The 72089-nt window shown below is 43.7% G+C and overlaps 1 protein-coding gene across 1 annotated transcript; it reads right to left on the bottom strand.

Annotated features, from left to right (window-relative positions):
- Positions 1-36081: 36081 nt before the first annotated feature.
- On the bottom strand, positions 36082-64044 carry LOC147661053 (uncharacterized). The gene is made up of 2 exons (XM_086951368.1): positions 62805-64044; positions 36082-36230 (listed from the first exon to the last, which is right to left on the bottom strand). Exons 1-2 carry the CDS (start codon positions 64042-64044, stop codon positions 36082-36084), a joined length of 1389 nt encoding a protein of 462 aa, XP_086807494.1.
- Between the last annotated feature and the right edge of the window lie 8045 nt (positions 64045-72089).

Raw genomic sequence — 72089 nt, 5'->3', positions numbered from 1 at the left:
GCAGAACTTATTTGGCAGTGGGGAGGGTGACGGACCTAGGGGCCCTGGTCACCCTTGTGGCAGTAAAGAGGCCTTAGAACATTGACATGGACTTACAGAGTGAACGGGAGTACTCCTTGCGTACTCCCTAGGCCAGCACTGAGGGGAGAGACGGTAAGCTCTCCGCAGGGAGAGTGAGACCACAGGCTGGGGAGGCAAGGGTGCCAGGTTACGAGCCTCCTGGGATCCTGGGCAGCCTGGTGGTCGAGGGGTGGGCCCTGGATATGGCGGACAGGGGCCCATCACTCAAGGATGCAGGTGGGTTGCGCCTTGCGTGGGGTGCTTAGATTTGGAGATGCGAGCCAGAGGCCCCCCTAGTGCTGGGGGAAAAGTATCTAGTATAATTGAGAAAACTTTGAATGTCAATATTAAAAATGCATTATTGATTTTATCAATTTTAATATGTATTATTTAGTCATGTTTAGGAATGTTGATAATTAAACATGGCCGTTTTACACCCACTCTCTCTCTGATGAATGATTTTGATTGTGGGTTGTATCATCTGTACTGGCGGGCGGGGAACATGGTGGGTGTTCGGGACCTATGCAAAGAGTGCGCCATTAGGGCCCGGCCTCCCGGCTCCTCGCCACGCCCAGGGTGGAATGGGCGGCCAGACTCGCCCTATGGGCGACCGGCCGGGAATCACTTCCGGGTCATGGGAGACTCACGTCCGGAGCGGGGGAGGGCGGAGACTCAGGCCTATTTAGGCTCTGGGAGTTGTGGTCACGGTCTCTTTCCTCGCCTGCACCGGACGGACGGGCCCTGGTTTGCGCCTCTCAGTTGTTAACTCCCACCCACCCGTCCCTTAGATCAGTAGCTCGGGGGAGGCGTTTTGCGGTAAAGAGGCCTTAGAACATTGACATGGACTTACAGAGTGAACGGGAGTCCTCTTTGCGTACTCCCTAGGCCAGCACAGAGGGGAGAGACTGTAAGCTCTCCGCAGGGAGAATGAGGCCACCGGCCGGGGAGGCAAGGGCGCCAGGTTACGAGCCTCCTGGGATCCTGGACAGCCTTGTGGTTGAGGGGTAAGCCCCGGATATGGCAGACAAGGACCAGAGAGCAGGAGCCCATCACTCAAGGACACAGGAGGGTTTCGCCTTGCGTGGGGTGCTCAGATTTGGAGATGCGAGCCAGAGGGCCCCTTAGTGCTGGGGGAAAAGTATCTAGTATAATTGAGAAAACTTTGAATGTCAATATTAAAAATTTATTATTGATTTTATCAATTTTAATATGTATTTATAGTCATGTTTATGAATGTTGATAATTAAAAATGGCCGTTTTACACCCACTCTCTCTCTGATGTATGATTTTGATTGTGGGTTGTATCATCTGTCTTGGCGGCCGGGGAGCATGCTGGGGGGTCCGGGCCCTATACTTTCATCAGGATTCCCTACTCCAAATTAGTTCAGAAACTTCCAGACTTCTTTAATTACTCCACCGCAGTAGGCCACAGGCCTTGGTGGTCCCCCCTACCTCCTAGCAGCCTAAACCTTCCTCTTCAGTATCCAGTACAATATTATGAACTAGGTTTCAGAGGGCGGCATGTTTCAGCTTCGGTTTTCCGAAGGCAGCTTTCCCCAGAGGTTGCTAATGCTTCAGACCAATTGCCAATGTCACCCTCAGACACACAGGCCCTGTATAGGATATGGTCGGTGTTATCCAAACCATGCGTAAACTCCTGTTTTTGCACGAATTGGAATTGCAAGGTAAAAGTTATTTAATGAATCCGATAATTATCAGGTGCATTAAATACCTCAAGGCTCGTTAAATTTCAGCAGGTCAAATCTGCAAAAATACTGTGTTTACTGCATCATGTGGATTTCATGCCTGCACTCCTAATCGGGGCCACAGTGTCATCCTCCCCTATAGCCACGCAGGTTTTGCATGCTCCATTACATAATCTCACTTCTTCATCACTGGAAGCAGTGAACGGGACAAGGGTAGATAAATTCATAACATGAAGTCACCAGACATTTAAAGTGTATATATAGTCAGACCTGAAAAGAAGCAGAGACATTGCAGCTAATAACTAGTTTATCCAAAGATTTGAGGTTATTCAGATTTGTTGCACAGGGGATATTAAGGTATAAGACATGGGGGAGTATTGCCAAGATATGATTATACAATGTAGGGAATACCTCACCACATACTAGGATAGGGTATAAGTACCTTCAAGGGATTTTGTTATTATGTATTTCAAACACAATTTCAAACAGTACTTGACAGCTTTGTACACATAAGACCGATAGTGCAAAGCAACAACCACAAATGTTCAGTCAATTTACGTAAGTCACTTCAAGTGATCAAAATGGAAGAGAGGGAGAGGGTGTGTATGAAAAATTGTATTTAATACTCAAAAATCGATTTGGGAAAAGGGTACAGAATAAACAACAATGTTATAGGAAGAATATTTCAGAAATAGCAATCAAAAGAAAGATCTCTATAACAATTGTATGCGCTCATCCGCCTGTTCACAGTTGATCTATTAGTTAAACAGACAAAGCGTATATGTCGATGTTTCGGTCTCTAATCTTGAGTTGATGAGACCATCTTCAGGACATATGAATCATATCTTGAAAACCCTGGTAGAATGAAGTCTTGTTGTCTTCAAAAAATAATGGTGTTTAAAAAGGCGATCAATGATGCCTGCACAATAAATATCACAGGAAATCTTCAGTTTAAATTAATTCCGGTAGATTCGACTCTAGGTGCTCTCCAAGTTTAATATAAATAATTGGTAAATGTTGACTGCGCAAAAAGATGTCGCAGAACGTCTTCCGCTTTAATTTAATTCTTTATGGGAGACGAAAGATCTGCATGGAGAAGTCTTAAAACCGTCAGCGTAACCGCATGCACCCAAAGTGATTGGCCTCAGGAAGTTGATGGCGCAATGCATGAAACCGGTCCAAGGATGCTTGTTTCCGGTCCAGGGAGGACCTGGCTTGGCAGTTCGGGCTGGACTGTTCTCATAAGGAACAGGGTCAAGATTGATTTGCATATGGGTTGGTCCAAACTGAGGTGGGGTGGTGAGCAAAAGAATAATGGATTTTCTTTTACAATACATGAGAAAGGAAAAGGAAATCCCTCAGGCCAGCCAAGCACTGATGAAGGAATGGTATGACCAGAAAGCTATGCTGATGGGGTGTCAGGAAGTTCAGGATGCGTTGGTGCTAAAGCCAGGGCTTTGGATGACATTTGTGGGCCACACAAGGTAGTTCAGAAAGTTTCCGAGGTAAACTACTTTGTGGGCACAGATGCTACAAGGAAATCCTAGAGTGTGCTCCATGTGAACAAGATAAAGTCTTACCCTGGAGAGATTACACAGTAAATGTCACAGCTATGGTGGTGGAAGTTGAGGAAGACAGTGAACCTCTTCCTGACTTGCTGCATAGTGACATGAATGATAGCACTGTGAAAGGGGTTCAGTCAGCCCTTGAGTTAACGCTTGAGCAGCAGAGAGACTGCAGAGCAGTGTTTGGATAGTTTGCCAGCCTCTTCTCACTGGCTCCAGGATAAACACCTGTCTATGTGCATGACATAGACATACACTTTGGTGCCTGGTTAGGAATATGAAGCATCACATAAATACAATTACATTACAATTTAACATACTCAAACCATACAGCACTCCAAGGCTATATTAATGACAATAGAGATCTAGGCAAATATCTAGTGATAAAGCGTATTCTTGCCTTCGAGAAATATATAGACTTTACTAATACCCTGATTCAAAGTTGTGTCTTAAATTTCGATCCATGCACAAATGGATGTTTTCACATGAATCAGAATTGTTTGTTGTGCAATAATTTCCACATTTGGAATTTTCTTCTCACAGATTTTGCCAGAAAAAGTCTGAGGACATTGCCAATGAGCCATACATTCTTTGCGTTCTGGAGCTTGAAGGAATACTTGCATCCTCTCTACGTTACAATACCATTTGGTGGAAAGTAATATCAAGACAACTACCTTTTTTGCCAGTTCTTTATTCCTTATGGCATCCTGCATGAATGTAGCTCAGTCATCTCATATGAGAATGGCTTTGGTGGGGTTCTAACAACTATTTTATTTGATATAGGATAGTGCCGATACCTGGCAGAGAAGGTAACAAGTGGTAATATTGCCAACTGATTGGCACTCACTAATTCAATTTCAGGAGCAATGGAAGATGCATTAAGAATCAAATCTGTGACTGTGAGTCACATATCCAGAAATCAGGTGTGTTAACCCGCTCAGCTCAATATTCTGACACCTGTAAATGTGGACGTCCTCAAACAAGCATGCATTGCTAGGTCCTTGCTATGTCCTAATGAGCAGATTGACAACTAACCAGTCAGGCAGGCAGGGAGGTAGCTAGGGGAGTGTGGGGGTGTGGTACCTCCCAGCAGAACAGGTTTTGGGGGCCGTGGGAGTCCTGGGACCCGAGAACAAGTTATCAGTCGTGCGCCACCGTCCAAACAATTCATCCGTCTGCCTCCACTCACATCTGGAACAAGTCGTCCATTTCCCCACTCCCTCCCTTACCTGCATCTGGGTGGCAAACTTAGGGGTCTCCCAGGTAGCAGTAAGTCTAGCCTAGACAGTACCTGCTCTGTCTCTTTGAGACTTTTAGGGGCATATTATCAAGGACAGGCAATACATTATCGCCGCTTTTATCGGCAGGAAACTGCCGATAAAGCGGCGATAATGGCCTTGATAATATGCTCTATGAATTCCAATCGAAGCCCATGTTAGATGTGAACACATCTAACATGAGCTTCTATAGGAATGCCTCTGGTTACTAATCTTCCGATCGATTATTGTTTTTTATTATTGCAGTTTCTACGTAGTACATGCGTGGTGCATGCGTGTTCATGAGCATCAGACATTGTTACACAACGTCAGATTCATTTTTTTAGCCATGTGAAGATCAAGTGATTTGCCCAGAATTACAGGATGTTCAGTCATCACCTGACTTGAACCTGGTTCCCCAGTTCCAAACTTGGTGTGTGTGTGTTATGCACACCAGGTGTTGGATTCACTTGCTACCCACCATCCTGCAGTCATGTGATACTCACAAGAAGTGGCGGCCGGTTAATTAAAAATGTTGCGAGTTAGGCGCAAATACTCGGTTCTACCTATGCACAAGCACACACTGGTGCACATACTCACACTCTTCCATTCACACGCACACACATACCCACCAATTCACACACATGTCCACATACAAGCACATACAGACACACACTTTACACCTAGCTATTCACAAGCACATGCATGCAAACACAAGTACGTTTATATAAACACACACACAACAAACATTCAATTATGCACTAACCTGGTGGGCTGTGGCAGCAGCAGAAATACCCACTTACCCTCTACACCCTCTCTATGCTTATCCAGCCAGGGTGTCTCTTTCACTATCGACAATGTAGTCATTATGTGGCCTCTTGCTTTACTCATTCAGCCTCAGTTTGTCTCCCCTCGGCCACCTTAGTCTACTGGAATGAAGACAAAGGTTGTATCAAGTCAGATAATTTTCCAGTTGACAGCATCTGAGTGGTGAACAACAGAAAAGCCAAAATGGAATCTTAATGCAAACTTTGCTAATTAGGTCTAGGATAGGAATTCAAGAATTTTTCCCATCTACATACTATCAAAATCAGTGACTTTGTCCCATTTTTCTATGTCTGCCAACAACTCAATACTGCCCAATGTGGCTCTCGAATAACTCATCCCAAACATGATTTAATGCAATGAAATGAGTGGAAAAAAACACTTCTGATAGGAGCCTGCACAATTGCTTTGCTTTTGACGTTGTAAAATATACCTGCTCAATGGCGTTGACTGTTTGACTGTAGTGAATTGCCAGGATTCTCCACTGTTCTGTGGCTGAACATGCTCCTCAATAATATGGAAGTTAAGACCAGTGGGTGGTGAGAAGCACGATGGCCAAGCATAGAGCAGGAGGCTTCAGGAAGGAAGCAAGAACTGTGAAATCCTGCTGGCTCCTCTCATTGGCTAATCTTGTCACAGTGTACCCAAAGAGAGGAGGGCCTAAGATAACTTGTCACAGGATGTGATCCCAACCCATTTTTTGATGAGCTAAGAAAGGGTGGTTTGTTGTTTCACTGATTGACAATCACTCCTAGGCATTCAGGGCCTTAAACCTAAAGCGACCAGGACTGATCTATCAATGATACTCACCTCTTCATTCAAGGGTCGATCATCACAAGGCATTGCTGCCGGGCTGATGATGTCATCGCCCTCTGGGATGTGAGAACTTCCGCATGGCAAGTTGTGGCTGTATGGCAGCTGCACATTAAGACATTTAAAGTGCTTGTCTGCCTGATTTGGAGATGATGAGTGTGTTTTAGGCGGACCTTTCCTCAGATTGACAAACACTCGTCATGCTCTGGAAAATGGGGGTGGGGGAGCAGAGCTTCAAAGTCCTCAATGACAGGTCTCCATCACGCGCAAGTCCAGTGGACGCCCTACAAGCACCACTGGTTAGGATTGGTTAAAATGTGCTAAAGCTTGAACATACAGGAGTGCAATATTCTTAAATGTGCAGGGACATGGAAAGCAGAGAATGCTCCCCATTGGTCTATTCTTTCTAGATTGAATGGCCAATTGCAGCGCAGAGTCAATGTGAAACACCAGCTGGACCAAGACTTGATGTAGGAAGCCCATTAGCTTTCGAAAACAGGGCCGTGGCCCTCAGGACGCTCGACTAACGTTTTACGTAACACTACACGCAACTTAACAAAAGCTCTAGGGCCTCATTTATGAGAAATGACGCATCGCTGCGTGAAAGCAGCGATGCGTCACTTCTCAGTGCACACTCCTTGCGACATTCCTGATGCGCCATATTTAATGTATGACGCATCATGTCGCAAGGAGTTACAGATACGTCAGTTTTTCTGACGTATCTGTAAGCGCAAAAGTGACGCATTGCTGGAGTGTGTCACAAAAGTGACGCAACTCCAGCAATGCGTCTTTTCACATGGGGCAAGCCCCATGTGAAAGGGCCTGCGTCAGTCTTACGCCTGCTGTGAGGCAGGCGCAAGATTTAACGCAACGGCGTCCTAAAAGTGCCGCAGTGAAATCTCTTAGATTTCACTGCGTCACTTCTACAACCCTTTCTTGCGTCAATACGCCCCCCCTTGCATACATTATACCTGGCGCAGGTATAATGTGGCGCAGGGGTTTACAAAGTGACGCATCTACCTAGATGCGTCACTTTCTAAATATGGCGCAACAAGGTGCATTGTTTACGCCACTGGTAAAAGTGATGCACAGCCTCATAAATGAGGCCCCTAGTTTTTTTTCATAGGTAGTGCTAAAAGGCATGAAAAACGCATTCCGCGTCGAAAGCCGTATTCTCTAGGGGACAGAGACAGTTAAAAGAGGCCAATAGAAATGAGACGAACGAGTGTTAAAAATCTGTGTTGTAAACAGGGTTGGAGTTTCAATGTGTTAATCGGCTCTCCCGCTGTTCATGTGTCCGCTTGCCCCAATTTCCCTCCACCCCAGGGCTCCTACCGAGGATTTATTTTGTGAAGCGACAGGCTGTTTTCTTTGAAGTCAAAGTTTACCATCGCATTTCAGTCTGTGGAAGCATGTTCTACAGGCCCGGGGGAATCACAGCATAGCAAGGGTATAAATTACATTAACGCGCGCCTATTCTCGGGCCTGGCGCAGTTTACCTTCAGGGTCCTCATTTAAATTACTAGATTTCCAGTGACTCCTTTAAAATGCCATCTCATCAGTTCGCTGTACATTAATTAGTTACAGATGATAAAGGCTTGCTGGTTATATACACTGTCGACAAGTAGCTGAAAAAATGTTAGTCTAACTGTGTACCATATTTAAAGACTCCACCAACTGTCAAATAAAACTCATTTATTATGACTGGGCAGTCGAGGACAACGCTTGGGGTTTTTTCAGTTTTACCTTTATTTCTTGACTCTTTTTAGGCTTAACCACAGCATAGTATTCACAGGGCCTCTTTATGGTTAGATAGATAAAATGCATAACGCGGCAACCATTTGTGCTTTGATGGAGCAATCCGAATACAATTGTAGTTATATTTCTTCTCGCATATTTCCGTTTTCAGTTATTTTTACAGATAACTACAGACAGGAAACTTTATGGATACAATTGAAAATATATGCATATACAGTCGGGGTCAGAGCTGTGTAGTGTAGTAAGCATCTAGTTACCATAGAAATAGCGTTTCTTTTTGGTTTGCTAAGAACTTTGGTGCTGTTTGAAGAATTCTCCCAGACCTATCCCCCAAAAAGGTTCATCCACCTCAGTTCCTTCCTGAAAAGTTTCGAGGTGATCCATCCTTCATGGTGCAAGAGCGACATAAACAGCCTCATAAGCCCATGCTTTTTGTAATTTTGCATAAATTCGTTCAGTAGTTTTGGAGAAATTAAGGTTAAAAAATGTATCTGGGCAGTTAGGATCGCAGAACACTTGTGAGAGTTCTTTGATCACGCAACTTAAAACAATTGTCAAGTTGATTGGCCATAGGTTTCCCCCCCCCCCATTGGCCACTTAGCTCCCATTAGAGTGTGGGCTTCTGAGGGAGTGAGGGCTTCTGAAGGAGTGAGGGCTCCCATGGGAGCTGGCGCTCTGATTATTTGGCTGAAATGTGCCAAGAAAAGTTGCAGCAGCCATTAGAGGACTTGGGGACTTTGTCCCCTGTCCTGAAAAAGTCTTTAACAAGCATTTACAATGCAATGGTTTCGCCTTTGGAAATGTTAGAGTTATTGGCATTGTAAATGACAAAATGTGTATTTGTGTTGGTTTTGAAAACAGATAAATAAATGGCATTGTCATTTACATTGCCATTAGCTTAATCTCTGCAGTCACTCTGCACTCTCTAGCACTCCCTACTCACTCTGCACTCTCTAGCACTCCCTAGCACTCCCTAATCACTCTGCACTCTCTAGCACTGCCTAGCACTCCCTACTCACTCTGCACTCTCTAGCACCCCCTACTCACTCTGCACTCTCTAGCACTCCCTACTCACTCTGCACTCTGCACTCCCTATGCACTCCCTATGCACTCTCCTCTCCCTATGCACTCCCTATGCACTCTCCTCTCCCTATGCACTCCCTATGCACTCTCCACTCCCTATGCACTCCCTATGCACTCTCCACTCCCTATGCACTCCCTATGCACTCTCCACTCCCTATGCACTTCCTATGCACTCTCCACTCCATATGCACTCTCCACTCCCTATGCATTCTCCACTCCCTATGCACTCTCCACTCCCTTTGCACTCTCCACTCCCTTTGCACTCTCCACTCTCCACTCCCTCTGCACTCTCCACTCTCCACTCCCTCTGCACTCTCCACTCCCTATGCACTCTCCACTCCCTATGCACTCTCCACTCTGCGCTCCCTATGCACTCTCCACTCTGCGCTCCCTATGCACTCTCCACTCTGCGCTCCCTATGCACTCTCCACTCTGCGCTCCCTATGCACTCTCCACTCTGCACTCCCTATGCACTCTCCACTCTGCACTCCCTCTGCACTCTCCACTCCCTCTGCACTCTCCACTCCCTCTGCACTCTCCACTCTCCACTCCCTCTGCACTCTCCATTCCCTCTGCACTCTCCACTCTCCACTCCCTCTGCACTCTCCACTCTCCACTCCCTCTGCACTCTCCACTCTCCACTCCCTCTGCACTCTCCACTCTCCACTCCCCAAGAACTTGCGTTTCTTGCTCAGATATGGACAAAAAACAAAAGTACTCCCTTGGGCATCTCACCCACTCTGTGAGTTCACACATTTCTCCTACACAGCACCAACCCCAGCAAATACAACATTTCTGCAGAACTGCAGGACAGAAGAAACCAAACTGCGATTATCCAAGATCCTCCAGAGTATCCCCCTGTCCTTAACATCCTACCCACGCTCAGGGCAGAAACACCCCCGAGACTGTCCTCGTCCGTCTATGCCACACCCAGAGCAGACTTCACCCTGACACCAAGCGAAGAGGAGGCGCTTCCATCACCATCTCTCCCACCTTTGGAGCGCACAGATCACCTCACTCGCCAAGAGCGCTCACAAACATTACACGCTGTCCTGACACGCCAGTCAATGTAAATCAATTTTTAAGAAAAAAAACATTTACCTAGCACAGTAATAAAAAAAAAAGGCATCTAGGCGCTGAAATGAATGACTGATATGGTGCTTCGCACGCAAGCCCAATGCACAACACGCTAGTGGAACATGCATAGAAGCACACAAATGAGCAAAAAAACTCTATCATACTTAAGAGGAAAATGTAAAGAAAGTATCATTGCGAGTGCTCACACAGCACGTGCACAGCCTCCCCGGGCGGATCTGGGCTACACAGCGCTTACAAACCGCCGAACAGAGCTAGGAGGCGCTACATAAAGAATAGATTGATAAACAGCAGGGGGTTCCTAAGCAGTGGCTCTGTGTACAAGGAATACCTTCCCTAATAACCACGAAGAAGCACATAAAAGTTGCCGCAGCTTTTATGCAGTAAAGATGTCGCAGTTCCTCACACACAGCATCTGCCTCAAATAAGCCTCCGCCCGGAGTGCTGTTGTGCAACATTTCCGGTGGGCCCCTGGGCAACTGACCAGCGTGCCCATGCGTTAAGCAGGCACTGCTCCACTCCAGAGCCCTCGGGTCCCCCCTTCCTCTGCCCTCAAACAGAAACAACCATTTGGATATCCTACTGCCCTTCCGAGCAGGTTTCACCCTGTCACTCGCCCTCCGTTAAAGACTTCCCCCTACATCCGTCTAACACTGAAATGCTTCCTCCAACATATCGCTCACTCAGGAAATACAGATCTCACATGTATACTGTCCCAGGTAGTTGCGGAGGTCCCCTATCTAAGCATTTATCCCAAATTTGTTTAACGTCAGTTGAAACCAATATGTTTATCATACATTATTGCACCAATAAAAAACATGCACTATGTTTACATAATAAATATGCCATGAACTTAGTCTGCAATTGAGTCCAGTATTACTGTACCCCGTGATCAATGTTACTTCACAAACTACAACACACTTCAAATTCACATATGACTGAATGGATATAGTATAGAAAAGACAAGCAAGGGCTGCTTCCTATGACATTTCATAATGTCATACACACTCTGTTCAAATAACAGGACTAATAGCATGAATAGCACTTACCCAGAAGTGCATATTGAAGAAGAGCAGGAACTTCACAGTACGACTGACGAAGGAGAAGTCTTCCCCAGGGAGGGTGGCGGCTGACCTCGGGGCAATTGTAGCTGAACAGGAATAGATGTTTTGGGATAGCAGTGGTGGTGGCTGTCAAATTAGGTGCCCATCAACTAAAACAAACTATCAACCCACTTGGAACCTTAAAACCTAAGTATGTGCATTACTACTAGTTATATCCTTAACAAAAACACACACACAGTGCCTAGTCAAAAGCAAAGCAGATAGAGGATACAGAATGTGCTCAAGGAAAACTTTCTGAAAGTCTGCTGTGGTCAGTACTTTATTTGTAAAGGAATTAAGAGCCAAGCTCCAAATTTCTGCTCATAACTCTGCGGCCAGAGCTAATGAATATTGAGGGTGGCGAAAACCAAGGCTCCATAGTTTTGATTCCACCTCATGCATCTCTAATCCACCAGCAGAAACTCTGCCTCGTTATCTCACGCTTTCAGGTTCTTATCATCACTGCTTTGTCCCTTTGTCATTGTCCGTATTTCTCTTTCTCCTCCCTTCCCCTTGCATGTGTTTCCTCTCTCTTGCTCTGGGTCAAAGTCTGAAAACAAAAAATGAGTACTGGTCCCCAAAAATAAGTGCCATCGGGCCACCACCTGCAGCCACCAGTTAAAATTAGACACTGGCTGTGGAACTTGTGACCAGTGGTGGCGCCCTTTCAGATGGGTGATGCAGGCCCCAAGTGCACAATGGAGGTTCCATCAATGAGCCAGGAAGCAAGGCCGGATTTTTAAGACGGAAAAAAATGAGTCGTAGGTCACTAACCAATGCAGGTGAATTTGTGCAGCTTAGATGCTCAGACCTTCTCAGTGCAGGACAGGTGAGAAGAATCAAAGCTACAGACCCTGCATGCTACTGGCAGGTCAGATTGTGGTGTGTAGGTATGTGCAAAGGATCTATTCAAGGGGGTGAAGCGCATATTAGAGCAACTTACCAGTGGCTGTACCAGCTGTAGGACTTTACGTCTCAGAGGCATCCCCTTCTCAACAGAGTTGCCCCTTACCTAGCTGAAAGATCCACAACTCTACACACAAGAAGCACTTTACCCCCCTAAGCCTCCACTTTCTCTATGTAGAATCGTACTAATCAGTAAACGCATTAACAGCTTCCTTCCTCAGTACACACCGACAGCAGCTTACCTCGCTTGAGAAAAAAAACACTACACACGGAGACGCATTCGTCCTTCCTCTTATGCAATTAATATATGTAACAAATAAATAAATTAGCTTGGCCCACCTCTGTAATCTAGGGGCCTCCCTCTTCACCTAGAAGCACACACTCACTCTCCCAGATACACCCCCTACACTCATGGAATTGGGAAGCACCGTTTCTTTCACTGACAGCGGACTCCTCCGAACAGCGAAGATGTCCCTTCGTTTTTTGTGCCCAAATGACACCAATGAACCACGCTGCCGGGCTCACGCAGGAAATGCCTGTATAGCGCCTCCCTCTCCGTGTCTAGGCACCTCTGTCAAGATGTCCCTTCGGTTTTTGTGCCCAAATGACACCAATGAACCACGCTGCCGGGCTCACGCAGGAAATGCCTGTATAGCGCCTCCCTCTCCGTGTCTAGGCACCTCTGTCGCTGTACTAAGCCAGCAACCTCGCTGGACTGTAGTACACGTGTTCTTCCTTCTCTGCGCGGATTGCCTCCCAACGCTCAGGGGGTCACTGGCTGGGCTCAAGACCTAAACAGCTGATAGAGTTTGTCAATCTGCACTCGCGGTCGGTCTTTGGCCGCCCTTGCCCTGCCCACCTATTTTTGGCGACCGCTCCCCCCTTTCATTCCTCAGGTGTTCAAGAGCCGCCTCATTATCTACATAGGCCGCACCCCTATCACGCCCTGGTCCCGCCTCTTCCACTCCAATTGGCTGTGCCCTGTCATTCATCGTTTCCCTGCGCCCCCACCCCCTTTTTTTTGCTTTCAGTTCTACAGGTCTGTGCGGCACGTCTTGCAAGCTTTTAACATTTTATGTCCCGCCTCGTTACCCTCTATTGGTAGTTCACTCCACATCGTCTGTCTGAGATGGCAGTTCTTAAAAGGGCTACGACGAGGTAGCGCTATATGGGCTCCACTCTGACATTAGAACTGGGGCATAAAGCTCCCCGAGAAGTACTCTTAGAGGATGGCGAACCGTTCTCTGCACCTACCCACTGCAATCCCGAGATGTCAGCCTCCACGATGACAACAAGTGATAACCGTCACCACCAGTGATTGCTCTTTTAACTGAAAGTCAGACACGAAACAATCACAGGAATGCCAAGGACACCAGAGCAACTGGAGCTGATCCGGTGACTGCCCCTGGGTGCATTTCTGCATGCTAATGCAACGCTAACAAGTACATACACAGAACCACACCCGAGTCGAACGAGCAACTGCACACGCACTTCCGAGCGGGAGGGGGGGGGGGGGGAATGGACCCGAGCCGAGCTCCAGAAACAAATCACTTTCACACGGGGAGGGGGGCGGAACGGACACACGGGGAGGGGGAGGAACGGAAGCGGGAGGGGGGGGCGGGAAAGACACGGAAGCGGGAGGGATTAAACAGCCTTGCGTGAGGGGGCTCCTTTACGGCGGCTTCCCCAGCAGTTCCGGTCTCCCTCTCCACACGGGAGACCGGCAACGAACCACCAGCAGGCTTCCCCCGGGCAGGGGGAAGCGGAAATGGCCGCCTCGAGGCCCCGCCCACGTCGCACCACTGCGTGCCTGGCTTCCTGCGCTGAGGGCCGCCAATGGCAGCGCGGCCCTTGGCAGGGAGGCGGGCGCAGCTCCTCTTGCTCGATCTCCGGGCCAGCGGCGGTGAAATCAACACGGAGCAATGCCGGGTGGGCACCGGCCTCCAATAATTAAATAAAAACGGGGTGGCACCCGTAAATAAAAATATAACAAGCGGGAGGGGGCGGGAAAGGGGGAGGAGAGACGCTGACGACGGAAGGCGGGTGCCAGCAATGCCGGACCAGACACGGGGGCGTTCCCGGCGTCGCGTGACGTCGGCAAAAGCCAAAGAATCTCGGGAACGCCCCCGTGTCTGGTCCGGCATTGACGGACGCCTCTCTGTTCCAATGGCTAGCCTCCATTTATGGAGCTAGCCAATGAAGCAGAGAGGCGGGGTAAAGTCACCCATACTAGAAACTACAGATTTCGCTGGAGGAGGAGCCTAACGGCTCCGCCCCCCAGCGAAACCTAAAAAGGGATACAAGGTGGCAGGGTTGGGGTTCTCTGTCCCACTTGCCCATGTGAGGGACCCCCTTTGGGATAAACGTTAAAAAAATAGTTTTTCTGCTTGCTGTAATTTTTTTTGAAAAGGCAGGCTTTTTCAAAGGCAGGGCCGTGGGGTTAAACCAAAGGCACTGGAAGTAGGGGTGCGAGGGCTGCTGCAAAGAACCCTCAAAAAATCATGCTGGAGTTTAGAAGGAGAATGAGCAATAAAGATGCCTGTAAATGTAGTTTTTTCTTGTCACATTTGCTCAGTGGCATAACATAAAATGGTGGGACTCCCCCTGCAGAATGTGATGAGCGGCTACTGAGCCTTTCATATCTCATAACAATTCATTGACCATGGACTGATTGGAGCCCCTCTGAAGGGTTGAGGGCCCGTTAGAGGGTTGGGGGCCTCCTTGTGCTATAGGGCCCCAGGTGACTCTGCTACCCCGCTACATTTGTTGTGCATTCACAAACTGAGGTCAAATGTCAGACTATATCTTCTGACAACTGATGTTTATTCTTTTAGCATGAAAATTGTTTTCTATGTTATTTTCCTTTCTCTGACTGTAAAGTGAGAGGTTTTTGCAAAATGAACTATGGGCCAGTATTGCTGGTCAGAAAGGGAAAGCTGCAGGACGTAATTTTTTCTAACACACAACAAAATCTCAATTTCCTATAAATGAACTGTACAAATATTTCAATATATATCAGGAGTTAGGAAAGCACAAATTAAACCCTTTTTTGCATTTCTGAAGAGTGAAAAATATCTGCTAAAATCACATTTCCACACATAATGGTTTGTGTGCCGTGCAGTTTTATCAGTAAAGCTGTATGCTTTTGCAAATTTATCTGCCATCTTAATTGAGAATGCGCTGCCTGTAAATGACAGTGTGCTACCACACAGTGGTTTAGTAATATATTTGCAACAGTGTGCTCCAAAATGCATCACTGCTACATACTACAGCTATACCACTCTCTTGCAGAATAGACGTGGCTCACTTACTGCACTTCTTCTTTGTGTGACACTTGGAATATTCACATAACACTGAGGTTCCCTGCCTGGGAGAGTGAGGGCAGGAAACAGAAATCTATTAACTTTCCATGAAGTATTGAAATGTGTCAGTTTTTCTAAAATATACATTTGATTATAGTTATTAGTGACTTCTTGATTAAAACAATATTTAAGAGGCGTGGCCAAGATGGCGGCTGAGTAAGATGTGCCTACTCGCCGCTCCCGTCCTTCGCCCTGGCCCTCGCTCCATAGCCTCACATAGCAGCCCGGGAAGGTGCAGAAACGCTTCCAATACCCCCTGTGTTTGCCCCGCGGCGCTCTAGACCCAGCGGGTACGAGGTAGCATGACAAGGGGCCCGGAGTCCACGCCTGCCGTTCCGGGGCCGGTGTTCCTTGGATTGCTAGGCAGAGGACGGGAGTTTGCGGCCTGCCAGGAGGAAGTCAGTCGAATATGTCGCATTGTGGGGAAGATGCCCTGACTGCTGTGCCTTGGGATCTGGAGATGGTGGAGTCGCCTGCCAGTGGGTGAGCACCAGATCGGCGGAGGGGAGCCTCTCAGCCCGAGCCCCTTGAGGATTGCAGGGGCGTGAACGGGGCTGTGACTGGACCCTCGGGCCTGCTGATTAGCCTGATCAGGGTGCTGCCCGTGACGGGCGAGCCGGAGGGACTGAGTGACCAGGTTTGCCACCTCCTGCCTGCACTATTGTGTCTGCCGCTCGAGGAGGCCCCCTTAGCTGCGCACAACAGAGGGCTCCAGGTGCCTGGGGGAGCATCCGGCTGGAAGGAGAGACGGTGAGGTCTACGCACTGAGTGCCGTGTCCGGCCCGGCCGCACAGTGACACTACACTTCTGCCCGGGGCTTGTCACTACAGGGGGACCAAAAGCCAGAGCGTATGCTGCCGCCCTCTGGATCAGACCCACATTGAGCCTCCCCCCCTTGCTTTGGAGAGGACTCCATCGTGCAGCAGAGTGTGGCCCGAGAGTTCCACGAGGTGCATTGGGGATAGAGGAGGTTTGTGGACTCGAGCGACATCTCCTCACAGATAGCTCAGCTCTGTTGTCCAGATAATGCCCAGGGTGTCCCTTGGGTTAGCTTGTGTTGCCTATTGGACAAGGTTATAAGACTGGCACGAAGGGCTGCTTCGGTGGGATTGTTCCCCACTGCGTTGGGACTGCACACACGGTGAGCAGGAAGTTCCTGTGCCTTGATCTGGGACCTCCATGACCTGTTTTTTGAAGGGGTGCTGGGCACGAGGCCCAGCCCAGGACTGTTTGGGGGCCACTGGGGGGGACGGGCTCCTCACATCCTTTCCTGCACACCTACTTGGCGACTCTTCACTATCACAGCCCGGGGTATGGACATTCACAGGGAGAAACAGAGGCCTCCGGCCATGGCGACCAACAAAACAAAGAAGGAGTGATCAGTGAAAGATCTCCTCCTAAAAACCAACACAGGGGGTTGAGGCGGCCACATCCTCAAGTGGGCACCCGACAAAACATGAGCAAGGTGAGGCTGAAGGATCGGTCACACGTGGCTTCCTTGAATCCTTATTCACTTCACTGAAAGTGGAATTCAATGCCATGAAGAAGGAAATCTCATTGGACCTCCAGGAATTGCGAAGGGTTATCAATTCTGTTGGTGAAAGAGTAGATACATTGGAGATATAGACTTTGGCGAGGTAAGAGGAGGTTGATCAGCTTCAACAAGAGTTACTCCACCTTCAGGATCAGCAACTGGATGTTCAAGCCTACGTGGAAGACCTGGAAAACTGTTTCCGTTGAAACAACGTACGAATCTGGGTGGTTCCTCAGGGGGCGGAGGACATAGAAGCTTTTGTGGAGGAACTCTTCCGGTCCATCTTGGGTGCCCACCGGAACAAATGATTAAATTGGACCGAACTCGTCGAGTAGGGCGGCGACGACTCCCCCCAGACATCGTAACATGTGTCCACAACTTTCAGTTGAAAGAACGGATTCTCCCAGAAACACGGGCTAAACACCCTATAGAATTCCATTCCTCCAGGCCCAGGACTTAGCCGCTTCCACTCTGCAAAAATGGAAGGAGCTTAAGCCGGTAACAGCCTTCCCGCCCTTAGAAGATTTTTCATATTCATGGGGCACCCCGTCAGGCTCATTTTCAAATGGGAGAGCAAACTTCGCTAAGTTCGCTCTCTGAGAGAAGCCAAAACGTTGCTCAACCTGACAGAAGACGATGAGGGGTCCTCGGCACCAGAAGACACCGGAGGGAGACGTGCTGAGACTGAAAAATGGTGACAGGTCGGAAGGTACCCACTGCGACTCCGTCCTAATCCTGAGACTATGGCCAAAGAGAGGAAAAGGGTTATCGCAACGCTGGAAGTGGACTGGGCTGCTGCAGATTTAGAAAGTGCCCACCCAACAATGGGGCGATGAGTTTGAGACAGCTTGTTACTTTCAGATCTTTGCACTTGGGGCCCGGTGGGAGGAGGGGGGTGGGGGGTGTGCCTGCTGAACATTTCACACTTCACCATGGTGTTGGTATCCCAAGACTTTCCCAGGCTTTGTACGTTTTCATCCAGTTTGGTTCCAATTGTTGTTAGGGCATTGGGTTTCTCTCCTTCTCCTTCTATTAATGGAATGGCTTTGAAACATAAATGCCGGGAGACCACCAGAAATTTTGGTTAAGCAAGAATAGGGCATGTGCTGGGGTGGAAGCTGAGGCAGGCCCACAAGCTCCTTTAGTGCATTTTGGTATTCCCCTTCATGACCGAGGACGTTAAAATTGAGTCGCTGAACCTAAAGGGACCTATTAATCCTGTCAAGAGGCGATCAGTCCTTTTTTAGAAAATTGGGACGCCCACATATGTCTCCTCCAGGAGACACACCTTCTGGTCAAGGATACACACAGATTGTGTTCCAGGGCATTTCCCACACCAATTGTTCTCCTCTTGTGCCTCTAAGACAGCGGGGGTGGTTATCCTGGTCTCTGCTATGTTCCAGGGTAAAATTGGCCTTAAACAGGCCGAGATCAAGGGCAGACTTTTAGCACACACCATTGAGGCAGCACACTTTTACGGAAGCTGCAGTGTACGCTCCCAGCGATGGACAGAAAGGGTTCCTCAGAGATGTGATTCAGGAGTTGTCCAACTCCCCTGACAGGGTATTACTTTTGGGTGGAGACTTTAACTTGGCGTTAGATAACAGCTTGGATAGATCTGGACAGGGCTCGGGCAGATTGGGGATCTGACTGGGACAGGGAGACACCTTCTGGCCGAGGCAGGGCTCAAACATGCCTTGCGACTGCACCATCCTACCTCTAGGGATTACATGTACTTCTCATAAAACGTATGCAAGAATAGATTACATTCTGACATCGGACCCATTGACGCAACAGACATAAAAATATGAGATCCTTCCATGGCCCCAGTCTGATCACTCGGCTGTGTGTATTTCCCTGTCTATACATTATGATAGATCCTCCCGTTGCCTCTGGCGTCTTAGAGAGACGATGTTACTGCGCCCCTCAGTAGTCAAGCAAATCACTAAACCCATAACTGACTATCTAGCCATCAACGACACTCCTGATGTATCAGTGGCACACTTGTGGGATGCCCTGAAGGCGGTGATCAGGGGAGAGTTTTTAGCAATTTCCGCTGCAGACAATAAGTTACAGAGAGACAAAAGGGAGCAACCCTCTACTGCAGTGGTAGAGTTAGAACACATCTACCAATGGACTGGTGCGCCCAGGGTCTGGAAACATCCTAAGGTAGCGAGGGCTCAACTAGTGGCCCTGGACATGGACAGTGCTGAGAATGCTCCCCTTAGACTCATACATGCTTTTTACGTGGGAGGAGATAGAAGCTGGAGACTTTTAGCCAATAGACTGAGGGCGCAACAACAATCATCTCATATCCCCACGATCATAGGTCAAGGGGGCAGGAACAGGAACAGAACACTGACTAGGGTATCGCTGAAACTTTTTGGCAGGTCTATGGGTCCTTGTATGGGGCCCAGGACTTACCTGAGGAAAACCCTTAGCAATAGCTGCAGGAAGTGATTACTGCCAAGTTGACATTGGGTCAGGCGGAGGAGCTCGAGTCCCCCATCAGGTTAGAAGTGGTGATCTCAGCCATATTTAAATTAAAAGTGCATACATCTCCCGGCCCAATATCTTCTCATCCACCTTCTTTAAAATCTTTTGCACCATATTGGCTCAGCTGCTATGAGGGTCTACAATTCAGTTGGAGTGGACAGTCCCCTCCCACCATTGATACTAGAGGCATTAGTCTTGGTGATTCCCAAAGCAGGTAAGGACAAACAACAATGTACGTCTTTTTGTCCTATTTCCCTTCTTGATGTCGACTTAAAAATCTTTACTAGAATCCTGTCACAGAGGCTTTCTCCTCATCTGCCTGGCTTAATAGACCCGGTCCAATCCATTTTTATTCCCGGATGCCAATGTTCTGATAAAACGAAACACCTGTTACACCTAGTGAACAATTCCGAACGCTTCCCAAAAGAGCGTATGATACTCTCTGTCGACGCAGAGTAAGCGCTCGATGGGGTTCACTGGCCGTATCTGCAGTCGACCCTGGCACATTTTGTCCTCCCACAGCGTTTTATAGATTAGGTATTCAGTAGCTACACTAACCCCTCTGCCTCTGTACGAGTAAATGGGCTCATCTTAAGCACCTTTCCCATTTGGCAGGGTACTAGACAAGGGTGCCCGCTGTCGCCATTCTTGTTCACCTTGTAGATGGAGCTCATGTCCCAATGGGTTCGGGATTGAGGTTCTTCGGTTTCTGACTTCGCCCGTATTTAGCCGCCATTTAGTGTCTCGTCGCCATTTTGTGTTGCCCTCACTCAGGCAGCACGGCGAATGGAGTGTTTTTGCTTTTCTCAGCTGCTACGTGTCTCTTCTGTTAAAGAGTAACCCCCTGCCCTTGTTTACAAAACTGATGTCAGGGTCTGGCCGGGTTTGTTAATACATGTCTGGGTTGATTGATCCCTGTCTCGACTGACTATTTGGCTTCTCCTATTCTTTCCTTGCATTATCTTATCCGACTGGCCTTCGCTATTCTCTCCTTGTATTCTCTTGTTACACAACTATCCTTTGAGGCACACAAATACGTCCTGCCACCTGCAAATTGGATTGTCGGTACTAGCACTGATTAATTTGTTGGGAGGGGTGACACACGGGGTCTGAAAGAGGGGCGTATTTGGGACACCTGATAGCTTGTCTTCCAACTTTTCCTATTGGCTTGCTTTGTATGTACAGGGAGTAAACTTTGTAAATATGTGTGCTATAAAAGATTGTGCGCCACGGATTGAAGTGGCAGTCTCCTCAGAACCTACCTTGTGTGTAACTTCTGGGATAACTGTGCTTGGCTGCAGCTAATAAACCTGGTTCTCTACGACCAACAGAGTGTCTCGTGTCTCTGTTCGACAAGGCAGGTGAACTTGGGGATTTAAGGCATGCCCTGCGCCGCCGGGCCCATAAGGCCTGGTTCTCCAGGATGACCCCTTGATTTCAGGGCTGCGATTTGGGGGTGAAGAGCATAAAATTAGTCTCTATGTCGATGATGTGGTGGCTACGTTGGAGAGGCCTCAGGAATGCCTTCCAACCCTGCTGGTGGAGTTCGACCGTCTTGAGCGTCAGGCTTCAAGATCAACGTGCATAAGTCACAAGCCCTTAACCTGTCGCTTGGTCCTGACACTTTGGGAGTACTCCAGCGATCCTACCAGATTCACTGGGCTCCAGAATACATCCCTTACCTGGGCTTGCAACTCTCTGCAAGCCTTCAGGAAACAAATACACTGACCCACACAAAACTAATATGGCGCATGCGGGACTACCTTCGAGAGTGGAAACCCCACTCGCGGTCCTGGCTAAGCCGATCGCAGCCGTTAAAATAACCATACTTCCCAAGATCATATACCTATTCCAGACGATCCCATTGCTTCCTCCTTCGGGTGTACTCCACTCCCTGCAAAGGGACCTAGAACGGTTCATATGGCGGGACCAGAGGCCATGACTAAGCAGGGAACAATGTTATAAGGATCCTGATGGGGGGGTTTGGACATCCCCAACTTGCAAGCAGACTGGTGGGCAGTTCAGATCAGACGTTTGCTTGAGTGGTCTCGCCCAGAATCTGAGAAACACTGGGTGTTTTATGGATCGGTCCCTTGCCAGAAAGCCCCTGTGGGGGGTACCTTTCCTAAAAAAGGGCAATAGACCCCGAAATTTATACTGCTCCGATGCTACCACTACATGCAGATTCGGTACTGGGTGATGGCGCGAGTAGAAAAACATCTCACACCTTTCAAAAAATGGCTACTCACAAGACACACCGATGCCCGACGAACATCTGACTGTATAAATTTATCAAGTGTGTCCCTGACCCTGGGAAATCCCTGGGCCAAAGGCACTGGGAAGCTTAACTTGGCAGATCACTGACACAGAAAGAATGGTCTGACATTTACTACAGAGCTCGCCATACGGCACGTAACGTAGCAAGCATTGACACGGCTACTAAAATCACGACCTATTGGTATCTGACTCCGTCCCAACTCCATAAAAGCAACCCATCCTGAGACCCTCATTGTTGGAGGGCATGTGGATCCCCGGGCACTCTGACTCATTTCTTATGGGATTGTCCTTAGCTGGAGGGTTACTGGATGCAGATATTAGATGAGGTTGACTTGCATTTTGGTACCCAAATCCCCCGCTTGCCGGCTTACACTCTTTTGGGCCTCCCGAACACGGTCACCTTCCCACTCAGGGGGCGATGGGGCAGACAAATGACCTTAGCTATGGGAGTGGCTCTACAAAACATCCTTTCCCACTGGGGCACTACATCTATCCCAGCTCGACTGGGATGGCTTCAACAGCTCTGGGGCATACTCGGAATAGAGAAAATCTCACTATCACTCACAAATCCAGGGGCCTCCTTTCACAATATGTGGGAATCCTTTTTAAAACTGATGACCTCGGAGTTTACTGAACTTACTTGCCCTAAATACCTGAGATTACTACGACCGGCAGAGCCACCATTGCAGACGATTGCAGACAAACAGGCACACCACTGTGCCCAATTTAAGAGAGATGCTTGTCTGCTGTAAAACCCGAAAGAGCGAAACACTGGCTCAATCCTTGAGCAGATCGAAAGGGAGGAGGAAGGGGTTGGAGGGGGGGTATTTGCCTATTTGTTGCTTTTTCTCTCTTTAAGGCAGCCTTCTAGTGGGCTACACAATGACATGTATAGCGTCTACTGTTCTTGCTTGTCTTTTCTTGCTCTGAAAATAATAAAGAAATTTAAACACAAAAACAATATTTAAAAACGAGACCCTTTAAATTGGGTTTTCCCAAAGAAGGTTGAAAGGACCTGGGAATCTAAACAGTATGAAAAACAATTGGTCCCGACCTATCTTACTAGCCCACCTCAAATGTACAGGACTGGGGAAGTTCATTCAAATGGTCAAGCAAGTTATTCTATACATGGATTGTAATCACAGGGAGAAAGACCAAAAACAATGATCACATGAAAAAAGTATTTTTTTTATATACTTTCCATAGAATTCAATATTTAATCAATCAATAAAAAATAGACGGTTGTCAGAAAAGAAAGTGAAACGGTGATGCTCACGTGCAATGTCAACGTGTAAAAAAAGGTAAGAAAATTAAAATAAATGGAAAGCAAAGATACCCTATTTTACATATATAACACTGGTTGGATTAAAGCAATTCAGTCCACTGAACCAATGTTAGGACTGTATACAACATCAATCCATTATCATGTTCTTTAAGTGACCTCTGATCCGGGTCAAAAGGTAGTAAAGCAGGCCAAACAAGGAAAATGTCAATGTTTCGATCGGTCTTACGCGATAAGGTTAAGTTCTCCCTCCGAATGCCAGTCTTCATGAGGACAAAAATCAACCTAAATGGAATATGATGTAATTAGTGCTCCCGGTTTTATGGTATTTACTTTTTTGACATTTCCATCTGTATTTATCCACATTTATCTTGTGCTCTTTTTTTTGTATTTATCCATTTTTATTATGTGTTTTCTGCATAAATAAAGCTGCAATGAGTATCCTAGCATTTGACTTTCCTCTTTTGCTTCATTCTGCACTTCAATTGCTTCTTTCTGCACCCCTCCTGCCTCTTTCTGTACCCCTCTTGCCTCTTTGTGCACCTCTCCTACCCCTATGGAAAAGGGGTACAGAAAGAGGCATCCCATCTTTTTCTATGTGATGATAATCCATGTATAGAATAACTTGCTTGCCCATTTGAATTAACTTCCCCAGTCCTGTACATTTGAGGTGGGCTGGTAAGATTGGTCTGGACCATTGAATTACTCAGCCCAAGGATTAATACTGCACCGGGCTGTACTTTCGTTTGATTAATTTAACCCTTACCTATTATGCTGACACAACCAATTTGTATACCCTCCCTGCTTGACTCACCCTTAGGTAAAGTTGTCCTTACTACCTCAACTACAGCACCAACCAACTTTAAGTAACCCAGTGCTGATGATGACATGAATTTAACAGAGTCGAAACGCAGTTGATTGTTCAGTGCATCTCGAGGCATCATCTTGGTTCCAAAAACTGTTTAATCCCATTTCAAATGTCCTACTTATTGTTTTTGTAACCATGAGTTATTCTTGTTTTTTTTGCACCATTCTGCTGTTACCTCACCTTTTCACCTTTTCACTTGTCACTTGCGCCGTTCACCTTACCACAAGCACATTTGTGCACAGTGTACTTTTGGGTTACCATAAAAAATCATGTAATGTAGTGCTACAACTGCTTATACCTAAAAATATCGACCATTCCTTTTGATCTTCTTTTAACCATTGTGGGCTCCCTTATTTTCTGTGTGCTTGACATTAACTTGTTATACATTATACTTGTCTTTCTTAAATTATCACCGGTTGAGACATTGTTGCCTTGTATAATGTATTTACCCGGTCTGAACTAGACTAGCAGGTTTTCTCCTGTTGTTTATTTTTATGACTAACATATGACATCACTTATGTCATCTCAAATGACATAATTGAAGAAATCACTCACTACATTATCCAAGCTTTTTTATACACATTGCTCTATAAATGGGTATATCTTTAGAGCTCTAAATGTAAGTACAAAATAACTCAGAAGAATATAAGCCATGATAAATGCTTTCACAGAAACAACTCACTTAGCTATAAAAAGGACGGTTCATGTGCCACATTGACCCTATGCCAAAACTTCACGGGTTGAAGAAGGTACACCAGACATGTGTCTGGATAGCCTAATGCACTGCGCTAGTCACACATAAGAGTGTAGGTCAAAAGACTTTCATAGTTATCAATGAAGTTAAACGATACAAATGATGGTCAAACACAATGTTTGAACAACAATAAAATAAACAACATCTATTTCTTGCTTGTAGCAGTAGTGTTTCTTTATGTGAAAACAGAAAGTTTGTCCAAGGGAAATGTTCAAATTCACAAAATCCCAATGTGAAGCAGACAATTCTTCGAAATCAGTTCAATTTAAAAATCCCAATGCATTTCGGGCTGTAACAGCAGCCCTTCGTCAGGGGTTCTAAGGAAACAATATCATGTTTTAGTATGGGGTCTTTGCTGCATGCTTTTATTCAACTCAAGAGGAAGCGAGGAAGGAGAATAGGGGGAATGGATGGGCTTAGACGGAATGAAAGGTGAAAAGAAAATTGTGTGAGTTGAAGTAAGAGATGGACCAAGGAAAATAAGAAGATGGCCTGTGATTAGTTAGGCAGCCTGGGATGGTGCTCAGTGGTACATGCTGGACTATGTGGAAAAAATAAATGAAAAACCTGATTCCGTGTAGTATTTTCCCTGTTTACCTGTCTACACCAAGTGCATCCATGTTGCTTCTATTCCTGAAAACTTCACGGGTAGCATGGTTTACATTAACCATCAACCACAGATATGTCGGAAACCCTCATTGGATACAGTGTTCAGTCTATAAACACCTGTTCAGAGCAAGCCAAGTTCCTAAATATATTGAACGTCTCTTGCAAAAAAAATGCCTTAGTATGGACAGCTTTTATCTGTATAAGACCCCTTACTGAACCCACATTGAAAAATGAAGTTGGTATAAGTAGAGAAGTGAATACGGTAAAAAGAACTCAGTATAAAGAGAGAGTTTATTCGTTATCAGACTTTTTACAGACAGTGAAATGCTCATGACAAATATACAATAGAGCAAATAAAAAGTATCTACTTAGCACAGTGTCCACTCTATACAAAACTTGTGCAAATAACAACTATTTACTTAAAATAACAAGGGGCTTATGGTGCTAAAGATCATATTACCTACAACCTTCAGACTGTGGTGAAAACTTTACAGATAGCCTATCTTCAGAAGCAAAACAAGTATATGTATATAGGTTAGTACCTGGGGCACAGTCTTCTATGTTAAGTATGAATTGGCATGCTGATGCGATTCTATCTCATAACTCAAGGCTTCTTACAATACTTAGTATGTAGTACGCAGAATCATTGACCTGCTGGATGGTTATTCTGTAGTACCAAAAACATGCTTGGAGCATAAAGAACACAAGTCAACTGCCACCTGCACACAGAGTTAATTTTCAATACAAAGATTTATAATGTGTTCAATACCTCTACACAGCTATAGTGTATTAGGAGCAGCACATGCTTTATACAAACATATATACCTATTAGCTGGACAAAGGCTGTACAAAATTAGGTAGAAAAGTGATTTGGTAGTTACCCGCCACTATGTAAACTTTAAAACAAACATACACACTCATTGGTGATGTCATCAGCGATGTCATTTGAGATGTCATGAGTGATGTCATAAGTGATGTAATAGGACATTTCATGAGTGATGTCATATGTGAGCTCATAAGCAGTGTTTGGCGGGGCGCAAGTTATAGTTAGGGCTACTATCTATAACTGCTGAATTTCTATGTTTTTATTTTTACCTCAAAAAGTTAACGTTGTAACTGAGAAATTCACCTAAGTATAGCATTAATTTAACCTTTTTTTTAGTGAATTTTTAAGCTTTTTTTAATTGAAAGCACACATTTCTAATACACCTCACTATGATATTACTTTAACCTGTGGCTCTTTCAGTAAATTTCTAGGGTTTAAAAAATATATATACATATTTTAAGATACTGCTCGGTGGGGTGTGTTCAAGAAATTAACTGCACACAGACGCGGGTCAGCTTCCCCCAAAAGTGCTTTATTAGGTATGGAAGGCAAAGTCCTTAAGTCAATAACAGCGTGTGATGGGACTTTATAGGAGGTGATATTTCCAAATGCTCACATTGACTGCACTGCCCGAGAAGAAGGGAATGCCCGAAACGCGTAGGTGTTTGCAGTTGGATGCTGTATTGATTTAAGGACTTTGCCTTCCATACCTAATAAAGCTCTTTTGGGGGAAGTTGACCCGTGTCTGAGTGTGGTTAATATTTTGGACACGCCCTACCGAGCAGTATATTAAGCGGTTGTCAAGCCGCTAACCTGCACCACCCCATGTCGTGGGGGCCACGCAGCCCTGGATTTGAGGCTGCATGTGGGACGGGGGTTTTGGATTTAGGAAGGCGCTTTCCTTGGGGCTTAACATGGGCTTAGATTTGCATCAGATTTTCCCGTGAGCAATGATTGCAGGACTACATCTCCCAGAAAGACGATGCACAGTCTAAATTATGAGCAGCTGAATAACAGCGTGTGATGGGACTTTATAGGAGGTGATATTTCCAAATGCTCACGTTGACTGCACTGCCCGAGAAGAAAGGAATGCCCGAAACGCGTCGGTGTTTGCAGTTGGATGCTGTATTGACTAAAAGACTTTGCCTTCCGCAACTAATAAAGTGCTTTTGGGGGAAGACGACCCGCGTCTGAATGCGGTTAATTTCTTGGACACGCCCCATGGAGCAGTATATATATACATATTTTTTTTTATAATTCTTTTTATTAAAACAAAGCATCAGAAAAAGATAACAGTACAGAAGAGTCAAACCATAGGTAATAGAACACCTTCGGGGATGTAGTAAACCAACGTACACACATAACAATAGCTTTACGGGGATGGGGGTACATCAAGCACAACATCTCTAGGTGGCACACAGATATCCCCCCTGTACGCATTCCAAGGTCCCCATACTGAGATCCACTTTCGAGGGCGGCCCCTTGCTATGTAAACAGTCTTCTCTCTGAACATACTCCAATCTAAGTTATTTTTCCAGCTATCAAGGGAGGAGGCTGTTCGGATCCCCACTGCTGGGCAATATTCCTTTTCGCTTTCATATAACTTAATGTGGCCCACTGTGTCTGCGCGGAGTTAAGGTCCGTCTGTTCCCATATGTTAAGGAGGCATCTCCTTACCTCTGGTAGCAGGGAGATCCCCAATACCTCGTGTATAGTGTCATGAACCCCACACCAGTACTCCGTGATATATTGACACTCCCAGATAATATGGAAAAAAGACCCCAGAAGAGCACACTTCCTTCTGCATAACTCAGAAGTAAACAACCCCATCTGTACAAGGCGGGGCCCTGTGACATAGACTCTGTGTAATATTTTTAACTGGACGAGCCGCAACCTTGCAGGAATAGCAAACACTTTCGGAGAGGACACAGCCAATTGCCAGTCCTCATCATCCAGTTCTTATCCCTCAATTCCTTGAGTAAGTCCACCCTGTGAGTAATTAGTTTCTTATAGATCAGGGAGATCGTTTTCTCGGGGAGGTGGCCATCCAAAATCCTGTCCTCAAGAGGCGAAGCCTCCGGCAGATCCGCATCCACAGGCAAGGCTGCCTGTAACGAGTGCCAAATTTGGGCATGGAGAAAATACTCAGATCTCTGCAGCTCAAATTCAGCCTGCATCTCCTCAAACGATTTAATTCTCCCCTTGCCCCAAATGTCCTTAATGGTGGAGATCCCTATCAGATCCCACTTATCAAACCCTTTCATTTTCCAAAGTTTACCGAACCGCTCTGAATCAAAAAGTGGGGTAGCTATCTTCAGTTTGTCTCTCCATCCCAAAGAAATAGTGGCATCATGCCAGATCCGCACAGCATGCTTAGTCGGCCCTGTTGAATTCAACTTTGTTGGCCTGAAGTACAGCGCCCTATTGGAACTACCTCCAGGGAGGAGCCACTTATCCATAGCATAGCCGGGATCAGCCAGTGGGCCATATGTGCCATGATTGATTGCGGCCAGCTGAGAAGCCCAATAGTACTGTTTAATATCTGGGAGGGTGATGCCTCTATCATACCAAGGGAGCGTCAGCTTAGCTAAAGCAATACGGGGTCTACCTTCCCCTAAAAGACTACGCTGCAGCCCTTCCACCTCACGAAAATAACTGGCCGGAACTACGTTCAAAGTATTCTGAAGGGCGTAAAGGAAACGAGGCAGAGATATCATTTTAAAAAGAGCTGCTCACCCCAACAAAGAGAGTGGAAGTTTCCTCTAGTTAGCGATGTTGCTCCGAAGCCTCTGTAAAGGGGAAGGAGATTCCTGGCGTACCTGATCTCCGGGTCAAGAGAAATGAAGATCCCCAGATATTTGAAACCGCCCGTACTAATTTGAATGGGACAGTCTCGCGGAGGGATCGGGGGCTCTCCCTAAAGCACAAACAATAGAGATTTCCCCCAGTTAATGGTAAGCCCGGAATTCCTACCAAAGGAGGCTAAGATGTCGCACACGACAATAAGGGACTTCAGAGGAGAGGTTAAATAAAGCAGAATATCATCAGCGTACAAGGAAATTCGAGCCTCCCAATCAGGGGACCACCTAATACCACGGAGAGATGGCTCCCAGCGAATTAAGCCACCAGGGGTTCAAGGGCTAGTGAGAAAAGAAGGGGAGAAAGAGGGCAGCCCTGCCGAGTGCCCCGGCCAAGACGAAAGGGCGCAGAGACCCGATTATTAACCACTATTTGGGCGAGTGGCTCAGTGTACAATAAGCGTACCCAGCCAATAAAGTCAGGGCCAAATCCAAACTTAGTCAGAACCGCCCACAGATAGGACCATTCTATGGTATCGAAAGCCATGGTTGCATCAAGCGAGGCGATGACAGCTGGTTCCTGCAGAGTATAGGCTCTGGCTATTTACACCAGGCAGCCTCCGTAAATTCCGAGATGTATTTCTGTGGGGAATAAAGTCCGACTGGTCTGGGTGGATCAATCTACTAACCACCTTCACAAGCCTATTAGAAAGAAGTTTAGCCAGAATTTTAGGTTCGGCATTCAATAGAGAGATAGGCCTGTAAGAAGCACAGCTACTCCTAGGTTTTCCCTCCTTGTGAATCACCACCACCAACGCAACTCTCTGATCACCGGGCAAGATCCCTTTGTCCCGAGCCTCAATAAACATATCTCTAAGGTAAGGAGCCAGCTTATCAGGTCTGAGTTTGTAAAGCTCAATTGGGAGCCCGTTGGGTCCCAGTGCCTTACCCGAATTCAAGGAGCGAAAAGCTTGGGCTAGTTCATCCGCCATCAAGGCACTATCCATAAAGTCACGGTCCTTGATGGACAGGCGGGGGAGCTGTATATCACAAAGCAACAAATGGGAGTCCTCTGGACGATCGGAGACCGAGGTATAAACAGCCCAAAAATATGCTGCAAAGCCATCAACAATACTCTGTATATCCTTAATCGACGCCCTCCCCCCCCTCTGTAATTAGTTCTGGGACGACACGGTCCGCCATTTCCTTCTTTTCCAACTAAGCAATAAGCTTCCCCGCCTTATCCCCGAGGTCGTAAAATCTGCCCTGCTGCTCCCTACCAAGAACCTTAGCACTATCAGTGACCAGTGCTTTATAATCATACTGTTTAAGGCTCAAAATATGTAATTTAGCCTGCGTTATCTTCTGTTCCAATTCCCCCTCCAAACGACCGATCTCAATCTCTGCATCAACAACCTCTCTGCTCCTTTCCTTCTTTGTTCCCAATATCAGTGACAAAGCATGCCCCCTGATGACCGTTTTGAAGGCTTCCCAGAGAGACATGGAGGAGGATACCAAGCCTTCATTAACCAAAAAATAGTCGTCCAGAGCCTTAATAAGATCCCTGCAAAGTTTGGGGTTACGTAGATACTCCGGGTTGATGGGGGCTATCCTACCCGCTACTCCCGAAAAGAAACAAAAACGAAACCAAAGCGGGGAATGATCGGAAATACCCCTAACGAGATGGACAACTTAAGTGACACAAGACGCCTGGGCCGCCGGAACCAAGCAATAATCAAGACGAGAAAGGCTGCCGTGGGCACCGGAATAAAATCTATATTGCTTCCGATCAGGGTGAAGTAATCTCCAGCCGTCCACTAAACCCATTGCATCAATAAAGTGAGGCAGCTATCGTTGAGCACGCCCCGTATCCCACGGGGGATGTCTATCCATAGCTCCAGAGACCACTGTGTTAAAGTCACCTCCAAGATCAAGAGCCCAACCGGCAATTCAAGCAGAAGCTTTCCCAAATCAACGGCCGAAGTGGACTGCATACCCGGGGGACATACACTGACAAAAGGGTAAGAACATGCCCTTCCCAACGACCTGGGATGCCAACATATCTACCCCTGTCATCTTCCCACACAGAGTCTATTACCAAAGGGAGCGCCCTCTGAGTCAGGATGCCCACCCCCCTGGAACTAGATGTAAAACCCGCGTGGGCCAACAACTTGTACCCCATTCTGTGCATCGCCTTACAGGAATTACCAACTAAATGCGTCTCCTGGAGTAAAACTACTTCTGGCGCCTGGCGCTTAAAATACTATAGCACCACACTGAGTTTAATTTTGTCACCCAACCCATTCACATTCCAACTCAACACCTTCAAGTCTCTACCCCCCATCATCATGTGTAAAAAGGAACCGATACTCCTCTGACTCCTGCATGTTAATCAAATACAATATACTGATACTATCAACAATCCACACAACTGGTGAAACCACCTGGAACAAATCCCCCCTCCCAGTACTGAACCCTCCACCCCTCACCCTGCACCCCTGCATGTAGATTGCGCTCATCCCCAACTAGCAGTGTGCCTGTCGCCCCGAGTCTAATCTACAACTAACTAAAAGTAGTAAATGGAAGGAGGGTCCATTAAGTTCCACCTGGAGGCGAGCCGGAAACATCATAGCATATTTGATCCCCCTATCTCTCATTTTCTACTTCACCGTCAAAAAGCTCTGTCTTTGTGTCTGCACCGCCTGAGTAAAGTCCGGGAAAAAAGTCCGGGAAAAAAGAGAGGGGCGCATTTTCATACCTCAGAGGGGACCTCGAACGCGCCGCCTGTAGGATTACATCCCTGTCGTGGAAATTTAGGACTTTCGCAATCATGGGGCGCGGGGGTGCTCCAACTCGTGGTCTTCCTCCAGGCACCCTGTGTGCACGCTCAACCGTAAATAATTTGCTGAGTCCTTTAGGCTTGAGGTGGTTGAGAACAATGTCCTCTACGAACAGATCCGGCGTTTGCCCTTCTGATTTCTCGGGCACCCCAAGAATGCGTACGTTATTACGCCTGGCCCTCCCCTCATAGTCATCAAGTTTGCGATCTGTTAGGGCTCTCGAGATCTTAAGGTCTCGTACTTCTTGCTGCAGCAGGGACACATCATCGATCAGGCTGGCCGTCTTGACCTCAAGCGTTTTCACCTTCTCATTTACCTTTGTGAGATCCGACCGTATCAGCCCCACCTCTATCGTTTCTGCGTCCAATTTGTTGTCTAAGGCCTCCGTTTTCTGGCCCAGGGAAGTCTGAACCCCTTTGATGACCACCATAAGATCCACCAAGGTTGGTTCCGTGGGTTTGAGCGTGGCATCCTCCCCCCAACTAGAGCCTTCTCTATCTCCACTGGGGACCCCTTGGGCAAGGTATAGCGATCCAACTTGTTGGATTGGATGGTTTTGGGTCCCTTGGAGGTTCTGGGCTGTGATCTATCCGTGTTGGGTTTAGTCGCCATCGTATTTCCTAGGGTATCAATGCCGGATAAAAGCCAGGGTCTACACAAGGCGCCTGGGCGCAGTGCTTCTGCACCACTCTGTCACACACCGACTTCAGCCACTTCGAACAATCCTTCCCAGGGCCTCCGCCAGCCCGCACCTAGACCCCAACGGACAACAGATCAGATGGATTCTCCCAAAATTTCACTCACCCGGGCAACAGGCAAGTTCACACCAATGTTAGTGCCACCTCCAGAGGCACTGTTACAACCACAAAGTCGAGCCGGTCCAGACGAGGGCACGCCACTCCGCTGCTAGGTTTCGCCGTCTCTATCCACAAGAGCCACCAATAGATTTGGCCTTCATATACTGAAGTTGCGGAATTAGCCAACATCCAACATTTTACACAATGCCGCCATTCATGTTCAGAGGGTGCACTACATGTGGCCCGCCGACCAGTGTATGTGCACGACACTCTGCTCACTTCACCACACCCCACCCTGGCCCACTCAGCGATCGGCTGCAGAGTGCGAGCAAGGGTACACCTCCAGCTCACTCAGCCCCTTCATCGGTCATACAGTTCTCTGGGCGCTTGATATTACCAAGTGCTGCATTTTACAAGAGGCTCAACGCCTCTGTGTGCCCCGGGTAAAACCACTGTAAGAGCCTCGGACCGAGTAGGCGCAAAAGTCCACAATCGAGTCACACCGCAACTCCACACCTGTCTTCACCCCCGCGGGGGCCACCAGTCAATTCAAGGGGATTGCAGGGCACAAATCGGGCCGGAGATCACCGGGCACAAATCGGGCCGGACCGGCAACTTCCGGTCTCCGTCCCCCGTGGTTGATTCACTGCGGGGCGGTCACCCTGTTAATCGAGTTCCCGGCGTACACAGGCGACCAGGATCGATATCTCCGGACACCGCAGCTTCGCTCCCGCGGTGACGGGCCGGAATACCGGCAACAGGAATCGCTCCACTTCGCGATGCCAGGAGCAAGGCGAAATCCCAGGATGGATATCAGGATGATGCAGCGAGAAAGGGAGATTGGCGGAGCCGGTCTCCTATGCGGCCATCTTGGTTGCTCGCTAGGCTCCTCCCCCCTGCAGTATATATTTTGAGATACATCTATCTACTCCAACAATGTTTGCACTGAGAATGTTCTATTTCATAGTTTTTGAAAGCCACATCTAAAGAAATATTCCCAGCATGGTTATCATAGTCTTTGTATCTATCGTTACATAAACTTCATATTTATATTTCAAAAAGACACTGATCAGGTTTTCCTATACTGTAAACTATGTGGTTTCATTATGTATATCCTTTTATAGGGTGTGTTATCACTCTTGTGGGATGCTCACAGTTGGCTAGCTGGAGACTTGCAAGATTAACAGAGATCTTCTTCATTTGGTCAGTTATTATTGAATGCTAATCTATAATAATAAAGTCACTACAGTATGCATATTGTATGAATTATTTCATTTTAAAACTTATGGCTCATGTGAGATGCTCATGGGTGTCGAACACACAATCCCCTGCATATACTATGGGGGCTGTTCTTCCTGTCCAGCTCTTGCAATCCGCTTGTGAGATTGTATATTTGGACTTAAGGGCCACATTATCAAGAAAGGGTGATACATTATCACCGCTTTTATCAGCAGGAAACTGCCGCTAAAGCTGCGATAATGGGCTTGATAATATGGCCTTGTGAATTCCCATAGAAGCCCAGCTTCTAGTGTTAACTTGGGCTTCTATGGGAATTCACAAGGCCATATTATCAAGCCCATTATCGCCGCTTTAGCGGCAGTTTCCTGCCGATAAAAGCGGCAAAAATGTATTGCCCTTGCTTGATAATATGACCATCAGTATGTAATATTTTTGCCGTTTTGAAGAAAGTAAGATATGATAAGTGGTGCTTAAAGTAGGAAAACAATTGATGTATTGTTGCATTTGAGATACTAAGAAAGTTATTTTACGATCTCACAAGCCTCTTGCAAGACGCCCGGGAGAGGAAAGACGTCCCCAGGAAGTGATGTGATTGGTTCATATGGATGTCTTTATTTAGCAAAGCAAGATTCTTTCTTTGATGCTTCATTTACATATTGGGTTTTGCTGTGGTTAGACCTTTTTGGATAACTCTGAGACATTGCTGTTTTTTTGTCACCGGAATGTCATCCTCTGATTCAGATGAGAACCCTGTTGCTGTTCCTGCAACTCAGCCTGCAACTTGGTGTGGGAAGTTTTTCAAATTATGCCAGGTGGGAAAAAAGTATCAAAAAAATATGTGATTTGTAAATTATGCAAAATAATTTTAGTAGGGGCAGCCGGAACAAGCAATGCAGCATGAGTACCACTGGGATGTGGCGACATTTAAAGGTTATGCGCCCTCAATGCCTTGCTGTGGATGAGTTAGCTTGTACTACAGAGCTTGATAACTCACCAGGGGTGTTAGAAATGGGGTTCTCTAGTTGGCAGGTTGTTACCCTGTTCAAGTTGGGATCCTTCCTCCTAGTCAGGATAAGAATCGTACACTACTGAAATAACTCCTGCTCACCACCTTTGTAGCTTGGCATGAGCAGTTTGGCTTATCTCAGAGGCAGTGTGTAAAGTATTTGTTCTCACATACAGTAACATAGTGGAAACACTCACAAATGTACACCACACCAGTTTAGAAAAAATACGAAATCTTTATCTACATAAAACAATACCAAAATGACAAAAATCCACCATTCATTTGTCAAGACATCACCAACAATTGGTTATTCAAAGAATAAAGCTTGTAGCTCCACCTGGGGCTATTACGACGTCGTGACAGTTGAAAATGCCAAAATACGGTGCCGACCACGAGGTGCATGGATTCGGGCTCAGAGTCACACGGACCCCAAAGAACAGTACCTTGGAAAACGCTTAAAACAAAGACGGTGCACGGCATCAGGGAGGTGTTACTGTTGCCGGGGAGGCGACGTTGTGGCGTTGGGGTGTTGTTGAGGCTTCGGGTCTTTACGATGATGCGGGGTCGATGGATTTAGGAGGTCACCCACCTCAGGTATCGGCTCCGTGATGATGAAGCACCAGCATCGGCTGCCTGCACCGGAGCTGAGGGTCTGCGGTGCGAGTCAGGGCAGTGTATTGTGAGTGTCACGATCATGGCCCTTAGCTTCAGTGCAGGCAGCGGCCTCAGTGACGGCATCAGAGTCGGTACTGTATGGCGTCTGCAAGCTTTGGGCTGCGGTGTAAGTCAGGCGGTACATCATGCACTTCCAGGTATAACAAGGGGCGCATGTTTCGTTTCAACCTGGTGACATTGTGCCCGGCCAGGTACTCACCACTCAAGCAAGTAACAACTCTACTTATCTGCACAAAGCCCTTTTTTGCTGCTTATGCAAAGAAATATTTTTTTCTTCTGAGACAAGCAGGGTGCACGGGACAAGCTTGTCCAGGATCATAAATGCCCACCTAGGGAGTAGTTTTTTGGAAAATATATTTTTCTCAATTTTTTCACCTCTTTTTTGAAGGAGATGTTGTTTTTTTATCCCCAATTCTTCTTTTTAATTTACCGTTTAAAAAAAATTAAAATATTGAAAAACACAAAAAATACAGTGGTTAAAACATGTTAATTAAAAAAAATATTTTCAGAGTTACCCTATACTTTCGTAATGTATGTTGTTTCTACTGTTATCCTTTTTTGTCCTTCTTGATGACTCTCACAACATTCACTGGAGCCCTGATGCTCTCATGCATGCTGCGGTTGACTCTTGTGGGCCTCTTGTGAGAGCTTACTTTTCTAATGAAATTCACTTTTTCACTGAACATTTTCTGTTGTACTAGTTATAATTTATAAGCACAAATTATTTGCTACCTCTTTTTATTAAACAGTCCTGTGATACTCTAGCAGAATTACTTTAGTGGAAGAATTAACATTTTCCTTCATTCCAATAATTACCTCTTGCAATACCAACTTCTAGACTATGGAGAGAGACTAGTCTCTCTACTGAGACCTTGCATGAAGCTAACTAGTGTGTTGAGCAGGGTGTACACCTCTGAAAACATTGTCTTCTGCACTAACAACTAGGAGAACTTGGATGTACAGTAAAGTTTCAAAGTTTCAAAGTTTTATTTATTATGATTTGGCTCTCATCGAGGGCCACATAAAATAACATACATAATATCCATAAAAAATAAGCACAAGATACAGACAACTTCAGAAGTAACCACTAAATATAAGCAGATAATGAACTCAGCAGCATCTCCCAAACTCATATTAATATATATCTAAAAAACCTTTAAAATAATTAAATAATCTGGAACAGAACATTTCGTTGGGTGGGCAATACAGAGCATGGCAAAACATTTTTATATTCAAAATTCCCAACTGTAAACAGATTGGTTTTATCCATTTTTTGCGCCATTCGTGTAATATCGGGCAGATAAACAATACGTGGTTGAGGTCTTGAGCAGCATTATTGCATAGGTTGCATAAATCAGTCACACCATACCATTTTGCAAGAAGTGTATTAAGTGGAAGCAAGTTATGGCGTAAAAGGAACCATATCCTACGAACACCATGTGGTATATTCCACCTTACATATTGTTGTGCAAGTTTAGGTGTATAGGTTAGGACCAGAGCTTCCCTTTCTTTATACTTCTGTTGGGCGAGTATATCCATCTTATAGCATAGTTCCCAGGACCTACTTTTTAGTTTTTGCTTTAACTCTAATGGAGAAAGAGAAAATAACATACTTTCATCTAATTCCAGTAATACAACAGCTTTTCTAAAATTTTTTACCAGCTGCGAAAACTCATTAAAGGTACCTAAGAGCTCTTTTTTTATGATTTCACGTAGGGTTCCTGGTTTAGCTCTGGCCAGGGAAGCTATCCACCTCACAAGAGCGGCCAGCCCTTGGGCCCAACAACTTCGCAGACCAAATTCTAGTCTGCAGGAAGTCGTGGAGCAGGCTGAATTAAGTGAGGAGATTTACCTTAGTACCTTTCCCTCCACTTTTTGCATAAAATCCCATTGCTTTAAATCCACCAATTCTATTCCATAAAGGAGGGTGGCGGGAATCTTCGCTCTAAATACCTCCAAGCAAGAGGAGAAATGCCTCTTCCCTGTCGCTTTATATAGTGAACATAATCCCATACCATGGGCAGTTGCCTTTCTAGAATTATTTTCGAGGTGAGGCTTCTCACTAAGGTTAGAAGATATTATTTTGCCCAAAAATGTATAGGAGTTAACTACTTCAAGTTTTTCTCCGCTTAATGACCAATTAAAGTTCCTCGATCTGCACTTCTTTTTACCAAAGATGCACATGATCTTGCTTTTAGAACTATTAATTTTCATACAGTGTTTTTCCGCGAAATCATTCAAAGTATGAAGACGATTATCAAGACCTTTAGGAGTCAGGTCTAAAATTAGTATGTCGTCAGCATACATTAGAATAGATACGGCAGTCCCTCCAATTACTGGGGCAAGACCATCACTTTCTGCAATTACCGTAGGCAGATCGGCCATGTACAGGGAGAACAATGTGGGTGCTAGTATACATCCCTGTTTTAACCCATTGCAGGAGGGGATTGCTTGCGTAAGACCCCTTTCTCCGCCTTGTAACACCTTACACCAGGTGTTACAGTGCAGGGACATAACTAACTCCAATAAGTATCGCGGCATACCCAATGACATCAATTTTCTCCACAGCGTCGGTCGGTCAACCCTATCGAACGCTGCGGAGAAATCTATAAATGCTGCATATATGCCCCCGCCACGAACACGCACATATTTGTCCGCGATTACATGCAACATAGTTAGGTTATCTAAAGTTCCATGCTCTTTTCGGAAGCCTGTCTGTTCCTTGGGAATAACATTATTTAAAAGTGCCCAATCTGTTATTAATATTAAAAGCATTTTAGCGAAGATTTTTCCAATCGCATCTAATAACGCAATTAGGCGATAATTAGCAGGATTCTCACGGTCTCCTTTTTTAAAAATTGGAATTAAAATACTTCCCCGCCAAGAGTCAGGAACTGTTCGCTTTTTGAAGCATGCCTGAAACACAGGAAGCAGGATCCTGCTCCAATTTGTTACGTCTTGCTTAATTATAGACATGGGCACTTCATCTGGACCCATAGCCCCAGAAGAACGCATGCTCTTAATTGCGGTGGCTATGGAGTACTCAGTGGGGAGTTCCATTTTATCATCAATGTTACATTCTGGAACCCAAGCGTCCCCACCAGCTCCATTGGATGCATATAAGGTGAGCACGTATTGGGTCCAGACATCTTCAGTAATAACAGTAGGAGTGGATGTTTTAACAGACCCACATCCTTGTCTTATTATGGACCAAAAATCTCTAGAGTTTTTACTCCAAGATGCTTCTCTTAAACTGATCCATACCATATCTTCTTTGTCTCTTTTTAATTTGGCTCTCAGTCTGACCCTCCTTCGCTTTAGTAACGCTAGCTGTCTCCCAATTTCTCCTGATCTGAATAAATATTGCGTCCTAACAAGTTTGTTAATCTCTTTATTTAACTTTAATAATGGACTAGGAGAAAAGTATTTCTTTTTAAGCTTTCCTTTACTCCTGGCCCTTTCAGTAATTTTTAGGATAAGCGTTTCAAGGAATATAAATTCCCTACCTTGCCAAGAGTACAGTACAGTGTAGTAAACCAGTAGCTTCTGTCCTCACACCTCTTCTTAGGACAGTGATATGCATTGCTGTTTGGGAAGGGACTCGTCTCTCTGCTAACATATCTTACCAGGGTAAGAGGTGTCTCTAAAAGAGTTTGAGAGAAATATACCTCTGCATTCATACCTCTCCTCATGCGGAAAAGTATGCATAGTAGACTAGGGAGAGTAATTGCCTTGTTTCCTGACACAAGTGTCTTGCATGATAACTTTGAATAGTCTGGCCTTTCTCCTGTGATGTGTCTCTTGAATAATGCAAATTAGGGTGTGAAAAGTGGCTTACCTTTGTGGTCATACCTCTTCCCAGTATGACAGAGGTACAAGTAAAGTATGGAGTTCAAATTACCTTTATGCTCAAAAGTATGTCTTACATAAATACTCTGGGCCTCGACGGGTTGCCAATAGCACTACGTACGGGTGAACTCCCTCAATCCCTTTGGGAATCCCTCTTAGTCTCCATTCTCAAACCCGAATAGGAACTCCACACAACTAGCATCATACTGACCCATTGACATCCTTGGGGCAGATTATAAGATCTTAGGGACAATTTTTACTAGTAGATGTGCACAGGTTCTCCCTGAATTAATACATCCCAATTATAACATCTTTATATCAGGATGCAGTACCTTGCAAAAGATCAGACATCTATTTCACATGACAAGGCACTGCCGCGTTTCCCACAAGTGGCCTACCTCATACTGGATCTTGAGAGGGCATTCGACTTGCTGACATCAGATTACTTTACTGGGTCCTAGCCCTCATGGGAATTGGAGAATGCTTGCTCACCTACACTAAGTTGCTCTACATCAATACCACCTACCAGATACAGGTCATCTTATCTCCAGACCCATTCCAGAAGGTCATGGAGCCCCTTGCCATCTGGCTGTGATGGGAGGCTGAGACATGGGCATCCCCCTAGTGGACAGGACACAAAGGATATCCCTGTACGCTGACAATTTACTTTCATATCTACAGGACATAACGACCAACCTCTCCCTGCTACATGATATACTGACTGGACTGAATCTGCTAGAGAAGCGGGGCTCTGGGTAATCTGGGCAAAATTATCTGTCTATCTGCCCTGCCCACCACCGATGCCACAAGAGATACTCTTTGGCAATGCTCAGATCCATTGGTGCGGAGAGGCAGTTTGCTACCTTGGGATCTGCCTCTATCATACCCGACTAGATCTACATGAGGGCAACATGAGGGCCTCCCTGATGGCATCAAATTGCAAGTGTGCTTCTGGAAAAATGTGCTCCTGGCTCCTATTGGTATGATAGCACTGGCAAAGAAGAAAATTCTCCCTTAACTCTTTTATTATTTTACTAACCGTGTGGCTCACTGGCTAGAGGTGGCAGACCCGAGAGCAGAGGACGGCCCGGGACCAGGGTTCAATTCCCGACGCAGCAGGGTCGTGGACCAGGGTCAGCGGACTTAATAATTCTCATCTCGGTGCCTACTCTAACCAGGGATCACACTCGGCAACTCTGGGCATTAGCTTGCCTCATCTCCACAACGGCCCCCCACATACGCCGGGGATGCCTGGTTTCACCTTGGAGATACCCAGTAGGGACCATCTCACAGGGAAAGCCAGGACGGGTTCCCCAGCAGTCTACTGCGCAGAGATACTCTTTCGGGAGTCGATTCTAGCGCATTACACACCCACAAATAATTAATTAATTAATATTCCCACTGTTAGACTCGGCCCTTTTTGCAAGTTTATCCCCAAACTTTTTTACTTTTGCCTCTGATTTTTCTCACCCTGTTTTCATGGGCTATAGGATTCTGGACACTTTATCACTGCTGATCAGTGCTAAAGTGCATATGGTCTTGGTGTAAATTGTGAATAGGATTGGTTAGCCATGATTGCCATATTTGTTGCTAATAAAGTTTACAGTGTGTGCCAGGGCCTGTAAAGCAAATGCTACTTGTGGGCTTGCAGCACTGATTGTGTCACCCACCTGAGTAGCCCTGTAAATGTGTCTCAGACCTATCACTGTAGTGCATGGGGTCTTCAAAGTGTGGGGCGTGACCCCAGGGGGGCCGTTGAGTGATGGAAAGGGGGTCGCGAATTCCTGGTCACACTTCTGCCCAGGCCCATAGGACTACAAGGGATTCAGCCCCCCCTACTCCCCCATAGTGCGTCTCAGCTCGAGCTGCTGTGGGCTCGTCTACAGTCTTATCTCCAGCACAGCATGGCAAGAATGAGTTTTTCACAGGTCTTTAAAGACCATTTGCATATTTACATACCTTTTGTAAACTGGTTACTGAGGCTTAGTTTTGTTTCTAGTTCCAGTAACCCCTGGGCCCATTCTCTGCCTATTCCTTACATTTTTATTTTACATTTACTGCAGTAGTGTGAGAATGCATTTCATGAAAATAACTATAAAGTAGGGATGCCAAAAGAAAAATACTAGCCATTTGATGTTTAAATAGCCTGCAAAGGCTTCCTCTTGACACTAAATAGCATTGTAAATAAAATCATATGCATTCATTCGTAATGTGACTTTTCTCTCTTTGTTTCCTTTAATTATCAGTCATGGATCATTGAGGCAGCCCTAGAGCACAATTAAGTGCTTTCTATTTCTATTTGCTATTCCAAGCATGCACAGATGAGTGCTGAAATATACAGCTTTAGGTGACTGCTTATTATTTTACCGTCTGGGACATCAAAATAATGAGCAGGCAACCCTAACCATAGGACTGGAAGTGTGTGCAGGATCAGCATATTATTTATTTCCTCCATCCTCGATCTCTGATTAATGCCATAATAGCAATAGTTTAACTTATATCTTAAACCCTACGCTGCCGTCAATAATATGCTGAGTTACTTCAAGTGTCTGGGAATGCACCCTGCATTCAGAGAACTCACTTCTCATTCTCGCACTTCCACACTAACCCTGCCCTCACAGCGATCACAAAGCACTCACACTGATCACCATCTATCACCACCACCACTATTAATATGATACACACCAAGAAGGCCGCAGAGTAGGAGCTCCTCCCGGGAGCTCCCGGGTCAGGGACTACCAAATCGGTATAAATCCCTTTGTTTACCCGTCCATCCACTGCCAATCTACTTACTTCCAACTCCCTTTTGCATCGAACTTGGTATAACAACTTGGCTTACCATCTGGGATGAACCATAGGGACTCGACGTTCCTCTTCATCCTGCCCGCCTCGCCGCTCTTCCCCAAGATCAAGCCCTCCGAGCTGGTTTCGCATTAAATCAGGGCTGTTCTACCATCAGACAAGCTACTCCATTGCTTGACGAATTTTCCTCTGGATTAGGTGTGCTCCTTCTTCGACACCTTCTCCTCATTGGCGCGCTGACACGGAGGAATCCCAAAGTGTTGTTTTCACCCTGGCCCCCCACTACTGAGACTGCTTGCTGGCTCGTCGTGTGGGAAACCTTTCGGCTCGAGCCGTCACCGGAGCTTGGGGGCCGGAACTGTGCCCCCCTCCCACCGCTCAGCCCTCACCCGTGCCCTCTGGTGATTCCACTGTTGATCGATCGATGACCCTCTCGAAATCCAATTTATTTACCGTCGGAGCACCTGGACCAGATTTGCGAGTTGCCACCGGCCTCGCTGGCTTGCTGACTGCCTATTCTCCTTGTTCGGCGAGTCCTCCAGAGGTTTTTGGCTTCACAAGATGGTGATGACCCTGCTTCCAGGTGAGGCCAAAGCGCTCTTTTTGGTCACGTCTGAGGCCATCCTTGTTTTCCACCCGAGCGGTCTCTCGTGATCTAGGGCCGGCGCTAACTCCCTGCCGCCGCACAACCCCCATCCTCGATGGCCATGGTGAGTGGATTCTCTAACTCCACTCTCAATTCCCCAGTGAGGCTATAGTCGAACGATGTGTCGGCCGTGTTTGTGGCCTTTTCATGTTTTCCACCCAGATTCCTGGGATTGTGGGTATGCAACCTGTTCTGCCATCGAATCTATTGATGCTTTAGCAGCCAAAAGCAAACAGGGAAATCCCAAAGCAATAATCCCAAGTAATATTGGTGTGCTCATAGGGTTTGCTAATTTTACATGAATCTCCTCAGCGCAAAGTGAGTTGCAAAACCACAGACAAAAAGAAAGTCTACAATACTAACACTTACTCATGTATGTATGAGACCGAGCAACATGGCCGATGCCCGGTGGATCTGCCTTGACAGCCATAGAGGAGATCGGCTCTGGTTTACCCCCTCGGCCGTCACCTACCCAGCTGGACATTGGACACATTTCTCCTCGTCTCTCCATTGTTTCCCCTTCCTCCCCAGCCTTCGGCAAAATTACCTATGATCTGAAAACAATGGAGCTAATCTCAGCCCTGAATCTTTGCTCATAGGCGACTATGATCTGCGATCTCCAGTCCTCCTTCCCTCTTCATCCTTTTGCTGCCTTCCTTTACGATTGCTCTCACCTTGCTGTTCTGCCTGACCTGAGCTGCGTTCCTTATTCCTTCTCTTTCCCCCATTATCTTCTCTGCCCCAAAGGACTTGTGTTTCAGTTATGCTATGCTCTATTTATGCATAGGACCATTTTCCATTGTGTTTCTCACTTATTGTTGTTTTTTCCATGCTCTTGTGACAATCGTTCTACTGCGTAACACTATCTTTCCTTTCTTATGCCCTTATATGCTCTTATAACTGAAATAATTTTTGTAACTTGTATTATGTAACTTTGTAACCTGTAATGCCCTTGATCCTCATGTAAAGCACTCAGATACCTCCGGGTCTAGTCAGCACTATATAAAACTTTGCAACTAAATAAATAAATAAAAACCATGCACTCACATCATTCACCCTCTCACCCTGCACTCACAGTGATCACTCTGCACTCACAATGCACTTGGGCTGTTCACCCTGTACCTCACCCTGCATTCCCACTACTCATCTGCACTCATCCTGCACTCATGTGATACCTCACTCACCCGCCCCCTCACTGATCAACTTGCAACTCACTCAAACAACCCCATCATTAACCATGCATTCATTTGACCCACTCTGCACTTACAATCGCATCCAAATTCATATGGTCACCTCACTCACCCTGCAGTCACTTCTCTTTCCCTACTCTCACACTGTTGCATTGCTCACTGTGCACTCACATGGGCACTCTTGTTATCCACAGAGTGCAGAGGGTTACTGTGCCTGCTACAAAAAACATGTACTATGCAGATCACAGAACTGAGTGTGAGTAAACTATGAGTAGTTCTATAAACAAATGTTTGTCAGAAAGGTGCTACAGAGAGATGAGGTGCATTGTTGGTGAGTGGTAGAGAGGGAATTTATGGAGAAGGAGGAAATGGGGGAGGGGGACCAAAAAAGACTGTTGCATCATGTGTGACCAGTGCTAGGGCCTGCCCTGCCTGGGAGTGTAGGCCCCCGTGAAGTTTGGGTCTAGTGGCTCCCCTTCTTCTGCCTATTACCATTATTATTTACATTTGGGGTGTGCTACTGTTACCAAAATGTTTCCTGGGGCTAATAGCCATCTGCTGCCTGAAGGCAAATGAGAGACACACAGAAGGGGAAAGAGAACCAGCCAAAGGGGGTGACCTACAGAGCATAGGTTTTTATATCTTCTTAAGGGATAATAGATTCTTGGTGGAGTGAAGCAAAGGAGGGTGCATGTTCCATAACTGTGTGGCCTGCACCAAAACTGCAAGACAGACAATGTGTGCCTTCCTGAATTAGGGAACAATAAGGAGAGTGGGACAGGCCAAGAGGAGCATACAGGTCCAAACCCGTGTGCTCGGTGAGTAGAAATGAGAGGATGAGAAAGGACAGTAAGGGAGTGAGAGAATTTGATTGAAGAGGTCAGGGATGAGGAAAAATGTGAAGTGCCGAAGGGAAGTGTGGACAAGCGAGAAGTGAGTGTGAGGGAAAGTTGAGGGCACAGAGGAGGGCTACTGTTAAACTGTGAGAAGATAGCTGAGAGATGATCTGTGACCTAAAAAGTAATTTGATGCGACATGGGTGAGGGACAGCAGCGATAGGGGAAGAGAGGGAGTACTGGGGTGGGTTGCTGAGCAGTGATTAATTTGTAATAAAACATGTGCCAGGGACCTCACCAGTAGGCCACTGCAACTTTAATTACCCACCCATTTCCTTGCCTGTGTGGCCAATCACAAAACCTATGCAACTACCAACCAAAACACTTGTACAAGTGTGACTATTTCAAGCCCCCAAAGCTATAAGAATGGCATGGATGTCAGGAGTTTATCGCTTCTAATGTATATTGAATTAACAAACAGCTGTTCTGCTCATCTCTAAATTACACAGTCAGAGCCACCGTGTGGCAGACGGTCATAGTGCTAGTGTGCACAATTAGGTGCCAGTGCAGAGCACTGGAAACCACCTGCTCAAATTAAGCACTGGTACTGAGGTAACAGGGGAGAGAGACATTGGTTCAAGAAGGTGTGGAAGAACAAAGGAGAGATGTGAACAATGAATGGGGGGGACAGGAGAGGTGTAAGATGCAAATAGACAACAATTTGAATGGAGAGACTTGAGGTGAATGAGAAGTTCAGATGGGCACGGGAGGTGATGGGGCCAGAGAGGCCATGAGATAATTGCGAGAGACTGTTAGAGATGAGGGCAGGGGAAAGACAGAATGGAAAAAGGTGATAAGGGTGAAGTGAGAAGTTGAATGGGGAGAGTTCAGACGTTGTAAAAAGGGGTGAATGAAAATGGCCTACAAAGTGAGAGAGGGATCCGGGATTGGGAGAGGAGAGGAGAGAGGGATGGAAGGGAGGGGTGAGAGGAAAGCGGCATGGGTAAATTGTTTAACTCTGCACAAGACTGCCAGGGTTTTAAGGGACCCCTGCTGCTCCCGGCCAGGGACAGGGGAGCTTCTATTGTGGCAGCACGTATTCCTGCGGAGTGGTAGGCCATTCACAAAGGTTGACTAGGCATTTTTCTGATTTTAATTGCTATATTTTGGTTATAAACTGGTACTGATGGGGTGAAATCTTTCCTCAGGGTTACTGTGAGCAAAAATGTCAAAATAATGAAGCAATTCTATCCCAAAATAATCCTGCATCACCTAACATTATTAAAATTTTCTTCCCACACAATTTAATCAAGCTGTCATGTAATTTTGTCCTCACCTGCCTCATAATTCCAGTAGCCCTGCCTACAGGTTTAGAAATGTTTGTCAGGAGGGGGTCCTTACGACTGAAAATGTTGACAGGGGGGTCTCAGCACCCAAAAGTTTGAAGACCTCTGCTTTAGTGTCATTGCGCACAGTTGTAAACTGCCATATTGCGTTGGTAAATGCACCCCTGGCAAATTCTTCCCTTTCCTATCATGTAAGGCACCCCTAAAGTAGGGCCGAGGTGCCCCCATGGGCAGGGTGCAGTGTACGTGAAAGGTAGGGCATGCGCAAGTGTGTGTGACATATCCTGAAAGTCAAATACTGTCTATTTCATTTTTCACTATTGAAAAGCTGTCCATCCCATAGGCTATCATTGGGGCTGCACCGTAACAATTTTATATGTGTAACTTCCAATTGGGACACACATAATTTATGAATACACCTTTTGGTAAACGTTTTTTTAATTGTGTGTTTGAAAATGCCCCTTTTAGAAATTGATATTCACAACAAAGAGACTCGGTCTCGGTTTTGTTGGTGCTGCTCTTTATTCAAAGCAGACTATGCACCCTGTTAAATTACTTCATGGGTACCGATGTATTTATCATCAAATATTTTAGTTAAATCACTTTGTACAGTTAAATCATTGAAAATGGTCTAAGTTTGACACATTGCCATATATTTATAGTTTACAAACCTTTATACAGAACTGATGCAAACAAAATTATATTCATAACAATTTACGTGTAATTGACAACATTTAAGACACAAATTACAATTGTACCCTAGTACTTTTTTTATAACAGACCTAAGTCCTTTCTTTACTAAATGTAGGACTGATCTCACAAGGGATGGTTTTTTTGGCGTAACTTTATTGCATGTATACACCACACGAGTGTACACATATGAACTTGTAACCCTTTGTGGATTTAAAGAGATATGGAACAGCCGGCGCGTTTCCAAACCCACTTATAGTTCGCAGGGTTTTTCATCAGGGCTTGACTGGGTACCTGTTGGTGGATAAGGGGGGAACAATTGAGTGTTTTGGCCTTCACCAATTCAAATGAGCTATGTATGTCAGGTACAAAACGATTACCTCTGTCTAGCTTATTCACTTAGTTCTATCTTTTCCAATTCTCATGACGTTTTCATTCAACACCTATTTGTTTCTAAAATGAAAGACAAAGCGATTGTCTCAGGCTACATGTTGAAACAGTGATTAATTGCGCATTAATTAAAAGAAGAAAGATGGAATACGGCCCAAGGACTTACTTATGAGGTTTTTTTTCAATCAAGTTTGGCTAGTCCTGTATTGATTTCCCATGTGTCGTTTGTCACGATTTCAGCAGCAGTGGCGCGGTCTATCGGAGGATAGAGATTATTTTAATAAGTTGTGTTTACGTGTATATTCTTTTGCATCGGCGTTCTTAAAGCCAAAAACTTACTTTGTTCGTGGTTTACGTGTTCGCCGCGCTTTCAGCGTTTCTCTTTTGGACTCTAACGCCGTCACCGCATATTCCGTTCTGCAACGTGCGGCGTCTAACAAAGATTAATGGTTGCCGTGAGCACCAAGGGCCGATCTTGTTTTTGGCAAGCTAACTATGACTTTGTTAGTTATATCCCCCATTGATATCTGCCTCACCTTTTCTATCAATTGTCACTGAGTTGATACTTTACTCTGGTGGACTCACACACCGCCGGGTTTGGTTTGCCGAATGAGTGTTGAACACGTGACTTTTAATAAATTACTCATCTCACGTGTGTTCAGACAGCGGTATTATGGGAGCTGTAGTCTATAGAGCCGGCTTATAATTAGTGTCTCTCTTTTGATGGGATTTTATTGCGGGTTCATCTAGTTTACAGTTATGGTTGTCATTTCAGAGGACTGGAACAGTTGTTCATAGCTCGGACATTTCGTTCAGTCCATCCCTCACACAGTTACATTTCAGTATAAAGTAGGATTCTCTTTTTTAGCAGTTTAATTTCCACATTCCCACTACGGGGTGGAGTTTTAATACCTGAAAGCACTGTCCACCTAAACTCTTTTTCCGTGTGGTTATTTTCCAAAAAGTGTTGAACCATTGTGTTGTTATCGAATCTAGGCCCCTAGTGTAATTTTCCCGATTCATGCCTTTATATAGGTATATTTTATCATATCCTTATATAGGCGTAGAACACACTACCCTATTTGGTCTAAACCATACAGCCCAAATACGGCATGGCTACTTCCAATAGGTTCCGAGTATTAACACCGATTTCTTGGAAAAACCCACCTTCAGCAGCTAGGAACTTCCCCCTGCTTGAATATTAAGTTCTCCAAGAACTCCTGGCGTTTTCCAAGAATGTAGCCTTTGAGTGACGATATTAAGTCCAAACATGCGTCAAACTCGGCACCTTCAAAGTATAAATATGCCCAGGTTTGCCCAGTCAAACACACAGTGGTTTGGAGCAGATCGACTATCTACTTGCCCGACGCCCTGCAGCAGCAAGTGCCGAAGGAAGCAGACCCTCCAGCTGACGGACTGAGAGACGCTGTCTTTTCTCCTGCCGAGAAATCCAGCTCCAGTGTTTCTGGACTACCCTTGCGGGTATCTGGGAAATCGAGTCCCGAGAAAGGGATACAAGACCTCCTTCATTCTAAAACCAAGGTACGGAGCTGATTAGACCTCTTAGAGAATTCTTGGAATAGATTCCTGGCAGAGAACTACTAAACTTAGGCTACTCCTCACTTACTTCCTCCCTAGTACTAGACTCAGGTTAGGTACACTGGGGTAGGCGTATTGTAGAAGCACCAGTTGAGTACTTTTAGTCATTATTTATTACTGTATGTATTTTATAAATTTTATGCACTTTTATGGCTTAGAAAACATATCATGTTTTTACAGTACTACTTTATAATACTGTTCGTATTATATGCCTTGTACTTTATAACCAGTATTACGATTGTAGCAGTTCATTTCCAATGCTTGAGAAAGAAGACTGTTCAATAAATACTTTTATTGAAAACGCCCGTCTCTCTATTTCTCTGCATCTCTGGTGAAACGAAGCATGCACGATTTACTGAGTAAAATAGCTATCTATTGTTTCCGCAACTCTAGAGATTTGATTTCTTATTCTTAGAATGATCGGTCTGAATTTATTGGTATATAGACCATACGTCGTTACGCAGACTAATTTCTCAAGAGGTTTCTTGTCTTTCTTGGTCAGTAGTTCCTCCCTAGGTGTAAACTAAGCGCGTTTGGTAGCGTATTTTAACATCTTTTTAGGGTAACCTCTGGCTACAAGCTGCTCGCATAGAATTTCCGAGTGTGCCAAATAGTCTTCTTTCCTTGAGCAGTTTTGTCTAATCCGTAATAGTTGACTGTAAGGTAAATTTGCTTTCAAGCTTTGAGGGTGGAAACTCCGGTAATGGAGGATGGTATTTTTGTAAGTCTTTTTGCGGTATAGTGTAGTTGCCAATCTTTGATTTCATGAGAAGTCCTCAACGTCCAGAAAAGTCAGACGTGTCGGACTATATGCGACACTGAATTTTATATCGGGATGTCTCGTATTGAGCCATTCATGGAAACGGACCAGATGCTCTTCAGTACCGTTCCACTGACACCAGATCCCGTCGATGTACCGATACCATTTTGTTATATGTTCTCGATAGGGGTTATTCTGATACACAAAGCGCTCCTCACACAGGGCCATGAAGAGGACCACCATCTCCGGTGCATTAGGACACCCCATGGCGGTCCCCTTCACCTGCATGTAGAACGCATTGATGAATCGAAAATAATTTCATTTCAGTTCTATGCTAGCCAAATCAATTATGAAGTTAGTTGGGACTCTTTGTGGTTTGGTCTTGTTTCAAGAAAAAATTCCATAGCTTCTAAGCCTTCATTTTGGGGAATCTGGCTATAGAGGGATGTGACGTCAAATGACACCATTAGATCTTAACTTTCATCGAAGGGTAAACCTTCAATTTTAGAAAATGGGCATTTTCTTACTGGACCATTCTGTGGACCATTCTGTGTACTTCTGAGTGTTTGTGTATTTGGCATCTGGTTTTGGAGTGACAAGAGCTGGCGATGTGCATTTACTCTAGACAGTCACAAGGGAAGTTGTGGTGTGCCCTTCTTGCATGGGTGACTCCTTGCTGCGCAGAATAGACCTGGTCTGCATTTAGAGTGGTGTGAGGAGTTTTGCTTGCACCTGAATAGGCTCTGTCTACTTTGCACAATGCCGTCTCTTCCCCCTGTGGTCATGCTGCACCAGGGAGGTTAGAGCTGTTTTGGACTGGGTTCAGAGACCCTTGCCACAAAGAGAACAATGACAAAATGAGGTTTAAGCATAATACCTTAAACCCCAGGACAAGAGATTACTTCAAGAAAAAAGAAGAGCACTGCTTTTTCTGTGTGAGGGGTGGGCTGGCCTGCAGTTGCTGCTTCTGTCAGGGCGATAGAAGACTTCAGGGAAGATCCTTGCTGCACCAAAAAGGACCCTGCCTGGAAGGAAAACTGGAGAACTGTCTGAGGAGAGCTTGCCCTGATGTGTTTGAGGTAGGACGGTTGCAATTGCTGCTCCTGGCAGGAGCAGGCGAAGGACTTTACTGGTCTGCACCCCTTTGTAAAGAAAAGTGCACAGGGAGCGCTTTATTTCTTATGGCTTTCTTAAAGAATATAGGGGAGAGCTGGATTTCTCTTCCCAAGCTGAGGCAGCGCTAAAGGAGCAAACCGCAACCAGCTCGTGGTAAGCACTGCTATTCCTATGTGGTTTGCATGGTAAAAATAGAAGCGGAGGTCGCATTACCAAGACCCCGCTCAGGGGGCACTATTTGCCGGAAAGCTTGCCTGGGTATGTGACTGGTTGCCGTAGCAACCTGAACCCCGAAGCAAGGGAAGAAGTGGGATTGCAAATTTCTGTTTATTTCAAAAGGTACATTGTGCTGTGGGGAAAACACCTTGCCAGCGTGAGCGGCAGCATGAAAAAAAAAAACATAATTGCCAAGCAACCAACAGGAAAAGCCATCATTAACACAGCCGTCCAGCCAAGCTAGATTCCAATGCTGTGAGGAGTCTGCGGTGCAGGGCCCTCCCCATCTGACAAGGAAGGAGCCCAGCCCTCATCGCCCCAGCCTAACATGGAAGGCGTAATGACATCCGGCTGACCGGCACCTTGCGTACCTGCCACTGAGACCAGCGAGGAGCTTCCCGTGCAGCAGATGGGAGTCTGCTGGGGGCTGTGTCGGTGTGAGGACAGGGCCAGAACAAGCAGTTTCCCTACCTTTATGTATACATTAGGCCGAGTGAGGTTTCCCCACAGTGTGTGGCCCTCCCCCTACCCTAGTGACATACCGGGTGAAGGTGCTGGAGGGTTGTAATTGCCTCCCCGGCCCAAGAGGCAGTAGCTGAAACTAGAGGAGTGCGGTTTCAGCACAAAGGCAATTACCACAGACAATGGTGTAGGTGGGCAGGGGGCATTGCCACCTGCGGGTTGGGGGGAAATTACCATACTATGTGTATTAGATGCACTGTGCTCTATGCATTTATGATTATACTGGTGGTTACCTTGTTTTGCTTGGTGATGTATGCACAGGGAAGGTATAAGGTGTTGGAATAACCTGTGCAACTTATATGCATGGCTTCAGTACACTACCTGTTATGTTTACTTTGCCTGATTGGCAAAGTCATTATGATCTATGTGATGATGTGATGATTGCTTTATGGCAAAGTGATTCATGATCTAAGTGTTATTATGACAATTGCCTAGAGGCAAACTGATTTATGTGATTGTGGTCTTAGGTGTTTTATGTATAATGCAAAGGATATTTTTATATATTACTGTGTGAAGTCTCCTTTGTGGTGTACATTCTGTGTCACTGGTGTGTGTGTGTGTCTTATGCAAATGCTTTACACATTGTCTCTAGAATAAGCCTGACTGCTCTGCCAAGCTACCAATGGGGTGAGCAGGAGCTATCTTGGGTGACGTCCCATGGCTGTGTACATTTTGTTCCACACAGCGAAACTCACAAGTTGGTTTCAACTCAAGAGTTTTAGGATGACCAAAAAGAAAATTCTGAGCTCTTAAGCAATGATTCACATTTCTTTAAAAATTTCAAAATGAATTGACAGGCTTCGTAAGTCATGAGTTACGAGTTCAAATGGCTGAGACATGTAAAAGTGTAAATAACACTTTAAATCCTGCTCAGCAAATTAAAAAAATACTACTATCTCAAAAATGAAAAAAACAGATTGCACCCAAAAACATTCTTTCTGCTTAAAGTTCTAAATTCATGCCAATTTGATGTAAAGATATTCAGCTCTTCGGGCTGTAAGTGTTAGCACAATTTCAAATGGAAGGTAAAATGGGAAATCATTTCTTTTTTGACCCCCCACCCCTTTAAATTTATTTTGACAGATTATGGATCTGCAAGAAAAGTGGCATGTAAGGCCTTAGCTGACTTAGCTAGTGAATTGCTGTGGTGCTGGAACAATTTTCAAATTGGGGATGCTGCCAATAATGTAACATCACTGAAGCAAGCCGTAGAGTTTGTGAAAACTCCAAGTGCCGAAACGCGTCAAGGTTGGACATTGTTACATGCAACCTTTATTATTTTTTAATAAATGCTGTGTCTGCCAGAGCTGGAATATGGTACCTTTTTTCTTCGTAGGATCAAACTACTGGAATCACTGCACCTGTGTTGCCTAGGCCTCCCTTGGGGGCAGCTCAGGATGGAGATCTCTGTGTGGTTATATATATATGATCAAGCTCCTTCGTGGAGTGAAACGCGTCATGGACAGACATTATGTCTATCTCTTGATTTTGTGTAAAATAAACCTACTCTGCTTCTTCACTTGAAGACTTTGCTTCCTGATTGCTGTTGTTGTTTTGCAGTCATTTGTGAGGTCTTTACCTGGCTGTTCTCGTCTGGAATGGCGAGCAGGAACTTTGTTGAATATATATATACATATACATACAACAAAGAAGCAGAGAATGCTTGGTAGTTCTCAAGTTTAGGTGGAGAGCAGCTTCTATATAGAGCACCCTATATCTACAGTGGCACTCCAAAAATCGCTCAGCTCAAATGTCTGTTTTTTTAGCCATGTTTTTAAGCATAGGATTAACACAATGCCATCCTCACCAAGCTAGAAAGGGAAACGTATTTTACCATTTATACAACAAAGTTTTTAAACATAGGATTGGCTAGTGCCATCCATGCCACACTGTGAAATGACAAAAGCATTTTAGCACTCCAGGCACAGTATTATAGCTTTGGATTGGTAAAAAAAACCTTCCAAGCCAACTTGGAATTAATAAAAGCAACTGATCCAGCGCTCTGATTGAAATCTCATAAAGCTACCTATACCTCAATTACTCACCATTAATCATGAAACACAAATAAAGGCCCATAATACCAATGAGACAGTTTTTGAGCAACTGAATCAGGTGGTATGATTAATTAAACTACTCACATATTATTTACAATCTTATATACAACTGCAATTTATCTATCTTTATCATGAGTTTAAACATTTATTATTTATTAATCAAACCACTAAGGCGATTGGATCAACTGATGGAAACTAGACCATGAATAAACAAGACCAGCTTGTCCTTTCAAATCTAATTTTATTAACTTTATTTTTCCATAAAGAAAAAGCATTTACGTTTTAGAATCTTTATTTTATAAGCAATTAAGAAAGCAGCATTTTAATAAGGAAATGAATTAAACTGACATTTTCAAAGCAAGCTCAGAAAAACGAAGTATTAGTAGAATAACAGTTCTCAATCCCTAACACTATTTCCCTGACTATTTCTCACTTCACCTAAAAAGGAAAAATCATTTAAAAGTCTGCTGTCCTTACATGCGCCAAAGGTTCAATATCATGTCACATCATTTAGAAATCGGAAAGTAAGAGTTTTTTCCCTGCTCATAGTGTCATAATTTATACCTTTCTCTCTAGCTAAACTTTCTACATTTTACATTTTTTTAAGCAAATCTGAGCTTTTCATTGGCTGTCCTGTGTCAGTCCATGATAAAAATGTATTAGGTCATTTCCGTTTCTCGACCAAGTCCAGGCTTCAAATAAGCCCTATTGTCTTTCATTTCCACATCTTTCAGCTTCCCCAAGAAAGTTACTTTTTTCTCGAGTTTCGAACATTTACTTCCTAGCCTTGGCAGACACTTTAAGTTCCTGTCCTTGAGCCTTTTCTCCATGAGCACGTTTAACTCGACCAAAGAGCTGCTTTTTTAATTAACGATGACAATGCAGTAAAAATCTTCACAGCTACGCATGTGCAAAGACTTCACTCTGGACAAGCTTTTGCGTCTGCAGCTCTGTCAGCCATTTTCTCTGAACCACCTTTAGGCCTCCCTTTGGAAACAATTATTAAACAAACACAAGACATCAATTAATTAAAGAATTGAGACCCATTCTGTTACCCACCCCCTTTACTAAATAATCCTGTTAATTATGTTACCTAGCAAAATAAGCACAGTCAAACAGCAATATAAATACTGACAAAGACAATAGACAAGGTTAGTTTATTATTTTTTTTCTCTTAGGGTTTGCAACATAAACCACATTAGTTTATCCCGCGTGTATTGATGAATGTATTCTTAAACTAAGTTGATTAGTAATTTCACCACAAGCTTATTAATTTAATTACTGTTATGGGAGATTAACTTCACAAGTTTGAACAAAATCTTGTTTTTCACCTTGCTCCATCAACTCCCTCATCTGGTGATTTCTAAATCACCAAATAATACCCAAAATGTATACATTTTCAACCCTTGAACATGTTTTGGACTTTCTTAATGTTAGAAGTGGAGAAGTGTGGCTCAGGGGTTAGAGGTGGCAGACCCGGAAGCTGAGATCGGCCCTGGACCAGGGTTCAATTCCCTGCCTCGGCGGGTCTTGGGCTAAAAATTCCACGGACTCGATAATTCTCGCTCCGGTACTTTCTCGACTCACGGGTTCACACTCTGCGACTCTGGGCAATAGCTTGCTTAATCTCCACAACGACCCCTCGCGGCGGGATGCCTGGCTTTCACCTTGTGGATACCCTGCCGGGGTTATCTCACAGGGGAATACCAGGACGGGTTCCCTAAGCAAGCGCTGGGAAACCCACTGCGGGCGCTATATAAGCTCAAATACATTTACATTACATTTCTAAATTTTAGATTTATCTGGTTTTGTGCATTTTTCATATTGAATTCTCTGAAACTCTTTTCTATTTCTTTTTCTTTTCTTAGTTTGCAAATTCTTTTCTTTTTTATTACATGTTTTCTTCTCTTGTGTATCATGCAACTAATTTTTAACAAAAGTATCACTATAGCGGTATGTAAGTACAACAATGTTGAACATGCAAAATTCCACAGACTCCACCCTCTTTTGCCAGCAAAATGTCTAGAGCAAGACGATTTTGCATCACCATAGTTCTCATAGCAACAAGCTCTGTATTCACTAATTGAAATCCACTTGCAGTATCTGTTGACAATCTATCAACAATTGTAGAAATTTTCTGGTTTTCTTTGCATTCAGGGTTATTCCTTCCATAGGTATTAATGCACCAAATATGTCTCTCATTATTTCTGTAAAACTTTCCCTTTTAAATCTATTCAACTGATTGATAATTTCAAATGAAATGAACATTTTGCATTTCTATCTACATGAACATTTTTGGGAAAAACTAAACCTACATAACACGTCCCATACCAATGGTCTGGGAGATTGTAATAAGCCTTATTCCCACAAACAAAATAAATTCCAGGAAAAATTGGATCCTTGCCTCCTTTAAATCCCCAACCCCCTATAATACGATAAGTGTCTTCACATTGACTTGCACCTACAAAATAATGATCAAACAAAGTATTATCTCTTCTTATACAACATTTTCCATTAACAGGTTTATCTATATGATTTGCAACATTTTCATTTCTACCATTAAGCTTTTCATCTTCCATCTGCCAAAATTTAGACTTAATCGGTTTCAACATCTCACTTCGCTTGTAAATTGCCCTTCTCTCTTCCATCATATCTAAGAATGTCTTCTCTTCTGTTCTCAATTTACATGTTAAATTATTTCTAAAAGCATACTCATAAGTGAGTTCACTAGTTTCTAGGAAAAATTCCCTCATCTGTTTAGCATATTTCATTTTATTTAAGCTTTCTTCAACTTTTAAATTTGCAAAAATTTCAGCAAAATCTGAATAATGATACTCCAAACATCCAGTTTTATAAAACAAACTAGCTATTACACTACATGTTATGCCATAAGTAAGAGGAAGCATATTATACGTAACACCTTCAGACACAGAAGTCGGTAACTTCACTCAAATGTAGCAGTCTTTTGCGTCCATCACCTTAACATATTCAGAAAAAAGTCTTGAAAAGGTATTACTAGAAAAATCTCCCACAGATCTATCTTGAGGAATCTCTGGTTTATGTACAATAATTTTATCAGCCTCATCAACTTTATCATGATTAACCACAACTTTACTAGTCATGTTAGTTTTATACATGTCTTTATCTATTCCAAAGGAAAAATGACAGCTAAAATTAACTAAACTAAAATTATCAAGATTACACATATTGAAGACAATTTGCAACATCTTTTGAAAATTGAGCATCTCGAATTATTATTAGTAGAAGGCATCTTTACTAAAAATGAAAATGAAAAAATGAAAAATTACTAAATATACTCCCCTCTTTTTTTTAACAGATAACTTTATTTTCTAACAGCTTTTCTTCGACCTTATGTCATACATCAATGTGTTTTCCAGCTAACACAATTTCTTCAACCTTGTGTCACCTAATGAACAAATTCAATCATTATCACTTGCATCATCTACATTTCCTTGACTACTATTTACTTCTACTACTGGTGTAATTATAATATAGGTCCACTCAGGTGATTTGTACTTCTGATTTGGCTTTATTACTCTTTTTGCTCTTCTGTTTATCGCTTCTATTTTCTTTCCTGCTTGATTTTCTTTATTTGAGTCTTCTCCTCTTTGACTTGTGATCTCATTCACCTGCTCTTTTGCTTTATTCACTAATTTAAATTTTAGGCCTTCGTTTTCATTTGGCCAATTATCTCCTTTTCTTGTTAATTTTCTTTTTGGTTCCGTAAAATTATACTCCACTCTCCAAGCTCTTTTCCTTGATCTTTTTAATTTTGATTCACCTCCACTATCATCGGTTTCACTTTCTGTGTTATCAGCTGATCCATTAATAATCAGTTTTATTGTATCATATTCTTTTTTAGATTCAGGTACTTCTTTACTCAGCAGTTTCACTCTGTTAGGAACAACATCCTTATAGCTGGTACTTGGAATATCTTCTTCTTCTTCTTCCTCAATTACTTCCAATTCGCCAGTTTCAGAATTTTTGTTCCTTCTTCCAGAGCTTCCAATCTGCTTTTCAATACTCTCCTGATCTTGGTCTTGAATCACTTCTTGTTCAGTTTCCTTTTCTGCTTCTTGATCTAGCAGATCTTGTATCACAATTTCATTCAATGCTCCATTCACATTTGAATTTTCCAGATGTCGACTTTCTTGTCGATCTTCAGGATCTGGATTTCTTTCAGGTTCTTCTTCTGAATCTGAATCAGCTGTTGTTTCTCCTTCGTCGGGATTCTCAGGTGTTGGCACACGTATGGTGTGGCTAGCATTAATCCATCTCTTCAATCCCCTACACTTTACTGCATTTGTTGTTACTAATATCACCTGTCTTGCCTTCTGCCACCTTGGTACTAGGCAATTTCTTCTTCGATGTACTCTTGTCCTTACCCAGTCTCCTGATAACAGATCATGAGCTTGTTCTTTCTCTTTTGTAATTGCTTCAGTTCCCATCTGATGGAACACAGAAGTCACCACATCAGATAGATTTTATCAGTAGTCCATAATGATGCTATCATTATTGATCAACAATTTATCAACTGGAACAAATGCTTGCCTCATAATTCTGCCCATTAATATTTCATGAGGACTCAATCCTGTTTTTCTATCTGGAATGTTTCTCAAAGACATCAAAACAAGTGGAAGTGCATCTGTCCACTTCATTCCTGTTGCTAAGCACATCTTTGCTATTCTGTTTTTTATTGTACCATTCACTTGCTCAACAACACCTGATGCTTCTGGTCTGTAAGCACAATGTAATTTTTGCTTTATATCCAAGGCTTCACAAATTAATTTTAGCAATCTGTTTTCAAAATGTGTGCCACAATCTGTCTCGATCGTCACTGGAAAACCATACCTTGGTATGATTTCTCTCAAAAGCAATTTTGCCACAGTAATTGAATCATTGCTGCGTGTTGGGAATACTTCTACCATCTTGAAAACAAACAGATTATCACCAAGACATATCTGAGTTTGTTGTGAGGTGGCATGTCAATGAAGTCAAGCTGTATTCTGGTAAATGGACCACCCTCCCATCCTATGGTTCCCATGCTTACAACAGTTTTTCTGTTTGGGTTGATCTGTTGACAGATAAGACATCTTTGACAAAGGGACTCTGCAATTATTCTGAATTTTGGATTGTACCATATTTGTCTAAATAATCTAATCATTGAATCTCTACCAATATGTCCTGGACTATCGTACATGCATGCCATGTCAGAAATCATACTATCTGGCATTACTGCTCTGTCATCTTTGTAAACCCAAACCTCATCTTCTTCTCTTTGTCTGCATCCTGCTTTTCACCATGTGTTTTTCTCCTCATCATTTGCCTTATCTTGCAACTGTTTTACTTCCTGCCAAGTTTCAACTACAGATGTTAGCATAAGTGAGTTCAAAACATGTTCATTTTCTTTTTCCCGATTCTAGGTACACATTATGTTTTGCACAGAATTTTGCTATTGATTCAGCATATGAGTTTCCTTTTGTTATGTAATCTTCACCTCTTTTATGTGCTGTGCATGGTATTGCTGCAATTTTTTCTGGTAGCTGAATTCCATCAATCAATCTTTTAATCAACTGAGCATTTCTTATTGGTGATCCCGCAGAAGTTAAATAACATCTTTGAGACCAGAGCTGGCCATAGTCATGGACTACACCACAACCATATTGACTATCAGTCACTATGGTAATTTTTAGCTCTTTTCCCAATTCACATGCACGAATCAAAGCAATTAATTCTGCTACTTGAGCTGACCGAATTCCTTTGAGACAAGAAGCTTCAAATACATCTGCAACTGTACATACTGAATATGCTGCACTCAGAACACCTTCATCTGTTCTTAAGCATGAACCATCAACAAACAAAACATAATCTGATTCAGCTAACGGGACATCTTTTATGTCTTGTCTTGGTTTAGTGCAATATTCTAATACATCCAGGCATTCATGATCAACCTCATCCCTGATTTCTGTTTCAATAGTGTCAGGTAATAATGTGGAAGGATTTAAATTCACACATCTTGCAATTGAAACATTGTCCGAGCCAAGAATAACCTTTTCATATTTTGTTAGCCTATTGTTTGTCAAATGTTGTGTTCTGCTTCTAGTGAGGAGAATTTCAACTGAGTGTGGTACATATACTTTTACAGGAAATCCCATTATTATTCCTTCACTTTGTTCCAAACTTACACTTGTTGCAGCTACTGCTTTTAAGCAACCTGGTAATGCTTTTGCAACAGGGCCAAGAACATCTGAGAAATATGCTATTGGCTTTCTCAGTTTTCCATGTCTTTGAATCAGAACTGATAATACACATCCTTCTCTTTCACTGCAATACAGCTCAAATTCTTTTTAATAATCAGGCATTCCTAATGCTGGAGCTTCACACAAACATTTCTTTAACTGTTCAAAAGCTTCTAATTCGGTTTTTGTTAGGCTAATTGGGTCTTTTATGTCTGCTTTTGTCAGTCTCTGCAGTGGTTTTGCGATTACTGAAAACCCACTAATCCATTGGCGACAATAACCTACCATTCCTAGAAACATTCTAAACTGTCTCTGTGTTTTTGGAGGTTGCTTTGCTTGAATCATTTTTATTCTTTCTGTTATCACTTGTCTAACTCCCTTTGCAATTCTATGACCAAGATATTTTACTTCTTGTTTGCAAAACTGTAATTTCACAGGAGGTGTCCCTCATCTGCCAGATGATTTAAAAGAATAATGATATCTGTTACACAATTATCTCTTGTTTTTGCGGCCACAAGGAGGTCATCAATATACTGCACTAACGTAGATTTTCCAGGTAAATATAGATTTTCCAATGATTTCTTTAGCAACTGATTAAAAATAGATGGACTTTTGGCGTACCCTTGAGGGATTCGACACCATGCTAAAATACGCTCTTTGAACCGGAACGCAAAAATTTGTTGGCTCTCTGGATGCAATGGAACAGTATAGAATGCATTACACAAATCAATAACCGTATACCATTCTGCATCATGAGGAATCTGATATAAAATTACCGCTGGATTTGGTACAATTGGGCAACATGGAAGAACAATTTTATTAACCTTTCTCAGGTTCTGAATAATTCTAAAGGTTCCATTTGGCTTTTTAATTCCCATAATAGATGAATTACATAGACTACTCTCAATTTATTTTAGAACACCTTGTTTTATGAATTTGTCTATTACAGGGGTAACACCTTAAATCACTTCTGCTTTCATTTTATACTGAGGAATGTTTGGATAATCTGCTCCTTGTTTTACTGATATTTTTACTGGATCTACCTTTTTCATCAAACCCATCTCATCTCCAGTGAAATCGCAAATTTTTACATTTACTGTGTCTTTTAATACTTCAGGTAAATTATTCTTATCAAACACAGGAAATAATTTACTTTCTTCTGCCTCAACCATTGACATTGTTAATTTGTAAAGCCCATCTTCTTCTGGAGTTTGAAGCTCTATACCATTCGGTGAGCAATATTCTGCACAATTCATTTTACAAAGAATATCCCTACCTAATAGATTTACAGGACTGCTATCACAAACTACAAATCTATGCATGTCTTTAAATTTACCTATTTCAACTTCAACTGGTTCAGTTAAATCTGTTTTTATTTGCTGATTAGCTACACCTACTACTTGGATTTTATCTCCAGAGAGAGGAAGGTTTTCTATTTCCACTGATCTAACAGTAGAACGGGTAGCACCTGTATCCACTAGGAAAGTAATTTCTACATCATTCACTTTACCATTTACAAATGGACCAGATTGATCTACCTCAAGAGTGGCTCCAAGCACACACTCTTCCTCCTCTCTCAGGCACCGTCAGAAGTATTCTTCAGATTCACTCCCTCCATCTTCTTTCAACCAATATTGTTGAGACACATTTGACACATTCACTCTTGGCGATCTGTTTACCTGTTCACCTCAGCTGAATCCTGTTTCTGCACTGTATCTCTGCACATTTACACAGTTTGGAAGTGGCGGTTGTGGTAACTGACTTTGCTGAATCACTACCTGTCGCTGTAGCTGTTGCTGCTCATTTATCTCATTCTGCATCTGTGGATTTAATGATGTATTTTTTAAATAAGTTCTGGGCGGATTCTTGCATTCACGCGTCTAGTGTCCAATTTCACCACAATTAAAACATGGGAGTTTCTGTTTTAACTCTTCTATATTTCCCATCAATTTTGGCTTATTATAATTACTTTAAAATTTCCCTTGATTCTGTTCAACATTCTTATTTCCTAAACTTGCTATTTGTTGTTCAGCCACTTTTACCTGTGCCCACATAGCCTTTTCTTTCAACTTCTTTTGTTTAGCTTCTATTTCATCACTACAGTATTTTGCTTTTCTCAATATATCATCTACTGTGTGTGACTATTAACCAACTATTCCAGTTCTTACCATTTCACTAATTTCAGGTCTCAAGCCATATACAAATCTGTATATAAAATGGCTCATGTCTTTTTCAGTTAAATGTTCATAACCACTGTATTGTTTAAATACCAGCAGTAATCTTTCATAAAATGAATGTACTGATTCCTTTGACTCTTGGATTGTTCCATCTATTTTAACCCAATCTATCTCTTTTGGGGGAATCTTGTTTTTCAAAAACTCAATTACCTGTTCGTACTTTCTCATTACCTCTGGTGAAGGAGCACCTGTTACTTTATCTCGAGGATATTCTTCTCTAGGCCAATTTATAGTAGTTTTACATTCTGTCCAAAGATCTGATGGGACAAATATGTCAAAGAATCCATCAAGATCAACCCACAAAACTTTTGAAACTTTCACAAATCTGTCTACCTGTCGATACCATTCTACAGGTTTTTCTCTTAATCGAGGAAAATCATTTGTAAACATTAAAATGTCCTGTCTTGTCCATGGGACATGCACATACCCTCCTCCCACTATTTCTCTCATTGGAAACTCATTTACTACTTTTTCCTTTTCTCTGATAGGAAAAGCTAAACTTGTTCTGTCTTCATCTCTTTTCTTTGTCCATTTCGCTCTCCATTTACTTAATTCACCCCATTTTCTCAAAATCACAATTAAGTCTTTTATATGAATGATTCTTCCTGTGGTATTCATATTTTCAATGTCTTTTTCAGAGAAATCCACCCTATAAGTTTCCTGCAAATTCTTCTGCTTACTTAAATCTATTTCTAATTCAAAAGCCATATCCTCTAATTGATCATATTTGTTTTTCGTTTTCCATGTTATGCTTTTGCAAATAAATAATAATTCATCATCCTGATATGCCTTCAATCTGTCAGTTCCAATCGTTCCAATTATTATTTCCTCTAAATCTGCTTTCAATTTTGAAATATCAAGTAATTTACATTCTGGAGTGTGTGTTAAATCTATTTCACTCAGACTCTTTTCCGGAGTTGCAGAGTCAGATTCTGCACCAGATGGAGTTTTACATGACGAACTTTGATTAAAGGTTAAGTCAGGCATCATTATTTTCTCTTGATGTATTTCAGGCAAATCTGAATAAAAATTTTCAGTCACTTTCTGTATTTCTGAATTTAATGGAACAGTTAAAGCTGAATGCCTAATTTCCTTTTGATCAAATATTGGAAGAACATGTCCAATTGTTACAGGTACCGTTACTGCTTCCATGCTTTTAGTTAACTGCTGTATTAATTCATTCCTAGAACAAATATATTCTGAGGTATTTGGTAATTCCTCATACCTTTCTGTTCTATTTCCATTTCTTGGAGTTTCATTTCTTTGAACTAGAGTTTTAGTATAATTTTTATTTTCTCCTGATATATTTGAATAACGTCCTGTTTCTACTCTTTCAGGTGTTTCTCTATAATTCGGATTTGTTTTAGGAGATGTCTCCTCAATAATTTCTCTTTGAGGGGCACTTGGAGAACAAACTGGTTGATAAGGTGGCGGTTTTCTAGTATAAATTTCTTCTAATACCGCATGTTCTGAATCACTTTCTTCACTATTCTTTTGGGCACTCTTTTGTCCAGTTACCTCATCAATTAATCTCACTGGATACAAACTATCACACATGTCTGCACTTCTCCATCGACGCATTCTATCCTCATGTGTTTCTCTATTAAGACCTAATCCTGTTCCCCCTAATATTCCTCTACTCTCTCGTTCTAATTCAAACATTTCATCTTCCCATTCAATTAAAGCTTCAAATTGAGTAGGTCTAGGCTTTGGTACAAGTTTCATCATTTTTTCTCTTAAATTTTTCAAAACTGCTATGTTAAATGATCCATCTTCCGGCCATGCTAATACACCATCATTTTCAGTATACTTCATCCAATTCTCAATCCAAAGACAAGTATGATAACCATATTCACCCAACATATAAGCTGCAGGTGTTTTGTACTTATGAAGTAATCTTCCACCCCGTGTTGAAATTTTCTTGTCAGGTTTAATTTTGTTTTTCAATTTCTGAAACCATGAAAGCTTCTTTTTCTCCTTCATGTAATAGTAATCCATGTTTTTAAACAATTTCCCTTACTTGGGAAAAGATCGTAACAACTTCCCTTTTATTCCGCAACACCAACCAATCCGTGCGCAAAACTTACCAAGTAACCAATCAAGTTAAGCTTCGTCACTATTTTGCTTAACCAATAGAATTACTGTTTTTTTGGATGAGCCAATCAGCTGCAAGCTTGCCTTAGTCACATGAACCAATCTGTGCGCGAATACTGTGACGTATGTTTGCCAATCACAGCGCGACACTTGTGACGTATGCTACCGCTGCAGCTGCTCTGTCCCTCACTCCACTCCTTAAACTGACACCTCCTTTACAAAAAAAATTTACAGCGCTATATTTACAAATCTTTCAATTAAATTCAGTTAATAACTCCATAAAAACAAACCATTGTCTGTTTCACTAAAATAAAGTGATAGCTTTCCCAAACATTCAAGTATTCTTATCACGTGAAATAGACAACGCTATTTTCACAGAATATTTAAATTCGTCGATAAAGTAAGGCTACTTTACCCTCCTAGCAAGCAATAACAAACTCGTTTCTCTCTAAATGCGCATACAGAGATATTTTACACCTTCTTAGAGACAATTCAGAGTTGCACTCGATCGTACATTACAAATTCATTTACACACATTCAGACAGAAAAATCCCTAACCATGCATACATGAATCTTTAGTAGGACTTTAACCCACTAATAGAAATCCTCATTCGCCAGTAAGGTAGACGACGCTTCCTTACCCTTCACTCAAGCTTAGATAAATTCTACTACTCTTTTCACAGTGAGTTTTAAAACAGGACACAAGTCCCTATACTCGAAAGCTACGATTTCATAGACAATCCTCACTATGCATTTTACCTCACACACCTAAAATCCCTAAACTTGTGCTGTACGACGACAACACTTGTGATATACGACAATACCACTATTTTGAAACAGAACAAATGCACTGTGTAACTTCACCTGTCACACTTCTCATGCCGGCACAAATCAGGAATTTTCACACTGCTGGAAAAAACCTTTTGACTACATATAACAACTGAACAAACTTAAGATGTTTTAGACATCAATCCTATGTATTACCATGCAACATATTAGTTACCATAGAAACCGTAACTCTGCTACCAAGTAATTGATACAGCGCTCTGATTGAAAAACTGTCTCATAAAGCTACCTATACCTCAATTACTCACCATTAACCATGAAACACAAATAAAGGCCCATAATACCAATGGGACAATTTTTGAGCAACTGAATCAGGTGGTATGATTAATTAAACTACTCACATATTATTTACAATATTATATACAACTGCAATTTATCTATCTTTATAAAGGGTTTAAACATTTATTGTTTATTAATCAAACCACTAAGGCGATTGGATCAACTGATGGAACCTAGACCATCAATAAACAAGACCAGCTTGTGCTTTCAAATCAAATTTTATTAACTTTGTTTTTCCATAAAGAAAAAGCATTTACGTTTTAGAATCTTTATTTTATAAGCAATTAATAAAGCAGCATTTTAATAAGGAAAAGATTTAAACTGATATTTTCAAAGCAAGCTCAGAAAAACGAAGTATTAGTAGAATAACAGTTCCCAATCCCTAACACTATTTCCCTGACTATTTCTCACTTCACCTAAAAAGGAAAAATCATTTAAAAGTCTGCTGTCCTTACATGCGCCAAAGGTCCAACAGCATGTCACACCATTCAGGAATCGGAAAGTAAGAGTTTTTTCCCTGCTCATAGTGTCATAATTTATACCTTTCTCTCTGACTAAACTTTCTACATTTTATATTCTTTTAAGCAAATCCGAGCTTTTCATTGGTTGTCCTGTGTCAGTCCATGATAAAAATGTATTAGGTCATCTTCGTGTCTTGACCAAGTCCGGGCTTCAAATAAGCCCCACTGTCTTTCATTTCCACATCTTTCAGCTTCCCCAAGAAAGTTACTTTTTCCTCGAGTTTCAAACATTTACTTCCTAGCCTTGGCAGACAATTTAAGTTCCTGTCCTTGAGCCTTTTCTCCATGAGCACGTTCAACTCGACCAAAGAACTGCTTTTTCAATTAACAATGACAATGCAGTAAAAATCTTCATAGCTACGCATGTGCAAAGACTTCACTCTGGACAAGCTTTTGCGTCTGCAGCTCTGTCAGCCATTTTTTCTGAACCACCTTTAGGCCTCACTTTGGAAACTATTATTAAACAAACACAAGACATCAATTAATTAAAGAATTGAGACCCATTCTGTTACCCACCCCCTTTACTAAATAATCCTGTTAATTATGTTTCCTAGCAAAATAGGCACAGTCAAACAGCATTATACATACTGACAAAGACAATAGACCAGGTTAGTTTATTATTTTTTTCTCTTTGCGTTTGCAACATAAAGCACATTAGTTTATCCCCCGTGTATTGATGAATGTATTCTTAAACTAAGTTGATTAGTAATTTCATCACAAGCTTATTAATTTAATTACTGTTATGGAAGATTAACTTCACAAGTTTGGACAAAATCTTGTTCTTCACCTTGCTCCATCACAACCATTAACAATTGTTTCACTGTCAGTACAGCTCTTCGGAGAGGTTCAACTTTATCCAGACACAAGGGAGCACCCAGTTTTAAAGTGCGGCTTTGATGCTAATTAAGCATGGGCGAATTTTGCGAATCTCGCGTTCGCGAATTTTGCGGATTTGCGAACTCGCAATCCGCAAAATCCGCGAATTCTAGCGAATTTGATGATTTTTTTTTGTGTTCGCAAGGATTTCTGCCAGTTCGCGAGGGTTTCGTACCAGTTCGCAATTGCGAACTTACATTTCGGCATTCAACGGTCGCGATTATGTTGTTTCTACGTCTGGTTCATCATCACAGGTTCCCAGCACCCTCTGTTTCACCACTGCAACCCTCTGTTACATCAATGCCACCCTCTGGTTCATCATCACTGTAGATTATGGGGGGGAAAAGCAAGCACACCAGCCCTGCTTCAACTAACATGAATTAATTTGGGGTTAGTTTATTAATGTGTCACTGTTTTAAAATTCCAGTCTGGCACCTGCTTCCTTATCTGTAATTTTGCTTTCTGTTGCAGTGCATTTTTTTTCCCCAGGACCTTTGTGGCCTACTTGTAGCTATTCTATGAGCCTGCTGTGAGGGTCAGAGCAGGGTCATACAATTGTTGCAACTAGCAACTGAATTCTGGAGGGGCCCCAGTCAGGAAGCACTACAGGGAATTGTTACTAATGATGAGTTTGAACTCTTGCCCCTGCCGAGTGCTTTCAGTTTTGAAAAACTCGTTTTTCTGCAATTTAGCAGGATTCGCGGGGCGCGAACACGCGCGAGATCGGATTCGGAAGCCGCAAATTCGTGCAAATATGCAATTTGTTTTTTTGCGGCGTGTTAGTTGGCAAGGTTTTGTGCGTTTTTGCGAGCCGCTCGTAGCGCAAGGCGCAAAGTTACCCTCGCGGTCGTTCAAGGGAGCGGGCATCTTGTTTGCCTGACGTATTTCCGTTTCCGGGCACGAAGTGTAATCTCGCAAAGTCTGCGGCTTGCCAGTACAGTTTCGCGCGTGTTCGCAAGGAAAATCTCGCGCGAACGTACCCGCGCGGTCGTGAACGGGCGCGGCCATCTTGTTTCTCATTCATTGCTATGGTTCTGGGCATGGTCTTTGTATCCTCTCTAAATCTATGCCATCCTTTGCTTGTTTGTAGTTTTTTTGGATCTATTTTACTTATTATCTATCCCTCTATTTTTCTAGCCCTATATTTTTGTGTTTACTGCTACTTTTGGTTAATTTTAAACTACTTTTTTAAACTCTTTTCTTTTCTTCTCTTCCCTATTCTATTTTCTTTATTCCTTTCCGCCCAGACCATGGTGAAGGGAGCCGGGAAGCATCCCGAGAAGGGGAAGGGTCCCGCACCCCGTGTCCGGCTCCTGTGCGGGCGTTTGAGGGGGGAGGAGGTCAGACCCAGGGAGATCTTTACCCCGGAGGAGGTGGGCCAACTCATTTTTTATATTCAGCGCCGCCTCCCCAGGACCATCATGGGAGGCAGCAAGATCAGTGCCGGGTACGGGGTCCGGGAGCGCCGGAAGCGGTGGGAGAAGGTGTGCCAGGCCATTTACCACCACTCTCGGGTCTGGTGCACCTACAACCAGGCCACCCACCGCTGGACGGATGTCCTGACCCGTGAGCGAGATCTGCTCGACCTCCTTGGCCTTGAGATCCCCGGGCTTGGTGAGTAGTAGTAGCTATTTCTTTACTACTATGTTTTCTCCTGCTGTGTTATTATATTGCAAATTTTTGTTTTTTACCTAGAGCAATAATGCTGCTCATTACATTGTAGGTAAATTATATTTCAAAATCTTCTGTGCATTTCAGGTACACTGCTCTCCTTCTTCTCAGTAGTGTTGCTACTATGCTTATTTGTTTTCGATTTTGTGTTCATTTCATTGGCCTGTGAAATTATGTATGAGTGTAGTTTAAAGAACTGCGTACTGCTACACACTAAGGTTCAGATTTTTAATTACCAGCGCAAAGTAGCAGGGATGCGCCAGTAATTGTGCGTCACGCCACCATCACCCATGGTGCGCCGTATTTACAATGCGGCGCACCATGGGCCCAAAACGTCACCAAAGCGTTACGCATCTGTGCCGTAAAGGCGGCGCATTGCTGGAGTTGCGTCGCAACGATGGTGCAGCTCAATCAATGCTCTGGGGTGCCCTATCTCCCCAATGCTGCGTCAAGCCGTACGTCTGCTTCAAGCAGGCTCAGGGTTTGAGTCACGCATCATTGTCCTCAAAGTGGCTGATTGAAATCTTGTAGATTTCCCTCAGCCACTTTTAGGATGTGTTCCTGCGCAGGAACGCCCTCCCTTGCGCCGGAACACCCCCTATTGGCGCAGGGCTTTACAACGTGAGGCATCTCCCATATGTGTCACGTTGTTAATATACGCCGCACCATTGCGCCTCTTTTGTGCTGTCACTGCGTCACAAAAGTCACGCAACAATGGAGCAAAAGAGCCGCAAGGGGCTTCTAAATCAGCCCCTACAGACTCAAGTCCAGTCCTTCCTTTGTACACATGGCGATAAGAAGAAATAGTGGTGGTGGATTAATAGTTTGAGTATTTTAATGACTAGTTAATGTAGTAGGAAACTTTAGTGTTGTCGCTGATCTTCAATCACGATGGACTTTGACTGTCACTTCGCCTGCTGCGCACTGCTGCCTGCCAATCCTAGGCAAACCTTTTTAGTACTTTGTTTAGTGAGTTACATAAGGTAATTTCCAATTCGACGGTCCGCAAATCAAGCAATACTAAAGTAATAACGTAGTCGACCACATGAGATTGGTCAATAATATATCCCGTGGAGTAGTTGTCTATTTGCTATTTCACAAAAATATTTTGTTAGTTCTTTTGAAATGTTTGATTTGGTTGACAAATATCATCCATGTTTTCTGTTTTTCTTTCTTTCATGTTGTACATCAGCTTCCCCCAGGGGCAAGAGGAGGACACAGGAGGAGGAGGAGGGTGCTGTTGGCGATGCAGGCCAGGACCGGGCAGGCGAGGGCTCCTTTGCTGGCCCCAGTAAGTTTTAATTTTAATATAGAGTACTTATTTTTTCCTAGCGTTCCTCATTCGATTTTTTCTAAATCGTCTTTGATCTTCTTGTAGACAGGATCTAAATTCTTATCCTGCCTCGACTATGACTCTGTGTAGTATTAGTAGATTATTCTTATTAGTCTGTCCAAGTAGCTAACTAAGATTGCACATTTGGCATTTCCATTGGACTCCCATTCTAGTCAGCAATAGCTCTATGCACTGAGTGCAGTCCTCTGGGATTGTCCATAATGTCTTTTCAAGTATTTTAAATGTTTATGCTTTGACAATTGCCAACAATAAAAAGGTGAATGACCACCAAGAAAGAATAAGATACTACTTTACTTTTAGTTTGGATAGGAGGACAATCCATTCTACTACTGTTGCCTGGACAAATCTGCACAAACAGAACTATGGACACTAAAAAATGCATTGCTTAGCTTATCAATTATAATAGGTGCTGTTAGACTTTCCACATACCTCAGTGATAACAGACTTTGTAGTTGAACCCCCAATCTCCTTACTGACTAGATAGTGTGGCAGAGTCATTTAGCTCCCAAAGTCACCGATGGCAGAGGCACGGACTCATGCTTGCAAAACTTCCAAAACCTTTAGCTCATCCACTCTAGTCTGGAGGACCAAAAACCACAGAGTCTATTTGAGTTTAAAAGCTTTATTAAAAGTAAACACATTTATTGAAATCAAGTTTGTCATAAAAGTAAACGTGTAACTGGAAATGGAAAAGTGCTTAGTGCTGACGATTAATTGGACACATTTCTTGTGATCGAGCCGAGCTCTCACCTGGTTTGAACTTGATCCTGCTCGTGTTCTTAGAAGTCAAGCTTCTGTCTGTTAGGAGAAAAAGTGGTGCGTGTTAAAAATAAAAAGCAAGCATTCATCAGTTGTGCCAAAAAGTGCAGCAAGACAACAGCCTTCCATGGAAAAAGGGACATTTTTACTTTACAGTAGACAGTCACAAATTATTAAATTGTATACAGTTTTTTCACATTTCTTTCTTCCTCCTAGACCAAATATTATATAGTAGGGAGTGGTGTATTCTAACATTATTAAATGTACTTTGTAGGTGGAACATCTGGAGGCGGGGCCAGCGTCGAGGTGGTGGTGGCATTGGACGAGGAGGACAACTCTGGGGAGGAGGCGGTGCAAGTGCCGGACAAATCTGTGGGGGATGACACGGTGGTGGCGGGCAGAGGTAAGCTATACATTCCTTACTCATTTGAGATTGAAGACTGCAGAGTGTGCTTTCTGCACGGGTGTATTATATAAATAAACCAGGTAGTAGGCTCCTCTAAATGTACTTCGACTTAGCTGTGAAGTTTTTGGCGAGAAGAATCCCAATCAGATCTGAGGTGAACTTGATGGAAGGGCTGAACGAAAAGCGAAAGAAGGGTGTAAGTAAGTGTGGAAGGACGAGAAATGTAATGATGACTGGCAAAGAAGAATGATATGTGTTTGCTTGGTCCCCGAGGTGGCTGGGAAGGAAAGAATATGGTATGGTGCATGGCTGGGTGAATGATGAAGCAAGGATGGGTGTAAGGAGAACAGCCTGGGTGGGTGAAACAGAAACTGTATGTGTGCATATACTTTGAATGGATGGATGCCTGGATCATTCATGGTACTATCTGACTCTTAGATAGCATATGTGTATCTAGAGAGAGTAGACGGTCACTGGATGAACTAAGTGTTACTTTGAAGTGCATGTAACCCCGCACCCGCTCGTCCGTTTCAGTGTAGGCAAGGGAAGGAAAAGAAGTTGTAATTTTGTCCAAATACTACCAAGAATAGTAGCAGTAGTTTGTATTGCAACTGCAAGCACAGCATATATCCGGTTATTACGGTGGACACTCCCTACCTCTCTTAATAACTTTAGTTTAGTAGTAGTACGTCATTCATGTGTGGGGGGATCACTGTTCACTCCATAATAAGCAAAGCACCTAAAGTCATCCCATATGTCATCAAATACATCCCATGTGAAGTGATAGATAATCAGATTATTTAGCTTCTTTATTTTCCTTTTCTAATACTCATTTGCACTGTAGGGTGAAAGCTAAATTAATTAAGCAGTAGCCCTTTTACCAGAGTATTCTCAGTGCCACCCGTAATAGAAAAGTAAGAGCCTCACCTCCTGCATGTACTGGACCGGTACAGTAAGTCTGTCTCACTCACCATGGTGTGCGTCTGTTTTTCTCGGGTGCAAGTTCACTGCGCTGGCATTATGCCGGCTTGCATAAGATAACGTACCAATTTTCCTAAACAAGAGAGAAGAAGAAGAATAAGACTGGTGTACTGTCATAGTCGACTGTAATGGAAGTCCATAGTGCTTGTAGAATTTGTCCCTTAAACTCCCACTAATGTTAGAGCAAGGATGAAGATGTCGGAGGTTACATAGATACTGTCCTCAATAGTTATGTACTGTGCTTTCAATTTGCTAC

The sequence above is a fragment of the Lissotriton vulgaris genome, unplaced genomic scaffold, assembly GCF_964263255.1.
Source record: "Lissotriton vulgaris unplaced genomic scaffold, aLisVul1.2 SCAFFOLD_1048, whole genome shotgun sequence".
Classification (NCBI taxonomy): domain Eukaryota; kingdom Metazoa; phylum Chordata; class Amphibia; order Caudata; family Salamandridae; genus Lissotriton; species Lissotriton vulgaris.
This window is presented reverse-complemented; position numbering and strand designations above follow the sequence as displayed.

Bases quoted from the DNA above. Each gene is read 5' to 3' on its own strand.
- LOC147661053 (XM_086951368.1), bottom strand. From the start codon at position 64,044: ATGGATTACTATTACATGAAGGAGAAAAAGAAGCTTTCATGGTTTCAG. The intron at 36,231-62,804 runs GCAAAAGCATAA...AATTATAACTAG, and splicing joins TGATGAATTATTATTTATTT to TACAACAGAAAATGTTCAGT.